The 60,948-nt window shown below is 44.4% G+C and overlaps 2 long non-coding RNA genes across 2 annotated transcripts; one reads left to right on the top strand and one right to left on the bottom strand.

Moving 5' to 3' along the window:
- Positions 1–21,026: 21,026 nt before the first annotated feature.
- LOC309524542 lies at positions 21,027–30,816 on the bottom strand. Its single transcript, XR_014215990.1, has 3 exons — positions 30,744–30,816; positions 21,888–21,949; positions 21,027–21,181 (listed from the first exon to the last, which is right to left on the bottom strand). It is a non-coding gene; the product is annotated as an uncharacterized lncRNA (long non-coding RNA).
- A 10,791-nt stretch (positions 30,817–41,607) lies between these two features.
- On the top strand, positions 41,608–44,237 carry LOC309526263. Its single transcript, XR_014216696.1, has 2 exons — positions 41,608–41,761; positions 44,017–44,237. It is a non-coding gene; the product is annotated as an uncharacterized lncRNA (long non-coding RNA).
- The last annotated feature ends 16,711 nt before the right edge of the window (positions 44,238–60,948 follow it).

Raw genomic sequence — 60,948 nt, 5'->3', positions numbered from 1 at the left:
CTAGTAGAATTATAGCCTGGGAATCTGGGATCAATTGGGCCTGATTAAGCTCAGTGACCCTGAGCTGCTCCCTCCTCCTCTCCTTCTGTCTCTGGCCCTTTAATGCTTCTTTCGAATGGCAGTCCCCTTTTGAGGCAGGGAATTCTCTTTCCACATCAACACAGCCGTGTCCTCAGGCAAAGGAGCCAGTGTACCTCCACTATGCTGCCTGCCTGCCTGCCATTTGCAGCCATTGCTTGGTTTCTAAGTAGACGGTTTCTAGAGGGGGTTGGAGATGGCATTGGTCCCTTGCAGGAAAAACAGCAAAGAGTCTTGTGTTGTAATATTAAAGACTAAGAAATTTAGTATGGCACGAGCTTAGGTGCACTATGGTCCACTTAGTAGATGTGTGAAGCATTGCCTGTGTTACATGCATGGGCTTCTTTGTGAGGAGGGGAATGATGCGGTCCAAACAAAAAGAAATTCAGAAAAGTACAAAGTTGCCACAATCCGAATCTTTCTCCAACACTCCAATCCATCTCCTTATTTATTTATTTGCATCTAGATCTCACCTTTCTCCCATCATGGAACTCAGAGTTAGAATCATAGAATCATAGAATCATAGAGTTGGAAGAGACCACAAGGGCCATCGAGTCCAACCCCCTGCCAAGCAGGAAACACCATCAGAGCACTCCTGACATATGGTTGTCAAGCCTCTGCTTAAAGACCTCCAAAGTAGGAGACTCCACCACACTCCTTGGCAGCAAATTCCACTGTCGAACAGCTCTCACTGTCAGGAAGTTCTTCCTAATGTTTAGGTGGAATCTTCTTTCTTGTAGTTTGGATCCATTGCTCCGTGTCCGCTTCTCCGGAGCAGCAGAAAACAACCTTTCTCCCTCCTCTATGTGACATCCTTTTATATATTTGAACATGGCTATCATATTCAAATATATAAAAGGATGTCACATAGAGGAGGGAGAAAGGTTGTTTTCCCAGGTGCCCACTCATTCAGGCGCTGCCACCATACCCAGAACTGGGTAGCTTCAGTAAGGTAGTGGCCTCATGGGCATGCATGCGCACACAAACACACACTGCTTCTCCTGATCAAATAGCTGATTGGTAAGGCATGGTTGATGGTTTTGTGTTTCATTTGTGTGTGTTTTTGTTTTTGTTGATAAGGCATTGTTCAGATGTAAACAATAATAGTAAAGTTCACACAAGTACTGAAATGTGAGAGATTGGAAGTTGCTAATATCAATAAGAAGATAAAGAACCAACTCCCAAAATAGTTATTTGCAATTCAATACCTTAATCACCTGATCTAAGGTTAAACACTATGTGTTAGAGCAGAGAACAAAAACAGTTATCAAACCAGATAGGAGCTTCTAGCTCTTCTTTAGCTACAATGGAATCTTCCAGTTAAACCTTTTCATCAACACACACAGGCATTCTCCTCTCCTCAGTGTGAATTAAACAATTAACAATGCTTTCCTGTCTCAGTGGGGCAAGAAGGTCTACCTGAGCCATTTCTGATTCTTGGATTGTTCTCCCGTTCAGCGTTCTTATGTGCACTTTGATCCTGATAGCTCTTTAGCTTTGATTACCAGTTCCTGGCTCACTCCAGACCATGGCCTAGCTCAGACAGTGGCATTGTGATGTCCTCATGCTGGCTATGTAATCTGTTATTGGCTAGAACATAGAATCATAGAATCATAGAATCATAGAGTTGGAAGAGACCACAAGGGCCATCGAGTCCAACCCCCTGCCAAGCAGGAAACACCATCAGAGCACTCCTGACATATGGTTGTCAAGCCTCTGCTTAAAGACCTCCAAAGTAGGAGACTCCACCACACTCCTTGGCAGCAAATTCCACTGTCGAACAGCTCTTACTGTCAGGAAGTTCTTCCTAATGTTTAGGTGGAATCTTCTTTCTTGTAGTTTGGATCCATTGCTCCGTGTCCGCTTCTCCGGAGCAGTAGAAAACAACCTTTCTCCCTCCTCCATGTGACATCCTTTTATATATTTGAACATGGCTATCATATCACCCCTTAACCTCCTCTTCTCCAGGCTAAACATGCCCAGCTCCCTTAGCCGTTCCTCATAAGGCATCGTTTCCAGGCCTTTGACCATTTTGGTTGCCCTCCTCTGGACACGTTCCAGTTTGTCAGTGTCCTTCTTGAATTGTGGTGCCCAGAACTGGACACAGTACTCCAGGTGTGGTCTGACCAGAGCAGAATACAGTGGCACTATTACTTCCCTTGATCTAGATGCTATACTCCTATTGATGCAGCCCAGAATTGCATTGGCTTTTTTAGCTGCCGCGTCACACTGTTGGCTCATGTCAAGTTTGTGGTCAACCAAGACTCCTAGATCCTTTTCACATGTACTGCTCTCAAGCCAGGTGTCACCCATCTTGTATTTGTGCCTCTCATTTTTTTTGCCCAAGTGCAATACTTTACATTTCTCCCTGTTAAAATTCATCTTGTTTATTTTTGCCCAGTTCTCTAATCTGTCAAGGTCGTTTTGAAGTGTGATCCTGTCCTCTGGGGTGTTAGCCACCCCTCCCAGTTTGGTGTCATCTGCAAATTTGATCAGGATGCCCTTGAGTCCATCATCCAAGTCGTTGATAAAGATGTTGAATAAGACCGGGCCCAAGACAGAACCCTGTGGCACCCCACTAGTCACTCTTCTCCAGGATGAAGAGGAACCATTGATGAGCACCCTTTGGGTTCGGTCAGTCAGCCAGTTACAAATCCACTGAGTGGTAGCATAGTCAAGACCGCATTTTACCAGCTTCTTTACAAGAATATCATGGGGCACCTTGTCAAATGCCTTGCTGAAATCAAGGTAGGCTACATCCACTGCGTTCCCTTCATCTACCAGGCTTGTAATTCTGTCAAAAAACGAGATCAGGTTAGTCTGACATGACTTATTTTTCAGAAATCCATGCTGACTATTGGTGATCACAGCATTCCTTTCTAGGTGCTCACAGACTGTTTGCTTAATGATCTGCTCCAGAATCTTCCCTGCTATTGATGTCAGACTGACTGGGCGGTAATTATTTGGGTCCTCTCTTTTCCCCTTTTTGAAAATAGGGACAACATTTGCCCTCCTCCAGTCTGCCGGGACTTCGCCTGTTCTCCAGGAATTCTCAAAGATGACTGCCAGTGGTTCTGAGATCACATCTGCCAGTTCTTTTAATACTCTTGGATGCAGTTCATCTGGCCCTGGAGACTTGAATACATCTAAACTAGCCAAATATTCTTGTACTATCTCCTTAGTTATTCTGGGCTGTGTTTCCTTTGCTGAATCATTTGCTCCAAATTCTTCAGGTCGGGCATTGTTTTCTTTATCGGAGAAGACTGAGGCAAAGAAGGCATTGAGTAGTTCAGCCCTTTCTGTGTCCCCTGTTTGCATTTCACCATCTTCTCCTCTGAGTGACCCAACTGTTTCTTTGTTCTTCCTTTTGCTACGAACATACCCATAAAAGCCTTTTTTGTTGCTTTTAACCTCTCTAGCAAGCCTGAGTTCATTCTGTGCTTTAGCTTTTCTGACTTGGTGTCTACACGTGCTGGCTATTTGTTTGAATTCCTCTTTGGTGGTTTCCCCCCTTTTCCATTTTTTGTACACATCCTTTTTTAATCTTAATTCAGTTAAAAGTTCTTTAGATAGCCACCCTGGCTTCTTTAGGCACCTTCCATGTTTCCGTCTCATTGGTATTGCCTGACGTTGTGCTTTTAGTATCTCCCTCTTAACAAACTCCCAGCCATCATGAACTCCCTTTCCTTTTAGTATTGTTGTCCATGGGATCTCACCCAGCACTTCCCTAAGTTTTATGAAGTCGGCTTTCTTAAAGTCAAGAAATTGAGTCCTAGTATGCTTGGCTGCTCCTTTCCGCTGTATAGTAAACTTCAGAAGAGCATGATCACTCGCGCCTAATGATCCTTCCACTTCTACCCCACTAACCAGGTCATCAACATTGGTTAGGACCAGATCTAAAATGGCTGTTCCTCTTGTTGCTTCTCCCACTTTCTGGACAATGAAGTTGTCTGCAAGGCCAGTGAGGAATCTGTTTGACCTTATGCTCTTGGCTGAGTTTGACGTCCAACAAATATCTGGGTAATTGAAGTCCCCCATTACTACTATCTCCCTTCCTTTTGCATGCTTGGCCATCTGTTCCAGGAAGGCATCATCTATGTCCTCCGTTTGGCTTGGGGATCTATAGTAAACTCCCACAATGAGGTCTCTGTTATTCTTCTCTCCCTTAATTTTGATCCAAATGCTCTCACTTTGGCTTTGAGGATCTAAATCTTGGATCTCTTCACAGGTATACACATCCCTGACATATAACGCCACTCCTCCTCCTTTCTTGTCTGGTCTGTTTCTCTGAAATAGATTGTATCCCCCCATTATTACATTCCAATCGTGGGACTTATCCCACCAGGTTTCAGTGATGCCTATTATGTCATATTTAGTTTGCTGTACCAAGAGCTCAAGCTCATCTTGTTTATTTCCCATGCTTTGCGCATTAGTGTACAGACATTGAAGTCCATTAATCATTCCCCCGTGTCTCTTATTTAAGGATTTTTTCCTCCCACCACTAGGTCCGCGTGCTGTTTGCTCCATTTGGTCTATGACATTTGGATGATCATCTTCATTAATTGATAGACTCCTACCTTCAGGAGCACTGTCTCCCTCCCCCACATTAGTCAGTTTAAAGCCCTCCTGATGAGGTTTCTGAGATTTTTGGCAAAAACATTTCTCCCAACCGTTGTGAGGTGCAGCCCATCACTTGCCAGAAGTCCATCTTCAAGAAACTGCAGTCCGTGATCTAAGAATCCAAACCGTTCCTGTTTACACCATTTGCGAAGCCAGCTGTTCACTTCCACTATTTTCCCCTCTCTCCCTGGGCCACGTCGTTCAACTGGGAGGACAGATGAGATGACAATTTGTGCATTTAGTTGCTTCAATTTCCTGCCGAGAGCCTCATAGTCTCTTTTGATCTTCTGGAGGCTATTGCTTGCAGTGTCATTGGTTCCCACATGAACCAAGAGGAAGGGGTATTTGTCAGTGGGTTTTATGATTCCTTGCAGTCGTTCAGTTACATCTTGGATCTTAGCCCCGGGGAGACAGCACACTTCCCGAGACATCTTGTCAGGCCCACAGATCACTGCTTCTGTTCCCCTCAGTAGGGAATCCCCTATCACCACTACACGCCTCCTCTTGGGTTTGGTCGGGGTTCTTCCGTGAGCTGTCCGTTCCAAGGTCGCCTGCACATTCCCTGAGGACTGACTTTGCTGCTCGTCTTCATATACCTGATCGACTGTAATGAGGGAGAGATCCTCAAATGGAGTCTGCTCTTCGTCTTCCATGCTAGGGGAGAGGACCTCAAAGCGATTGTGTATTTCTAAGCAATCAGAGTGAACCCTGGGCCTCCTACTTCTTTGAGTCACGTTTCTCCATATATCTGGCTCCTGTGTTGGTGAACTAGACTCCTTCTCAGGGGAGTCCCCTGTCTCCTCCTTGGTGGAGACGGTGTGCTCTGTTGCTTCTAAGAAGAGCTCCAGCTCTCTAATTCTTTGGAGCGTAGCTACACGTTCCTCCAGTTGCTGGACTTTGTCTTTTAAGAGGGCAATCAACATGCAATTGCTGCAGGTAAAGCTGCCTGCAACCTTTGGCAAGATGGCAAACATTGCGCAGGAATCGCAGGCGACTGCAGCTGTTCCCTCCCCTTCCATCTTGAGATCGTGTCGTTGGGGTTGGCTACAGAGGTCCTCCATCATAAAAAGCTTGAAGACAGGGCAAATAACTTTCCCCCCCCACAAAAAAACACCTAGATCTCCCCCAACAAACGTTTGAGACTAGCTCCCCTAAATCTAAAAGATGGATCTAACTGCGCGCGCCGCTAGGTGCGCGTCGCTGCCCTGCTAGGTCTGATAAGCTCCTCCCACAGCTAATCCCCTGCCTCAACAGAAACCCTGCCCCCTCTGACCTTTACACAGGGAAAACAGCTAATCAGCCAGAAAGAAACACACAGACACAAGAAAACCCTTTTTGCTCCTTCAACTGATGCCCTGCAAACTCTGATAAGCTCCTCCCACAGCTAATCCCCTGCCTCAACAGAAACCCTGCCCCCTCTGACCTTTACACAGGGAAAACAGCTAATCAGCCACCAAGAAACACACACACACAAGAAAACCCTTTTTGCTCCTTCTTCAACTGCTGCCCTGCAAACTCTGATAAGCTCCTCCCACAGCTAATCCCCTGCCTCAACAGAAACCCTGCCCCCTCTGACCTTTACACAGGGAAAACAGCTAATCAGCCAGAAAGAAACACACAGACACAAGAAAACCCTTTTTGCTCCTTCTTCAACTGCTGCCCTGCAAACTCAGGTGATTGGCTGAAATAAAAAGTTTTTTTCTCCTTTTGTTTTCTGTTTCTTCAGTGGTGCTGATGCAGCTTCTGAAAGGAGGAGCAAACAGGTGCTGAAGTAAAGGGTGGCAGAAATGTGTGGAGGTTTTTCTCAGAATGTGTCAAGCTCACTAAATGCCATTTTCCCAATTAACCTCAAACATTTCCCCCTCCCGATAACTCAATGAAATCCTAGAAATAACTAGTTTATTTAAAATGTATACATTGAGTAGAAAAGATGCTACAAGAGAGGTGGGGGCTTGTGGCCCTCCAGATGTTGTTGGACTCCAGCTCCCATCAGGCTCATCACACACCTTACATGCAGGTAAATTTATACAGAACTGTCGCCTCGGTGTCATAACTGGCTCTTAGGGTGGTGCTATAAACATTCTGCCAAAGAGGAACCTACATTTTGTGCCATGAAACCTATGACCTGTATAAATTTGCAAAATTTCATGGCCTCAGATTATTATAATTTTCAGACACAGAGAATGACAGAAAGCTAGCCTGAAATCCTGTGTAGACCATCCTGTTATCTGAATAGATTAATGTTACTTTAAAAATGTAATTGATCAGTCAATGATGCACGCTTATTTGGGAATAAGTCTTCTCTGTAGCGGCTGATGCCCGTCTGGGATTGGTAGAGCTGGCCAGCAGCAGGTGGCGCCAAAGCAAGTGGCTGGCAGAGCAAGAGTCAGTGAGAGAGGCAATTAATTCTGGTTTTGTCTCATCTTCCTCCTGGCTGAGAAGGAGGAAGCTGATGGTCAGGGACACCCTCTAGGCTGGTTATAAGTATGGTGGGGGCTGGCTGGAGGCAATGCAACCTTGGTGGGGCAGTGCCCCCTTGTCTTAATGGACTACTCTCCACTGAGTCCCACAGAGCTAAATGAAACTTACTTTTTGATCAACATTTCTAAGATTGCACAGTTAGCTGCCCATCATCACCACCCATCTCTTAAGTTCCTGAGATTCCCTTTCCTCCAGCTTTCTTCATAACTCCAGCTTTCAAAATATTTTATCGTCTCTGTCACTTTTCTTTGATTCTTAGAATTTTCACCATATCTGCTTCTTCTTTTTAAGCCTTGAAGCCTGACAGATGCCAGACAGAATGAAATATCTATTTTTAAAAAATAATACATTATTCCTGGTATCTCATTTATTGGTTCATGCTTTCCTCCAGATGTCTCTGTACTATCTTGGACTTTCCCACTGTGTTGCTTCCTAGAACAAAGCCCATAAGCAGCCCGTGGATGACGCTGTTGAGTTCTCCATTGCTTGTTTCAGGCTTCCAAGTTCAATTACCCCTCCACTTACAAAATGTCTTATTCATTCATATGGATGGATGGCAATGACAGGGCAATGCTCCACTTCCTTTAATAACTTATCCCAGGATTTATTAAGTGAGATGCACTTTTGCCAGCTACTGCCCTCACAAGGCTGTCTGGGGAGGGGCATATTTGCATGATGTAACTTTTGCTTATGAACATGTAGGTGTCTGTGGCTGGGGATATATCAAGTGAAAGAGTGCTGGATAATTTAATAAACTAAAAAAAATATAATTTGGCAGAGAGATGGATCTGTAACTTATCTCCTTAATGAAATACAGTGGTACCCCGCAAGACGAACGCCTCGCGAGACGAAAAACTCGCAAAACGAAAGGTGTTTTCGCTTTCGAGTTGCCTCGCAAGACGAATTTCCCTATGGGCTTGCTTCGCAAAACGAAGCTTGCCCCGCAAGCTCCGGGGACAGCGGGTCTTCCCCGCTGTCCCCGGACCTCTTTTGAAGCAAGGGGCGGCGGGGAGAAGCTGTCCAGGACCTCTTCTGAAGGCGGGCGGGGGGGGAAGTCTTTGTCCCCCCTGCCTGCCTTCCCAGGGACTTTTACATCGCCCCAGACAGCGGAGAAGTCCTCCGCTGTCCTGGGCGATTTTAAAATGCCACCCGCCAGCATTTTAAGATTGCGCCAACAGCGGAGAAGTCCTTCGCTGTCCCGGGGTTTTTTTAAATGCTGGGGGTGGGAAGAAAAGCCCTTGTCCCCCCCCCCAGCCTTCAGAAGAGGTCGGGGTACAGACTGTCCCTGGACCTGGTCTGAAGGCGGTTTCCATAGGAACGCATTAATTGATTTTCAATGCATTCCTATGGGAAACCGTGCATCGCAAGACGAAAAACTTGCAAGAAGAAAAAACTTGCGGAACGAATTAATTTCGTCTTGCAAGGCACCACTGTATGTCTGAGAACTCTGAGACTTCAACCTGTCAAAAAACGAAACCCAGATGAAACAGACCCCTCACCTGCTGTTACCACTTTTCCTCCTCCCTGTTTGTCAGTAATAAACCAGGAGAAATAACAGAGAGCAAATTGATGTCCTTGTTCAGAAGTGAAATCAACAAGGCATAACTGACAAGGCAACAATTTGTGAAGGTGAGAAGCCAGCAAAGCATCCTCACCTCCACATTAGTTTGATCTGGCAATTGCTGGAGGGGAACCCCCAGGTTTGATATATTTACACGTCCACACCTTCTTACTTCATGCAATGAATCTGAGGAGTATTTTCTTGTTTAAAATGCAGGAACAGAAAAAGAAGCCCTGTGTTAACATGCCCCTGCCATTCCACCCCAAGCATATTTACTCAGAGAGGGAAGCCCTTCTATGGTTGAGAACAGAACTGCAGCCTCACATTTTAAGAAAATGTCCATGTGCTTGAACTTGAGCTCCTCTGGCTCAGTAGCATATGAGAAACCACATAGAACTATCATACAGCTGAGCCCTGTAGTTCAGCTGCCTAGAAATGAAAATTATACATTAGGACCTGTGATAGGAATTAACAGGGTCCTCACTCACCACACACAGGAGGAAGGAGGAACCCAGAACAATGGCACGCAAGGCCTTATATAGACTTTTGAAATTGCCATCCTGTAGATCCAGACCACCCGCAGAAACATCATACCTACATCACAGAAAAGGCAGTCTAAAACAGAAATTGGAAAGTTATTTTTCCTGTTTTCCAGGTTATCTGACTGCCTTTCCTGATTGTCTTTCCTGATATTCTGTCACCCATTAAAATGCTGATTACTCAATTCCTGAGACAATGGGAAGGCTCCCTGACCGCCCCCTCCCCTTGCAGGGAAAACATTTGGTCAGTTTGGGAATCAGAATGGTTTCAGGTCGGTCTTCCTGTGCTGATGTATGTACGTGCTTGGTTGGTACACTTATGAACATTACCATATATCTAAGACCTCAAAATTCCTATCACAGACCCATCCCAAACATTGTTGGGGAACTGGTATCAGTTGGTAGTGGTATAAGCTAGCACGGTGCATGCCCAATTCAGGGCCCAATTCAGTGTTTCAGAGCAGCCCAATTCAGTGTTTCAGAGCAGCGCCTAACTGACTTGGGATGTTCCAGGGATGACCCATCGTGGGGATTCAAACTGCTGACCTTCCGATCAGCAAGCCCAAGAGGCTTGGTGGTTTAGACCACAGCGCCACCCTTTAATGATGTAAACTAGAAGCTGGAAGCAAGGCAGCAGGATGGGAAGCCAAAAAGACAAAGTGGTGCTTGATTTCTGTTGCAATCCATGGCTGTGGCAATGCCCTCTTGGGGTGTTACTGCTGTGAACCCCTCCATCGTAGGCTCAAGAATATATAAAGGATATATAAAGAAACCATATATCCTAAAGACGCCATAGTCTCTGCTGTGCCTCATTCCTAAGGTAGGACTAACTCTGGGTAAGCGCCTGGAACCCCTGGAATCTCACACCTCTCAGAAACTTGCAACACTATGGTCGCCTATGGAATTGATAGTAGGGGAAGACTTTAGTCAGCTTCACATTTCTGACTTTAAAAGTGCACGTTGTGTTGGAAAGCAGACACACAAAGTAATATTTGTAGGATTCGGGGTATGGGGGGAGTAAAAACAAAACAAAACGAGTGCTATGCATTAGTGAAACTAATAAGGATTTCTCTCTGATGTTATCCATTTCCCCTGAAATGAATGAGGGCATCTTTGGAATTGACATGTTCCATCTCGGATTAGGTTTGTGGTTCATACCACTTCAGGGTTCACATATTGGAATGTTCCTCTGTGTGTGTATCAAACAGACACCATTCTAGATGTCAAGGATGTCTTGGCCATTTTTACACATGCCATTTAGAAATATCCTTGAGCCTCCCTCCTGACATTTGAGTACATATATAATAAAAGTTAAGAAGCAGGGCTGAGCACAAGTGAAGATGTTGATCCAGCAAGCGACAACTCTTAGCAAGGTAAGTGGCCCGAGTCCCTGGACTGGGCAAGTAAACAAGCACCCCTTCGAGTCGGTTGGGCCAACATCTCTGTGCCCATGCAGATTGGAGTTGGTGCCAGCTCAGCATCTGATTGGACTCTCAGCTGCCTCACCAGAAGGAGGAGGCTCATTCATTAGGTGCTGTGGAGGTGTCTCCACAAGAGGAGGGGTCTGACTAGAGGTATCCAATAGCATGGGAGGTGACGTTTCTTTGCCTGCTTGATACCTCCTCTGGATCCAGTTGTGCTGTCTCTAGTTCATCCACCCTCTTCTCAGGTTCCAACATTTCTTAGAGGCCCAATTTCACCTTCCCTGACTGGCGGCCCCACCCCCTCCATGCCACTTCCATCAGACATTTGTATTTACGACCTCGTGTGCTCAATGAGGCCTTGGTGAACTCCTGGTTTAGATGGAGTTTTGAGTGGTGTTGGTAGCTGGGCGGATAATGCAGTCAATGCATTGGGGAGACGTCAAAGATTTGTGGTTGCGCTCTCCTCTTGAAATCGTGAAATCGTCCTCCCCTCCCCCCCAGTTGCAAATTCTTCCCTGCAACCTCTTCTCGTTGCAGCCTGCCTGGTGCCCCCTCCCCTGGATGTCCTCTGCCTGATTTCCCTCTGCAGAGCAGCACTGGCTTCCTTCAGTCTCTCTCCCTCTCAAATGCATCTCTATCATCCCGTCTCTTCCCCTGGCTGGGCCTCAGTTCAATGATTTGATTGTTCTCCATTAGGGAGCAGTTTGTGCTGTATTGATTTTTATGGCTGTTTTCGAAGCTAAGAATAGACCTGCACTCTGGGATTCGCAGTGTCAGGCTCGATTTGGAGAAGGCTATTCGGATGCTAAAGAGGGGGAAACGGCTGCCGAGTCTTGAAAGTCTCCCTCCCAGCTTCACGCTGCTTCTCTCGCGCTCCTCTTAAGAGCTCCGAAAAAGGGTTTGAAATCTGGAAGGGTTAAGTGCAGCAGGAGGAGGAGCGGCGGCGGCGGCGAGCTAAATGCTGCCTCATTAACGACGAATGCTGATTAATGGGAAAGCAAGGTCAGTCGAGGATGCATCTCTCTGGAACAGAGCATCGCTCCATCTAGCTTAGTATTGTTAACTCCAACCGGTAGTGGCTTTCCAGGGTTTGGGGCAGGTGCCTTTTGCAGCCCTGCCTGGAGGTGCAGCGATGGAAAGTTTACCTTGGGGTGAAAAAGACATGCAAAAATATCTTCCTATCTGGCAAGATGAAATCTAATCTTACCCCCTTTCTTGTTGGTGGCCTAGTGTAGCGTGGAATTGTCCAGAGAATCTTAAATAATTTTTTGGAGGTTTTGGGAATTATTGTTGGTATATTTATACCCTGCCTTTTAACCTGATGGGACTCAAGTTGACTTACAGAGAAGAACAAGAACCACTAAAAACATGGCTACCTACCTGACACTAAAAGCATGAAAAAGTCAACCATTAAAATACAATTGAACACTGACAGAATTAAAACTATAGACATATATAAACTTGGTTTTAAAACCTTGCCTTCCTTACATATCTTTAAGCACCAGCTAAAAATGTTTCTCTTTAACCAGGTCTTTGGCTGATTAACATTCTATGTCCTTTATAATGTGTTTGTGGGATGGGGGGGAATTATTGGTTTGTTTTTGTTTTTATTATGTATTTTGTGTTTTGTATTTTTATGTTGTGAACTGCCTGTGATCTTCGGATGAAGAGTGGTATACAAATAAATAAATTCAGCAGGCAACTTCTGTTTGAAGCCTGCTTAAAACTTTACTATTTTGTCAGCCTTAGGCAGGCAATTAAGACTACACAGTTCCATAATAGTTGATTTACGGTTTTAACTTTTAAAATATGTTTTTATTGTATGGTTTCATGTATAACTGTTGTAAACCCCTGTGGTGCTCTTCATGAATAGCAATATATAATTTTTTACAAATAGTAACCCCTAGGTTTGTAGCTCTAACTTTACAAAATAAGTATCTGCAGTCCCTCTGCTCTTTAGCACCCTCGTGGGTTCTGCCCACAGCAGTATCTGGTGCTTCCTGCATTAAATCCAGAGAGAATAGGCTTCGTGGACCACAGAGCACACACCATCTCTGGGCCATAACTGGTGCTCCAGACGGCAGATGCCTTTGAACGTCCTCTTTCTCCATAGCCAACTTTGACTGATTTAAGAACAAAACCACTAAGAGAAGGGTGGTCCTGATATAAAAGAAGCTTTATCGGCCCATACTTAGTTCACCTGGCCTGTTGCCAAGAGGCAAGCTTTTACTATAACTGATGAATCTGATCGTGCTTTGTCCTTGACTCTTTTTTTTAAAAAAAGAAAGAAACAGTTTTTTCCAAGGAGACCCCTGTTTATCCTGAGAGATTTCAAAGTTCTTCCATGCCATGCAGAGCTGAGTTAAGATTGCTTCCACACTAGAGCCGTTTTAGTGATGCTGAGGCTTTGCTTGTCCACAATCAGATGGAAGTTGGATTCAATTGCTGCTTTCACTCAGCTATTCGCACAGTGCCATACAGTGGTACCTCGGGTTAAGAACTTAAATCGTTCTGGAAGTCCATTCTTAACCTTGAAACTGTTCTTAACCTGAAGCACCACTTCAAGCTAATGGGGCTTCCCGCAGCTGCCGCCGCACCGCCACCATACGATTTCTGTTCTCATCCTGAAGCAAAGTTCTTAACCTGAGGTACTATTTCTGGGTTAGCGGAATCTGTAACCTGAAGCGTCTGTAACCCAAAGTACCACTGTATTATGCAAAAGGGCCCTTCCTCATGGGAACGATCCTTCAGATTCATTTACTCACAGGTAAATCCTATTCAAGAAAAACCCTTGCAATATTACTTAGCAGATCCTGTCAGGTTTCCAACAAGTAGAATCAAAATAAATTATGCAAAACATTTTAAAAAAACAAAAACCAGACATGTTTGCATATTTTACACAGAATCAAGTTTTCCTGTTTTTTTTAAAAAAAACAACAACCTTAAATATGGAGTTTTTTGGTCATATCTCCCAAAGCAGAAGCAAAATAAAGTTCCTCTGTAAAGGCTAACACCAATCCCATTGAAAGACAAATACAAGCATTGCCAGAAATAATCTTTGGGGACTGTGTGCCCTATGTTGCACTCCCCACACCCAAAAAGGGGGAGTTTATTTACTTAAAAGCATTTATACACCACTTATTATTTTCAAAATACTGTATCTCTAGTGTACAACATTAAAGCAGCAAAAAATACAATTAAAATAAAACCAAACCACTAAAACTGTAATATAAAATCATATGAAAACACAAATACCAACTACTTCTGGGTAAAAAATATCTACCTTTACAAGACATCTGGAGCAACAGATGTGTCTGGAGGCTAACAATCTAATATACATAATATAAAGGGGTGGGAGGGGTGGGAAGAGCAAAGCACACATTGGAGCAGCTGTTCCATCTCTGGCCAATAGATGAAGCTAGGTTGGTCCCTCTCATTTCATAATGTTCTTCCTCATTGGCTCCCATGGCTGGTGACATAATGGGCCAGGGACTGCCTCCCTCTAGCTCTACAGGGGGGTGTAATCAGTGGGCCTAAAAGGTGATCAAATGCTAAAGTTACACAAGGGCTGTCAGATTTCTGTGCAAAGCTGTAATTGGCTAACTCAGCCTTCCTAGCTTTGTTAATGCTAATTTAATCTTGCAACTTTATTGGTGGCATTAGCAAACTGAGAGTCTCAGCCAAAGTATTTATTTGTAGGAGATTGCGTTGTGAGGAACACAGGAGTCAGCTTTATGATTGCAGTTATCCATTACAAACATCTGTAAATGTTAGCCATTAGCTGGAAAGCAGATCTAAGGATCTGCGTAGAAGGCCCGCCCAAAGAGAGTGTCTTGTAAGATAAAACAGGTATGAAGAATCTTCCAAGATCGCCCAGTTTTGGCAAACAACAGTATTCTTAACAGAGCCAGCATTATCATTAGGGAAACAGCCAATTTTCCTCCTGAAAAGGGCTTATTGGACCATGGAAGGCCCATGTGCACCCATCAATAAGCAAATATGGCCAAATAAGGCTATTGCATAGATCAATACAGCAATAAGGTAGATCACCAAGGCAGGGCAGGAAGAGGCGGAAGCATCCACGAGTGATCATGCTCTTCTGAAGTTGACTATACAGCGGAAAGGAGCAGCCAAGCATACTAGGACTCAATTTCTTGACTTTAAGAAAGCCGACTTCATAAAACTTAGGGAAGTGCTGGGTGAGATCCCATGGACAGTAATACTAAAAGGAAAGGGTGTTCATGATGGCTGGGAGTTTGTTAAGAGGGAGATACTAAAAGCACAACGTCAGGCAATACCAGTGAGACGGAAACATGGAAGGTGCCTAAAGAAGCCAGGGTGGCTATCTAAAGAACTTTTAACTGAGTTAAGATTAAAAAAGGATGTGTACAAAAAATGGAAAATGGGGGAAACCACCAAAGAGGAATTCAAACAAATAGCCAGCACATGTAGACACAAAGTCAGAAAAGCTAAAGCACAGAATGAACTCAGGCTTGCTAGAGAGGTTAAAAGCAACAAAAAAGGCTTTTATGGGTATGTTCGTAGCAAAAGGAAGAACAAAGAAACAGTGGGGTCACTCAGAGGAGAAGATGGTGAAATGCAAACAGGGGACACAGAAAGGGCTGAACTCCTCAATGCCTTCTTTGCCTCAGTCTTCTCCGATAAAGAAAACAATGCCCGACCTGAAGAATTTGGAGCAAATGATTCAGCAGAGGAAACACAGCCCAGAATAACTAAGGAGATAGTACAAGAATACTTGGCTAGTTTAGATGTATTCAAGTCTCCAGGGCCAGATGAACTGCATCCAAGAGTATTAAAAGAACTGGCAGGTGTGATCTCAGAACCACTGGCAGTCATCTTTGAGAATTCCTGGAGAACAGGCGAAGTCCCGGCAGACTGGAGGAGGGCAAATGTTGTCCCTATTTTCAAAAAGGGGAAAAGAGAGGACCCAAATAATTACCGCCCAGTCAGTCTGACATCAATACCAGGGAAGATTCTGGAGCAGATCATTAAGCAAACAGTTTGTGAGCACCTAGAAAGGAATGCTGTGATCACCAATAGTCAGCATGGATTTCTGAAAAATAAGTCATGTCAGACTAACCTGATCTCGTTTTTTGATAGAATTACAAGCCTGGTAGATGAAGGGAACGCAGTGGATGTAGCCTACCTTGATTTCAGCAAGGCATTTGACAAGGTGGCCCATGATATTCTTGTAAAGAAGCTGGTAAAATGCGGTCTTGACTATGCTACCACTCAGTGGATTTGTAACTGGCTGGCTGACCGAACCCAAAGGGTGCTCATCAATGGTTCCTCTTCATCCTGGAGAAGAGTGACTAGTGGGGTGCCACAGGGTTCTGTCTTGGGCCCGGTCTTATTCAACATCTTTATCAACGACTTCGATAATGGACTCAAGGGCATCTTGATCAAATTTGCAGATGACACCAAATTGGGAGGGGTGGCTAACACCCCAGAGGACAGGATCACACTTCAAAACGACCTTGACTGATTAGAGAACTGGGCAAAAACAAACAAGATGAATTTTAACAGGGAGAAATGTAAAGTATTGCACTTGGGGGGAAAAAATGAGAGGCACAAATACAAGATGGGGGGACACCTGGCTTGAGAGCAGTACACGTGAAAAGGATCTAGGAGTCTTGGTTGACCACAAACTTGACATGAGCCAACAGTGTGACGTGGCAGCTAAAAAAGCTAATGCAATTCTGGGCTGTATCAATAGGAGTATAGCATCTAGATCAAGGGAAGTAATAGTGCCACTGTATTCTGCTCTGGTCAGACCTCACCTGGAGTACTGTGTCCAGTTCTCGGCACCACAGTTCAAGAAGGACACTGACAAACTGGAACGTGTCCAGAGGAGGGCAACCAAAATGGTCCAAGGCCTGGAAACGATGCCTTATGAGGAACGGCTAAGGGAGCTGGGCATGTTTAGCCTGGAGAAGAGGAGGTTAAGGGGTGATATGATAGCCATGTTCAAATATATAAAAGGATGTCACATGGAGGAGGGAGAAAGGTTGTTTTCTGCTGCTCCAGAGAAGCGGACACGGAGCAATGGATCCAAACTACAAGAAAGAAGATTCCAACTAAACATTAGGAAGAACTTCCTGACAGTAAGAGCTGTTCGACAGTGGAATTTGCTGCCAAGGAGTGTGGTGGAGTCTCCTACTTTGGAGGTCTTTAAGCAGAGGCTTGACAACCATATGTCAGGAGTGCTCTGATGGTGTTTCCTGCTTGGCAGGGGGTTGGACTCGATGGCCCTTGTGGTCTCTTCCAACTCTATGATTCTATGATTCTATGATTCATCCTCATGTCTGGATTGTGAGGCCAAATATGTTGAAACAGCAAACCCCATTTCTGAAATGAGAGACATCTGGATGTGCCATGGTTTTTGTTGCAGTCATCATCACCATCATCCTATCAAGGCTCTTTTACAGAGCTATATAAGCAAAACAAGAAAAGGCAGGTCCTTGCTCCAAGAAAATATAACTTAAATTTCAACAGTAAGGAAGGTAAGGTAAGGAAGGAAGATGACGCTTCTAACTACAGCAGGCCTGCCAGCCGGTTTAATCCAGCCCCTGTGGCAGTTTATTTCCCGGGGTAAAATCCTAAAAAACCTCAATCATTTCAATCCTAAAAAAAGATTAACAACTTTGGTTGGCCCTCACGGCCCTTCACTTCATCAAATCTGGCCCTCTTTGAAAAAAGTTTGGACCCCACTAAACTAGGGGATGCTCACTGTCATAGCGGCTTTCTGGGTGCTTGAGAGATAGATAGATAGATAGATAGATAGATAGATAGATAGATAGATAGATAGATAGATAGATGATAGATAGATGATAGATAGATAGATAAAGAGAGAGAGAGAGAGAGAGCGGAAAAATTGTGGCCCTCCAGATGTTGCTACAACCATAGGCAGGATTTATTTTAGGGTGGCAGGCTTTATGCTGGGAGGCAGAATGGAGTTATCTGCTATACAATTGGTCAGTTAGTTAAGTATTTTCTTTTATTTACTTGATGTGTAGGATAAGGGGACGACAGAGGATGAGATGGTTGGATGGTGTTCTTGAAGCTACCAGCATGAGTTTGACCAAACTGCGGGAGGCAGTGGAGGACAGGAGGGCCTGGCGTTCTCTGGTCCAGGGGGTCACGAAGAGTCGGACACGACTAAACGACTAAACAACAACAACACTTGATGTGCGGGGCAGGTGCCTCCCCTTGCCCGCCCCTCCCCCCCCCCAGCTATGCCCATGGCTACAGCCCCTGTAAATACTGATGATTGATTGATCTTGCTGACTGGGGCTGATGGGAGTTGAAGTGCAACAACATCTGGGGAGGCACTAGTAGGAGGGAGAGGGATTGGACAGTGCTAAGTAAGCGTGGAAGGATTTTAAAGTTTAACTCTTGCTATATATGGTGCCTTCCAACAGTTGTATGGCATGCAAAGATTCAGGAAGTGTGGTTTTCCCTTACATGTCATAGTCCTTGCTGGAGGTCAGATTTCTGCCTGCCACACAGCAGTTAAAACAACACAGCCTCTGGCAGACACAAAAAGTGGAAGCTAGATATATTTCACTCCAAAATTGAAATGATGTCTTATTTTTAATAGCCTCATATGGTTGACAATAAATCAGCACTTTTCTCCATCTCTCTCTCTCTCTCTCCTTTTTCCCAGTCCTTAAGGACAAGGGGGGAAATTGCCACATTTGGATTATGAAGTATTAAGTGGAAGCGAGTTGGATGCATCATCATGTCACATTTATATCCCCAACTCTTGAGAAGCCAGTAGGGGAACAAGGGGATAATCCCCACTAATCCCATTATCTGCTTATGAGCAAGAGCAGAGTCTGAGATGGTGCCAGAGTCTTTGGTACCTCTTGGCTCTGCACTTATTTAAATGTACCTTCCATCCTGTTCTGCTGGATGTTCTGTACTTGTGCTGCTTGCATTTGCATGAACTTGTGCTCTAAGATGCCATTTTGTAGTGTCCCCATCCTTCCACCTTAAACTGAAGGTTTAAGGCAAGGATGGAATAACTGTGGCAACAATGGCCATCATCCCTGCCCCTTGCTCATCATGCTGGCTGTGGCTGATGGGCCACAACTTCCCCCTCCCTGGTTAGGGAAAGAATACAGAAGACTTTTGCTACAGAGCACTCCTTTATTTAGAGCTTCAGTCCTCCCCACTTTAAACCATCTATGCTTGCAATATACAATGTAAATTATGTGCATTGTGATTGTTTGATCTGACTGTTTTGTTCCAGTTTCAGCTTTGATATTTTGGCAACAGACCATTTTGACAAAGGCTGTGTTGGTAAAGAACAATGGGCAGGAAATTCAAGCTAAGCAGGATTCAGCTTCAGGGCATGTTTTTATTTTATACATGACTTAATGCCAGTGGTGGGGAATCTCAGGCCAGATGGCCAAAAATGACCCGCCAAGGCCTCTTTATGGTTAGAGCCATAAACCATGCCAACACTGATCCTAAGAGAACTTGTGTGGTGCTGCCATTACATTCCTGGCATATGGGCTGGGGCTTTCTACGGTGCCCCAGCAACACAGGGAGGAGCAACTTTTATGCCACCATTTGCAATGTATGGCTGCCATGCTCCCATTGTAATAGGAGGCACCAGCTTTTGCTGTGTAAAGGGTCCAGCTCATTGCCACAGACCAAGTGCTGTTCAGCAAACTGGAGAATTCAGACTTGCTGAACAAGCGTTGACCCATGACTGAGAGATGAAGCACAGGTTGCATCAGGTCACTGGATTTTTACAACAATGGCAGGAAAAACCTCTTTTGGTGCCAAGAGGGAGCAAATGTGGAGATGGAATCTAATAGGTACTAGTGCAAGACTGGAAACAGCAGAGTTGGAAATTGGCTGGGTTTCAGCATTTGAGTTTGAAGGATCCTCCAACCTCCCATGTGAAATGTAACCAAAGTAACATGATGCGGTAGTTTGCTTATTTCAGTATATTAATACATCTTGGGTCCCATCCCCAGTCTTGACATGCAAGTAAGATCAGGGCCCTGGAAGGATTTAAGTTACTGAAAGGCTGTGCTGGACCTACGAAATTAGCCATAGGGGGCAAAAGTCTGCCCTGCCACTTCCCTCTCCCCAATTCCTTATTGTAAACTTTCATATATTTTTTTTGGGGGGGGGAGTCCTTTGTTGTGGTGGTGGCAGCACTTAATAGCCACCTGTCAAATGCAACATCAGTTTCCAAAGTGTTGCTCAGTGCATTTTTGTTGTGCAGAAGTAGTTCACCATCCAGATCCTGGCACTGGAATAAGAGACATGGGGAGTCAGACAGTGTGTCTCTGGACTACTCCTGGTTCTTGTGCCCCCGCCTGGGTGAAAACTGATTTGACTGAATCATAGAGTTGGAAGAGACCACAAGGGCCATCGAGTCCAACCCCCTGCCAAGCAGGAAACACCATCAGAGCACTACTGACATATGGTTGTCAAGCCTCTGCTTAAAGACCTCCAAAGTAGGAGACTCCACCACACTCCTTAGCAGCAAATTCCACTGTCGAACAGCTCTTACTGTCAGGAAGTTCTTCCTAATGTTTAGGTGGAATCTTCTTTCTTGTAGTTTGGATCCATTGCTCCGTGTCCGCTTCTCTGGAGCAGCAGAAAACAACCTTTCTCCCTCCTCTATGTGACATCCTTTTATATATTTGAACATGGCTATCATATCACCCCTTAACCTCCTCTTCTCCAGGCTAAACATGCCCAGCTCCCTTAGCCTCATAAGGCATCGTTTCCAGGCCTTGGACCATTTTGGTTGCCCTCCTCTGGACACGTTCCAGTTTGTCAGTGCCCTTCTTGAACTGTGGTGCCGAGAACTGGACACAGTACTCCAGGTGAGGTCTGACCAGAGCAGAATACAGTGGCACTATTACTTCCCTTGATCTAGATGCTATACTCCTATTGATGCAGCCCAGAATTGCATTGGCTTTTTTAGCTGCCGCGTCACACTGTTGGCTCATGTCAAGTTTGTGGTCAACCAAGACTCCTAGATCCTTTTCACATGTACTGCTCTCAAGCCAGGTGTCACCCATCTTGTATTTGTGCCTCTCATTTTTTTTGCCCAAGTGCAATACTTTACATTTCTCCCTGTTAAAGTTAATCTTGTTTGTTTTGGCCCAGTTTTCTAATCTGTCAAGGTCGTTTTGAAGTGTGATCCTGTCCTCTGGGGTGTTAGCCATCCCTCCCAGTTTGGTGTCATCTGCAAATTTGATCAGGATGCCCTTGAGTCCATCATCCAAGTCGTTGATAAAGATGTTGAATAAGACCAGGCCCAAGGAATGAACAAAAGGCTTCAGTCAATTTAAAGTAACTCCATGTATTCCCAGGATAAGTGTTGATGGAGACTCTGTAGCTGCTCAAGGACTACAGTTCCCACCATCCCTGACAATTGTGTTTGGTAGCTGGGGCTGATGAGAGTTGCCACCCAATAGCAGGTTCTTCATTCCCAGTGTTTTGTTTGTTTGTTTGTTTGTTTTTGTTTTTTTTATTCAAAACTATAACAAGACATTTTATCCAAAAACATATCATCCTTGTCTCCCCCCCCATTTTTCTTCCCTCCCCCCTCCCACACAAACCCCCCCACCCCCACCCCCCCAACTTCCCTCAGTTCCAGTCTTTGGTTTCTCTAAGAATGCTGTTTTCTGCATGTTACAAAGCTGTATGGATCCTCAAACTATTTAGCTGATTATTATCAATAAAAAGTTTGTGAATGTTTATGCAAAACCTGCCAAGGAGTCCAGTTCACTTTGTTGTGTCTTCAGATACTTTGTAAAGGGTTCCCATTCATCCCATTCATCCTTAAAGTCACAGTTATCCTTGTCCCGTAGCTTATATGTCAGTTTTGCCAGTTCAGCATAGTCCATCAATTTTTCTTGCCATGATTCTTTAGTTGGGGTTTCTTCAGTCTTCCATCCTTGTGCTACCAGAACTCCCGCGGCTGTTTTGCATACATGAAGATGTTTTTCAACTTTTTTGGCAGGTCTTTCCCTACAATCCCCAACAAAAATGCCTGGGGTTTTTAAATAAATGTTAAATGGAACATTTTCTTCAATTTGTTGTAAATCATTTCCCAAAATTTTTTAATTACCTTACAATCCCACCACATATGATGAAATGTCCCCTGCTTTTCCTTACACTTCCAACATACATTCCAGGTGTTAAGGGACTGCAACCATTGACAGCCTTTGGGCATCTTTTCTGGGTACCTAGTGTAGGAGAGAGTCAATAGTTCAGTGGCAGGTCATGTTCTTTGCATGGGGATCATATCAATTTCAATCCCAGGCATCTCCAACAATAAAGAAAAAAGGAAAGACGGAATAGGCACATAAGAAGGCAAGAAGAGCCTGGCTGCTGGATCAAGCCAGTGGCCCCTTGAGTCCAGCAGCCTATTGCCGCAGTGGACAACCAGATGCCCAAAATGGGAAGACCACAAGCAGGAATGAGGGAGCACAGTGAACTCTCTCTCCACTTGTGATTCCCAGGAACTGATATTTAGAGGCACACCCCCCCCGACAGTGGAAGTAGAACATAGTCTTCATTGGTTGTAGCATGTACTGGGGAAGAGTCCCTGTATGAATCACTACAAAGCTCTTCCCAGTCAGAATAGCCTATAGTGGGAGAGGTGCACAAATTGTCTGACCGGCTATGAGAAAATTCCTTAATAGCTGACATTCAAAGAACAATTTGTCATTTTCCCAGTTTCTGTGTAACGTGTGTGTGTGTATTATATAATTTTATATATACGACAAGAGCACCGTTGCCTTTAGGTGAACATTTCCCTATTTTAACATGTCGGTTTCAGCAGCTGGATTTCGGTTACTTTCACAGCTGTTATAAAAGGCAAAGAATCCTGCTAAAAGAATAAGGGCCAGAGAATCTAGCACACCACTTCTCCCATATAAGTCTTGAAGACCAGTCCTTCCCTCCCTTCTCCCCACATCTACTCATAGATGGCACTGTACAGTCATTGCTTTCACAGCAGGTAGCACAGTCTAGTAAATTTCTCACTTCACAGCTCTAGTGATTTTTGCCCTCCATGATAGTGGGGAGGTAATTAAGCTCAAGCAGGGATCATTATTAGCCGCCATTGGGAAAGTGTGTGCAACAGCAGCAAGGCCACAGATTCCCGCTTCTGCCATTCAGATAGATCTTCCCTGAGCTGCAAATGGACAACCAGCTTACCACAGAAATCAACTCCAACCTCATCAGAAAAATCCTGTTCCTTTCCTTTCCTTTCCTTTCCTTTCCTTTCCTTTCCTTTCCTTTCCTTTCCTTTCCTTTCAGGGGGATCTTTGTTGTCTTTCTTGGGAGAGTTTAAACATGGTTTATGGAATTATGTATTTACCTGCTTTCAATATACAGTATATACAATTCCAATGATTTATATTAAGGATGGGGAACCTGTGAACTTTCTGGATTTAGCTGGACTCCTTTCCATCACCCCTGGCTGGGGCTGATGGGAGTTGTAGTCCAACAATATCGGGGGGGGCACAGGTTCACCACCCATGCTTTATATTAGCTGTAGCCAGACTGTTGATTAATTGTGCAAATTAATGGGAGAGTGAAAACCTGGTGGTAAATCCTTACATGAATTCTCTTAATCACCCTCTGGAATTTACTAGTGAGTTAAATTTTCTATGAACATTTTAAAAAAAAATGTTTTGCCTTGTTATGTACTAAGCTTGGATCCTAGAATAATAGGCAGGTCCTAGAATGCAACAACTGACTGGCTTGCAGGAGAAGACCAATCAGGCTCCAGGAGGAAGTTAATCAGCCTATTAGGCTGGTAGGATCCTAGAATGCAACAGCTGATTGGCCTGCAGGAAAAGACCAATCAGGCTCCAGGAGGGAAGCAGAATCAGTCAATCAGACGGGATTCATTGTGTAAATAATGTATATAAAAGCCTGAGGTTTGGGGGGCAATTCAATCACTGTTTTACAAGCTGCAATAAAGAGCATGAAATCACTGCAGGACTCTGAGTATATGTCATGCCTTTTTATAGTTCTCCATTTTGATCCAATCCCAGTACGTTGTTTCCTGGATTGAACAAAGTAGCAATTCTCCTCTAACTCCTTCCAAACACAACATCTCCCATTCAGTGATCTTTTGAGTAGAATTCTTCTTCTTCTTCTTCTTCTTCTTCTTCTTCTTCTTCTTCTAGAAAAATGGTGAGATATAGGAGGTAAAATTCCTGCCAAAGGTGATTTTTGATGCAGGTCACCTCTATAGTTAAACTCCATTACTTATGTCCTGCTTTCAAAATGAAATTCAGAGGAGAAAAATGGGCCATGTATGAACAACGCTGTGTATTTACTTAACACCGAAATCACTGATTGGAGAGCACTGGGGAAATGTTTCACTGTGATTAAAATTTAGCTAGTGCTGTGCATCAAAACAAAAGATGCTCCCCCACCTCTGTATCCTCTCAAGTATTTCCTAGGTCAGCTTCAATTAATTCCTTAGAAAACAAAAACAGGGGTGGTGAGAGGCAGTGTGTTCATGATGGCATTGGTGTGGCTGTGTGTGATCCCGCTTTCAATACTGTTTGTGCCGCCAAACAGTGCAGGGTGGACATACCACATTGTTTTCAATCAGTGCATGTCCCATATCTTCCTGCTGAAATCTTGTAACTTTTGATACGACAAACACTCCCCCCCTCTGTGTGTCCTGTTCTGTCGAGCTATAGCACAAGAGTACCCCTCCGGATGACAACAATGTGTTTACTCTGGAGAAGCATTGCTAACATCAAATAAAGTGGAATGGCGTGTGGACAAAGACATGCTGAAGAGAACACCTGCCTTAATGCCCACCAGTGTGGAGGGGTCAAAGTTTTTCGACTTCTAGAACACTAGGGGAACCCAGTCTACCTCTGAGAAAAGGGACTAAAGAGGCACTGCCATATGCTTCTTTTTATTTTATTTTTTTACTAGTAATTTTTTATAAATGGTTTCCTGAAAATAACTTTCCCTGGCATTACTCTACCTGAGTTTTCTGTTTCTTCAGCTTTGATGGATATGCTTCAGTTCCCAGCAGTCAAACAGCCCTGACCAGTGCTCCAATGGGCTGTCAGTACAAATGGCAGCACACTACCTATCACTGGCTGCTAATTCAGAGTGGAACGACACATTGTGCTTGCCATGGGTCCACAGCAGAAAATGACACACCACCCTGTGCTACAGAAGGTAACGTTCCCCATAATGGAAAAGGTCACCTACCCCATGCTATAACATGGTCACCATGTGATATTCCTCACTTATGTCATTCACTAGAAAGGATGGGGAAATCTCAAGCAAAAGGGGTGCTAAAAGGTTGTGGAAAGGATATACCCAAAATTAAGAAATAAAAGATTCAAGATCTAAACTCCCCAATAACCACGACAGAGCTTCATCAAGCAATAATTAAGATGAAGCTGGGAAAATCCCCAGGTCCAGATGGTCTTACCGCAATACATTACAAAAAATTAGAGGAACCACTATTATCACCTATGAAGACACTCTTAAATAGAATACTAGAAGACGGGAAAATTCCCAACACCTGGAAACAGGCTCACATAGCAGTAATCCCAAAACAAGGTCGAAATAAAGAGTTTATAACCAGTTATAGACCAATATCATTACTAAATAATGATTACAAGATCTATGCACAAATATTGGCAACAAGATTAAAGACAGTTTTGCAGGATTGTATAAATAAAGAGCAGGCAGGGTTCTTGCCGGGCAGGAAAATGAGTGATAATATAAGAACAGTGATTGATATGATCGAGTATTTAGACATGAAACCGAGTAAGAAGGTAGCCTTTGTTTTTGTGGACGCGGAAAAGGCGTTTGACAAAGTATCATGGAAATTTCTAAAAATATTATTACACCAGATGGACATGGGAGACCAAATTACAAGAGGGCTAAAAGCAATTTATGAACAACAAGAAGCAAATATAATAATAAATAATGACACGACTGATTATTTTAAAATACAGAAGGGCACCAGACAAGGGTGCCCACTCTCACCTTTATTATTCATTTTGGTTTTGGAAATATTAAATCAAGAAATCAGATTGGATCAAGAAATAAATGGAATATTCCTAGGAGAGAAAATATACAAAATAAGGGCATTTGCAGATGATTTAGTCTTAATGGTTGAAAATCCAAAGGAAAGCATAACAAAGGCTCTAGAAAAAATGGGAAACTTTGGAAGGGTATCAGGTTTTGCTTTGAGTAAAGAAAAAACGAAACTAATGGTAAAAAAACATGGGAGATCAAGAGAAAAAGGACCTGGTAGAAAAATTTGGAATACAAATTGTAAAAAAAAATTGAAATATTTAGGAATACAAATAACAATGAAAAATATAAATTTGTTTGAAGATAACTATAAAAAAAAATGGGAAGAAACAAAAAGAGAAATGGAAACTTGGACAAGATTGAATTTAACACTCTGGGGTAGAATTTCGGTTATTAAAATGAATATCTTACCAAAACTTCTGTTCCTTTTCCAAATGATTCCCATAATAGGTAAATATGATTGTTTTAAAAAATGGATAACGGACCTAACAAAGTTTATATGGCAAGGCAAAAAGCCACGGATCAAACATAAATTATTAACCGACATAAAAGAGCGGGGAGGTTTTGGGCACCCAGACCTGAGACTATATTACGATGCGGCATGCTTTACTTGGATCAAGGATTGGATCAAATTGGATAACAGTGACATTTTGGATTTGGAGGGATGGAACAACAGATATGGTTGGCATGCCTGTCTAATTTATAACAAAGTGGCAGTACATAAAGAATTTCTAAACCACGTAATTAGAAATGCATTATACAAGGTCTGGGTGAGACACAGAAGGTTGTTAGAACCGAAAACCCCATGGTGGGTCTCACCGTTAGAAGTAATTTCGGTTAAAAAGAAAAATACTATAGGAAGAATGGCAACATGCCAGTGGCTCCCAAAGGAAGAACAGGGCCAATTAAAACTAAGACCATACGAAGAGGTGACCCAATACTGTACCACATGGCTACAATATCACCAAATTGCACAAATATTCAACCAGGATAAAGTAATTGGATTTGAAAAAGAAGAATCAAAATTACAAAAAGTATTATTACAAAATTCAAAAAAGAATATATCTAAAATGTATAATTTATTATTAGAATGGGAATTAAAGGATGAAGAAGTAAAAGAAGTTATGATTAAATGGACATGTGATATAGGATATGTAATTCGGCTGGAACAATGGGAGAAATTATGGAAAGATATTAAATTCACGGCATGTTATACAATAAGAGGAAATTTTATGAAAATGGTGTACCAGTGGTACTTAACTCCTGTAAAATTGGCTAAAATTTACAAATTAAAATCGAATATCTGCTGGAGATAAAAAAGAAATAGGAACAATGTTTCACATGTGGTGGGAATGCCGACCTATTAAACAATTCTGGAATGAAATCTATGAAGAACTCAAAAATATGTTTAAAATATCTTTCAGTAAAAAACCGGAGGCATTCCTTTTAGGTTTAATTACAAATGATATTTCCGAAAATCAAAGGAAAGTATTCCTTTATGCAACAACAGCTGCCAGGATGCTTATAGCAAAAAACTGGAAAGGGAGAAAAATTCCATCAGTGAAAGATTGGCAAATTAAATTTTGTGAATACATAAATCTGGCAAGACTCACAGCATACATAAGGGGACAATCGGACCAGAAATTATTAAAAGAATGGGGTTGTGCTAAAGAGTATATGAAAAAAACATTTTTCTGGAGTAAGTATATTGGTATGTAATGAATGATGCTTTACAGGGTTAAAGAAAAAGAAAAATGGTGTTTTTAAAAAAAGTACAAAGGTGGAAGTAATCTAATTAGACACAACAATATAGTAAGAGTAAATTTTTTGAGGTCTTAGAACAAAGGAAGGAAGTCAATACGTGTTTATGTACGTAATGATATGGTTTTTTCTGTAGATGTGTGCTTTTTCGTTTATGTTTAGTTTTGTTTTGTTTTCTTTGTTTTTTTCTTTTTGTTTTTTTATGTTCCTTTTTTGTATAGTATAATTTTGGATTCAATGTTTGTAATTTTTGTTATGATTCTGCATTGAAAATAAAAAAATTTAAAAAAGCAAAAGGGGTGCTACAAAATATGGCAGAAAAGACAAGCTTGACTCTGGGATGCCAGTTTGAGTGGCAGCTGTGTGTCAAGTGTCATGGGTAGTTCCACCCTAACATGGTGTACAATCCACCAAGGCTGTGTGCACACTATACCTTTGAATACTCTTTTGAAGCATATTCTTTCCCTTGAAGGGTTCTGGGTGCTGCAGTTTACACTTCACAGAGTTGCAATTGCCAGCAGCCCCCAAGAAACTACAGTGCCCAGATATGTACTTCCAATGTGCTTTAAAGTCTTAGTGAATACGCAGCCAAAGAAGTAGGTTCCCAGTGTATTGTGCCCCAACATCCTATTGTGATGCTGTGAAAGGCACCTAAGAAACACCAGCTGCCTTGCTTATGATGCAGCTCCCCCTGGCTTGCAGGCCAATTAAGTTTACCTAAAGGCATAGCCTGCTGTGCAGAGTGGATGTCCTCCATCAACGGTTTTGTGTAATGTGACTTATAAACCTGAATCCAGCATCATTGAAACCTTTCATTTTGTTAATGTTAAAAGAGTCTAGATAGAAGTGGATGAATTAGACAGAACTTGCATCTGTGTTTGGAGGTGGGGGTGGAAGGGAGAAATGGGATGCACAAAACATTCTGATATTCAGAGGCAGGTCAATAGGACGCTTCCCTAGCTATTGTCCTATCTGCAGATTCACAATATCACCCTGATGAAGAGTAGCACAAATGCTTGTATCCAGAATTTTAGTGAAATAAAAGGTAGTAAAGATGGGTTAAGGCTTATGAGTTAAATACACATGACTGAGGGAGCCAGTTCCTAAACTACATCACTCTTTAGAAACAACGATAAAATCAATAGCACTTGTAAAACAAATATAGATATTAGATAACTCCATCATGTGTCTGGACAGGCTTGCTGAAATGGAAGGTTTTGTCAGACAAATTCAGCCAATGGCCATTAGCTATGATTGCTAAATGGAAGCTTTAAGCTCTAAAGTGGCCCTTTAGATGTTGCCACTCCAGCTCCCACCAGCCCCACCCAGCATGGCCCAATAGTCAGAGATGGTGGGAATTGTAGCCCAACTCCAGCCCAGAGGCACGATACCTCTGAATACCAGCTGGGAGCAAATGGCAAGCAAATGGCAAGGCTGTTTCTGCTTATAAACTTCTCAGGAGTAAGAGGCTGGCTTCTGTGAGGAGCAGGATGCTGATCTAAATGAACCTTTGCATTCTTTATGCTAGATATGTCTGGAGTGCAATCCCACTGCTGTTGCGGCTGCAACAACAGCACATACCACCACCATTTCCTCAGAGCTGTGCACTGGCATTTTTTCATCATCTTTTTTTTACACAGACATCCTTCCCTGCACACATTATCTTCTGGCGTTTTGAAACAGGATGACTCTTCATTTTCCATTCCTTATTAATTTTCCAGACCTGTGCATGGGTGACAGAAATTGATTGCATTTGGAGGTGGGGGGAGGATGAGAGAGCCTTTTATGGAGCTGCTGGGGCATACGAGGGTGGGGGGAGGCATGGAAACAGCCTGCAGAGCCAGAGGTAGGAAGAGGGCACAGCAAATTAACCAGAGAAACCCCACAATTGAAGCCAAAGGGTGACACTCTTCTTCTCTCCCTCTTGATCTTAATTTCCTCCCCTTTACATATTGTAACACCAATAATAACAAAAAGAAAGTAGCATCTAAAGAAAGCACAGAAGTGGTGCCTTTAAGTTTAAATAATAGCTATTAATGACAAATCTATACTTAAATGTATGCTTGTTAATTGGCCTATTAATGTAAGATAATCATTCCTTTTAGAAATATATCATCCATTATATATATATGAATGATCTATAATCAATATATAGCGAGCAAGCAGTAAAGTATGTGCTTCTGGGGCCATTCCAATGGCAGTGCAAAGTGCTTTACAGCTTGTCTTACATTTAACTTTATGAAAAAGATGCAGGGATGTGTTCTTTAGAGATGGGGAACCTGTGGCCCTTCAGCTATTGCAGGACTCCAGCTCCCTTCAGCCCCAGTGGGAGTTCAGAGTCTAACAACACCTGGAGGGCCAGAGGCTCACCATCACTATTCTAAACACAACTTGGAAGGTTGGTGGCAAAGTCAGGACTTGAGTTCTGGGCTCCTGTTCCAGAGTAGGAAAATTGGACCTTTAAAATGGGATGTAAAAAGGGAATGGTGTGGGGATAGTGTAACAGGACCAAAAGGGCACATTTCCTAGGAATGTTTACTCTGAAATAACTCTCACTGCATTCAGTGGAACTTATGCCCAAGTAAGGAAACAGGATTGCAGCCCAAGTATTGTACTGATAGCCAGTGGTTTGGAAATCAGGGGATTTGGAGAAGGAGATGTTTGTGTGTGGCTACTGCCAGGGCAGTGAGAAGGGGGGAGTGGTGCAAGCATGAAATGCATGTGACCCAGGCATCACTGTGGCGTCATGGGCCCTCATTAATCATCTCCCCCTTAATGAGCCTTTCTGAGCTCCACCTCCCTTAAGTACCAGGAAGGGAGTTTAAATTGAGCTGAAGCATGGGTTGTAAATCATGTTCCATTTACTATTGAAATATGTGGAGTGGTTGCTGAATCATATTGATGCTCTGTCAATGGGAAGTGTATCATATTAATGGTAGCCTGTTGGGCTCAGTCTCACAACAAAGTATGGTGGTGCAAGTGCAAGGCAGCAGGATGCTAATTAATTTCCAAATATTGTGAACATATCCAGAAAATATAAATGAGACATAGAATCATAGAACTGTAGAGTGGAGGGGTGCCTGAGGGTCATCTAGTCCAACCCCCTGCAATGCAGGGATCTCATCTAAAGCACCCATGATAGATGGCCATCTGATTAAAAACATCCAAGGAAGGAGAATCCACCTTGTTCCAAAGGAGTCCATATTCCACCATCAAAAGACTCCCGATCAGAAAGTTCTTCTTGATATTTAGTCAGTTCACAGCAGTAATCTGAAGGCAGGCATTATCTTATGGTTACAGTGAAAAGAAGTGTGAGCTACATCTCAGACTTTCTGCTTGCGGGCTCCATCCTCTGTGAAGGTTGAGCCATATGCTGGCTAAGAGCCAGGAGAGGGAGAGCCCAAGAGTAAGAGTAAGAATCCAAGAGAAAGATGGTTGTGTGGCCAGTGCTTTTATCTGGTCAGCTAGGGTCACACCCATTTACCTGGTCACACACAGAGGGAGGAAGCTCCAGAGCACGTATGACAGGAAGTCCTCCCTGTCTGGAGCCACATTGCCCTGTGTGTCCATTCTAGGCAACAGAAAAATGTTGTACTTGACTGCTCTAGTAATAATACATCCCACAGGTCCTACCCTCCAGAGCAGGAGAAAACAAGCCTGCTTCATCTTTCATGGGACAGCCCTTTAGATACTTGAAGACAGCTATCATATCTCCTCTCAGACTCCTCTTTTCCAGACTAAACATGCCCAACTCCCTCAACCGTTTCCCTCAACGGGAGGTTCCAGACCCTTGATCATCTTGGTCACCCTCCTCTACACATGTTCTAACTTGTCAATATCCTTCTTAAATTGTGGCACCCAGAATGGACACAGGCATTCACACCCATCCTCCAAATATTCTTCAGCATCCTACTTTCCATCTTACCTTTCCTATTCCCTCTGGGAATACTCTATTAAGGGGATTGAAAAATAAGTCCATACTAAGATCATATTGGCCAGTGACATGATGGTTGAGGGCACCTTGTAACAGTCCTGGTCCTATATTGCCAGGTGAACCTACTGTGAGTTGACCCATTCCATACCTGATGTCTGGTGCTGCATGGCCCAAGAGCAGCAGAGGCTGCATTTAGAGTTAGGGTGGGATTCCACTGCAGGGGGGTGTGCCTCAAGGCTCAGAGGTTCATGTTTTGATATATTCAAGATTAAAATAGCAAAAAATCATATGAATACTCAGATTATCAAGGAATAGTTGTATGTGGTTTGAAATCCTGTGTGTTTGTGACTGCTTCTGCTGCCCTCCAGTATTGCCACTCCTCAATAGGAGTTTTCAGTTACTGCATGATGCGGGTAATGTGGGAGGGAGGAGATGGTTTAGATTTAGAATTTCTGGAGGTGGCCTTAAGGGCTTATGGGCAAGATGCAGGATGGGAAAGAAGGATGATCAGGAGGTAAGGCTAAGGTAGCATGCAACCTTTCCTTGCAGAGCATCTATGCCTAACAATTGTGTGACAGGTAGAAAATCAACAGGTAAAGCTTTATAGCCATAGTGATGCACTGATATGGGCATTATCTGTTGAAGGCACACCTGTGCTACCCCTGGTTTTAGAAGGCTGAAGACTTGAGAGGAAAGGTTTAAAGTGTGGGGATGGACAGTGAGGGTTACCAGCTGTTTGCACCAACCACTGGCCTCTGATTTTATTTGAGGTACAGACCCCAACAGGCCACCATTCTTATCTCCATGCCCTGAAAAGCTTCCCCTCCTGATTCCTGTATGTAACAGTCTGCTGTTAAAGGCAGGAAATGAGCCAGAGTGCTTGTTTTCTGATCAGCTGGCAGCCCTGCTAGTGGTGGTTGGGGGCTGGGAGGGGAGGTTGGCTGGCTGGCTATGCCAGGCTTATGTTTCCAGTCACCTGTGGGTGAAAATTGCTCTTTCGCAGTCATCTCTCAGTTTTCCTCCCCCGCAGGTGGCCTCCCCAAGGAGGGAGTTTAATTTTCTGGCAAGGAACTTGCGTAGGCTGGAGCAAGCAGAGGAGGAGGAGGAGGGAGACCATCAACCGGTTATTTATTTGAAAGGGGAGATTCTTCGCCTCTGCTGTGGTGGCTCTGTCTGTTTTTGCTCTGGCACTTCCTACGCAGGCTGCTGTCCAGGGAGCAGACATCTGCATTGTGACGCCTCCGCTGTTTTTGACGCCCTCGCTCCCTTCCTTCATTGCACACTGCAAATGAATGAGTACTCACCCCCCCTACCCCACCCTTTTTGATGCCTGCGACAGCAAGCAGAAAACGATGCCTGCAGAAGGACCCTCCGGGAGGTAGGCGGGGCAGGTAGGTAGGTCAAGACGCACAGGGAGATGTCATGCTCGTAGGCTGAAGCATTTCAGTACCTTGGACAGAGCTCGGCGCTCTTCATTGTGCCGCGGAGCTCTGTCTAAGGTGCTGAAAAGCTTGTTCCAGCTTGGGTCGCCTTCTGCCTTTCCTTGGCTCACTCGGCAAAGAAGCACGTCACAACCGCAGAATGCACGGAGCTATCCAATCAGTTGGAGGTGGCAGTCCAGGTGTGTGTCCTGATCTGCTCCTTTGACCTTTGGAATTCCTACCCAAAGATATTGGGAATCACGCCTTGCATGATCAAATGCAACCTCCATCCAAGGAAGCTGCTGGAGACACATTAATGAAAGAAATAAAAGGATTGGTCATCACCTTTATGGCTTGCTTATGAGGTATCCAGCTGGCCTCCAGATGAAGCTTGTTTTTGCAATACGGGAGCAGGCCTGATTCCCAATAGCTTGAGGTCACATGAGAGAAGTTTAATTTCTACCTAAGTGGTGTCCTTGAGTGCACCCCTTTAGTTTCTTCCATACAGGGAAAGTCTTACTATTCACGGCAAGGGCAGGAGAAGCAGTGCACTGCAAGTGTGACTATTTTTTTTCTGTGTGGGAAAGCCATTCCTGAAATGGGATAGATTAGACCCATTGGTCTTCAGGTGGTGAGTCAGGAGACCCACTATTGGGTCACAGCCTGAACCAAGGTGGGTTGCAACAGCAACACTGCCACCATAGAGCTATATGAGAGGGAAAGAAAGAAAGACAGGAAGAAAGAAAGAAAGAAAGAAAGAAAGAAAGAAAGAAAGAAAGAGGTTCCCAGATGCATGTGTGGGTCTCAGTTCTGAAAAGTGAAAAATCACTAGCCTAGATCTTGCTGATTGGTATTGTATGGGAGGCGCCATGTGTCTCTGGGTGTGGAGACCTATTACATGTCCCACAGTCTTTTCAGAATGCAAGTGCTCTATTCAGTGTTATGGGCTCTAGCTACAAAGGAAGTTGCCCTAGACTTAGACCACTGGTCTCTATAGCTCTGTATTGGCCACACAGACCAAAGCAGCTCTCCAGGATTTCAGAGAGGACATGATCATGTTTGTTGTGAGTGGGGCCACATTTTTATTCCCACTCCTGATATGGAGTCTGCTTCCAAAAACAAAGAGAAACCTCAGGGGCTCACATACAGGGTCTCTGAAAGAATGGGACACCCACACATCCATGTGGCCTGATCATGAGGAGGCCCTACATGTTAACAGGAGCTAACATGAGGAGGCACAAATACAAGATGGGTGACACCTGGCTTGAGAGCAGTACATGTGAAAAGGATCTAGGAGTCTTGGTTGACCACAAACTTGACATGAGCCAACAGTGTGACGCAGCAGCTAAAAAAGCCAATGCAATTCTGGGCTGCATCAATAGGAGTATAGCATCTAGATCAAGGGAAGTAATAGTGCCACTGTATTCTGCTCTGGTCAGACCTCACCTGGAGTACTGTGTCCAGTTCTGGGCACCACAGTTCAAGAAGGACACTGACAAACTGGAACGTGTCCAGAGGAGGGCAACCAAAATGGTCAAAGGCCTGGAAACGATGCCTTATGAGGAACGGCTAAGGGAGCTGGGCATGTTTAGCCTGGAGAAGAGGAGGTTAAGGGGTGATATGATAGCCATGTTCAAATATATAAAAGGATGTCATTTGGAGGAGGGAGAAATGTTGTTTTCTGCTGCTCCAGAGAAGCGGACATGGATCCAAACTACAAGAAAGAAGATTCCACCTAAACATTAGGAAGAACTTCCTGACAGTGAGAGCTGTTCGACAGTGGAATTTGCTGCCAAGGAGTGTGGTGGAGTCTCCTACTTTGGAGGTCTTTAAGCAGAGGCTTGACAACCATATGTCAGGAGTGCTCTGATGGTGTTTCCTGCTTGGCAGGGGGTTGGACTCGATGGCCCTTGTGGTCTCTTCCAACTCTATGATTCTATGATTCTATGATTCTATGAGCTTGTGGGTTGGAGCTACTTTTCAAACAACCAAGGGTAATGTGGTCATTTGAGAAAGGAGGCATGATGCTGGGGCAGAGCTAAAAGTACAGCTCCACTCCAATTAGACATGAGCAAATTCTACATGTGAGTAATGCATGAACTGGACTTACATCGCACCATGTCTGCACCAATCCTAAATATCTGCAGTGCAGACATTTAACAATTCCTCAAATTTGGCACCAATTTATGGTGCTCTCTTCATTGTTAGTGTTTCCAGCAGAGATGGTGAGTGTTTGCCAGGAATGGGAAACGATCAGTGCCAAAACATGAGTCCATTGATTTATTTGTGTATGTGTGTGTTGGGGCAGGGGGGATATCCAAAATTCATTTCAACCTTTCTGTTATGTACTAAGCTTGGATCCTAGAATGCAGGTAGGATCCTAGAATGCAACAACCTGATTGGCCTGTAGGAGCAGCCCAATCAGACCCCAGGAGGAAGTTAAGCAGCCTATTAGGCCAGTAGGATCCTAGAATGCAACAACTGATTGGCCTGCAGTATCCCAATCAGGCTCCAGGAGGGAAACAGAATCAACCAATCAGACGGGACTCATTGTGTAAATAATGTATATAAAGCCTGAGGTTTGGGGGGAAATCCATTCACTGTTTTTCGAGCTGCAATAAAGAGCATGAAATCACTATGCAAATATTTCACTTTCCTTCTACAGAGTTGGATGCTGAGACAGGCAATTCCAGGTTCCTTGTTTTCCAGGGTCTTTCCACAAAGCACTGACATTTGACATTTGCTGAAGTGACTCCTTGTCCTCCAGCTTTTCTGCACAACCTTAATGGATTGCTTTCTTTTGTTCTCCCCCCTCAACCCTGCAAATGGCTTGAATGACAGTCCCTCTGTATCTCAGCCAATACATTCATTTGATATCTGCTTCCTAGAAGCTTGCAGGTGGATATGGTTTTGTGAGAGAGCCATTCTAAAAGCCAGGCAGAAATTGACCCTTCTGTAGCAACCCTTTCCCCAACTCCATCTCCTTTTCTGTTGGGCTCAGGCCCGGCTCCTCCCAAAGGGGTAAATAAAATGTTAGGAATCAGAGCAATCAAAAAGCTGTGGCTGTTCCCAGGGAAACCAGATGCCTCCAGATACTTGTTTAGCAATTAGAGCCCAGCTCAAGCTCCCCGCTCAGTAACTGTGGCATCAAAGGCAGTTGTGGAGATGAATATTAAGCTGGTCCCAGTGGCTGCTGCTTCTCTCCTTCAATAATACTGCCTTGTTTGATCCATTTGAGGTATTTGTGCATGGAGGCGGTGTTTTGCTGATGAGTATGATAAAACGGTTGTCTGGAGGACTTGAAATATATGCTGATGCAAGTTTGGGAAGTGACCCCATAGATGGTAAAAGCACTTCTGGTGTGTACTGTATGTACAACAACTGTTTGTTTGACTGGCCATGGAAGAAGCAAACCACTGTAAGTGTAAGCGAGGCCTTTGGACACTGCTGCTGCTGCCATTGTGAGTGTTGGGGAAGGCCAATTCCACCGGGCCTAGGGGGCGGGGCCCACACTCACCGCCACAGCTCTAAGAGGCTCCAGCGAGGCCTCAGGACACTGCTGCTGCTGCTGCTGCTGCTGCAGCAAATGTCAAAAATGGTTTTACATATTTTAAAATGTTTTAAAAGCATTTTTACTTTGTTGCACTGTGAACAGTGGTTTTTATTTATATATTTTTATTTTATGTTATTTTTGTTTGGTGTGGGAAAATGTTGACTTGGGGTAGGGATTAGTTTCATTTTAGTATAATTATTTTTGGCTTTGTTTTTACTTTTACTATTTTGTTAGGCTACTGTATAGTTTGTATTTTGCTTCTTAAAGGGAAAGGGTCGGGGCTGCCTGGGAGTGGGCCTCAGCCAACAGAATGGCTGGGGCAGGTTCCACAGGGGGGGGGATGCACTCGGACAACCAATCTCAGTGATCACGGGCAGGAGGAGGAGCTACGCTAAGACCAGACCATGTCATTACCGAGGAGGCAGGCTTAGTCGTTGTCTGAGGACTATCCCTGCCTTCCGGTCTGCTCCTGACCAGAAGAATACTGGAATCAGCAAAGGAAACCCACATGACCTGAAAGTGTTGCTGTGCAATGTCAGGTCAATGATGAATAAAACCACTGCTATCCACGACCTGATTGTGGATGGAGGACTTGACCTGGCATGTGTGACAGAGACTTGGTTGGATGAAGCAGATGGGCCTGTCCTTGCCACTGCTTGTCCACCAGGTTTCTCTTAGGCACAGCAACCCAGGTCATGTGGGCGGGGAGGGGGGGTTACAGTGATTTTTAGGAAGTCATTAGTTTGCACCAGGCGTCCTATTGGGAAGACCCAGTTTTCTGAGTGCATGTTCTGGAAGTTGGGCAATAGGGGCAGTACAGGATTCCTTTTGGTGTACCGACCTCCCCGCTGCACCAAGGATTCCCTGCCCGAGGTGCTTCAGGTCATGGCAGATGTTATCCTGGAGACACCTAGCTTGATTGTCCTAGGGGATTTTAACATCCATGCCGACACGACCTTACAAGGGGCCACTCAGGACTTCGTGGAAAGCATGGCCTCCATGGGGCTGTCCCTGAATAAGTTTGGCCCAACTCATAGCCGCGGACATGCCTTAGACTTGTTGTTCACCTCTATGGATGTTGGTGATCTGACATTAGGTAAAAGTGAAACAAAAGAAGTGCCATGGTGCAACTGGACTTCTCCGCGACCCTTCCCCTCTGCAGGGAGGGGGGACCGATTTGGATGGTCCGCCCCCGCTGCTTAATGGATCCAAATGGTTTCCAGAGAGTGGTAGGGGATGTTTTATCCCATGTTGATGGCCTTTCAGCTGATTCCCTGGTGGCCCACTGGAATGCAGAGTTAACCAGGGTTATTGACTGACTGGCTCTGAAGCGCCCTCTCCGATTGCATGGAGCCCGGACAGCCCCATGGTTTTCTTTGGAGCTGAGGGCGAGGAAACAATCACTGAGATGGCTAGAATGCCGGCAGAAAACTCACTTACGGGTTAGAGCTCAACGTCGAGCCTACCAAGTGGTGATGGCAATGGCGAAAAGGACCTTCTTTGCCGCCTCTATTGCATCTTTGGAAAACAGCAGCAGGGTGGTTCACAATCTATTGGAACCACCTGCACCACCGGGGCCTGGTGGGGACCCCAAGATCTCCTGCAATGCTTTTGCAAAGTTTTTTGCAGATAAAGTCGCTCAGAATCAGAAAGAGGTAGACTCCACCGTGGGAGCAGGGCCGGAGCAGGAGTGTGCTAGAGTCCTGTCTAGTCATATTATATGGGATCAATTTCAGTCTGCTACATCCGAGGATGTGGACAGGCTGCTTGGACGAGTGAAACCAACCACCTGTCTTCTTGATCCTTGTCCATCCTTGTCCATAAAAGCGAGACGGGAAGGGCTGGGCGATGGGCTCTGTGGGGTGGTGAATGCTTTCCTATGTGAGGGAGCCTTCCCAGACCCACTGAAAGAGGCGGTCATTAAACCACTTCTTAAAAAACATCTTTAGACCCGGCCAATATGGCCAACTATCACCCAGTCTCAAATCTTCCATTCTTGGGCAAGGTGATTGAGCGGGTGGTTGCTGAGCAACTCCAAGCATGCCTGGAGGATTCGGACCATTTGGATCCCTTCCAATCGGGAATCAGGCCTCACCATGGGACTGAAACTGCCTTGGTCGCACTGGTCGATGATCTCCGGCGGGCTAGGGACAAAGGTGACAGCTGTTTCCTAGTTCTGCTGGATCTCTCAGCAGCTTTTGACACCATCGACCATAACATCCTTCTGAACCATCTAGAGGGGCTGGGAGCACTGTTATACAGTGGTTCTGCTCCTTCCTCCTGGGCCGTGTCCAGAAAGTGGTGTTGGGGGATGAGTGTTCAGACCCCTGGGCTCTCACTTGTGGGGTGCCTCAGGGTCCCGTCCTCTCCCCCATGCTTTTTAATATCTATATGAAGCCGCTGGGAGAGATCACCAGCGGGTTTGGGCTGGGTGTTCATCAGTATGCAGATGATACCCAGCTCTACCTCTCTTTCAAATCAGAACCAGTGAAGGCGGTGAAGGTCCTGTGTGAGTGCCTGGAGGTGGTTGGAGGATGGATGGCGGCTAACAGATTGAGGTTGAATCCTGACAAGACAGAAGTACTGTTTCTGGGGGACAGGGGGCGGGCGAGTGTGGGGGACTCCCTGGTCCCGAATGGGGTAACTGTGCCCCTGAAGGACCAGGTGCGCAGCCTGGGAGTCATTTTGGACTCACAGCTGTCCATGGAGGCACAGGTTAATTCTGTGCCCAGGGCAGCTGTCTACCAGCTCCACCTGGTACGCAGGCTGAGACCCTACCTGCCCGCAGACTGTCTCGCCAGAGTGGTGCATGCTCTAGTTATCTCCCTCTTGGACTACTGCAATGCGCTCTACGTGGGGCTACCTTTGAAGGTGACCCGGAAACTGCAATTAATCCAGAATGCGGCAGCTAGACTGGTGACTAGGAATGGCTGCCTGGACCACATAACACCGGTCCTGAGAGATCTGCATTAGCTCCCAATACGTTTCCAAGCACAATTAAAAGTGTTGGTGCTGACCTTTAAAGCCCTAAATGGCCTCGGACCTGTATACCTGAAGGAGCGTCTCCACCCATCATTCAGCCCGGACACTGAGGTCCAGCACCGAGGGCCTTCTGGCGGTTCCCTCACTGCGAGAAGCCAAGTTACAGGGAACCAGACAGAGGGCCTTTTCGGTAGTGGCGCCCACCCTGTGGAACGCCCTCCCTTCAGATGTGAGGGAAATAAGCAGCTATCTTACCTTTAAAAGACATCTGAAGGCAGCCCTGTTTTAGGGAAATTTTTAATTTTTGACGTTTTATCATGTTTTTAATATTCTGTTGAGAGCCGCCCAGAGTGGCTGGGGAAACCCAGCCAGATGGGTGGGCTATAAACAAATTATTATTATTATTATTATTATTATTATTATTATTATTATTATTATCATAATCATTAAAGTAGGCTTGTGAATTTTACTTGATTTTATGATTTTATCTCTTGCAAACCACTTTGAGGTTTTTACAATCAATCAGTGTATAAATTTTATGAAATAAATAAATGATTTCCCCTTTAAAAGATATTTTTTGTTGTTTGTAATGATTTGTGTTTGAATTTCTACCACATACTAGAAATCCGTTTGGGGTACAAAATACACCACAGAAACCATTAATGGGATTATTTTTTCACCCATTGGAAGAAGGTGTGAAGAATATGGTAAGTAAATGAATATGGTTGAATGGGAAAGGAAAAGGTGTGGCTCAAATAAGAGAAGGTAGAGCAAAGAGTTTGGGGCTCAGGTGGATGCAACTGACACTGGAGCTGCCTCTGTTTAAACCACAAAAAGAAAGGGGCAAAATCATCCAGGAAATATCCAGCTCATAAGGGTAGGCTCATACAGGCATATCCGCTGAATATACCCCCTGTCCTCAAAAGCACAGAAGACTGGTGCTTGTTGGTCCACCTGGATCCATTTTAACTTAAACCTATATAATTTAGTACCATTGAGAACAACCAGCACATTGAAATGCATCCAACAAACATCTATTGAATTATTTTTGCACCAGCATTCTGGTGGTGCTTTGTAAACTCAATTTTTGTTCTAGTGGGAATTATGTATGGGCAATTTCATCCGTATCAACTTCCAGTTGACAGGCATGTACTTTATCATTCTTGAGAAAACAGATTTGTGCTTTGTAAATCTAAACTTGACTTTCTGGTAGTCATGCAGCAATAATTTGAAACACTTCTGTGTTTCATATAAGAGTTTCAATCGATGTTTTATGGAAAACTTTTGGCATTGTGGTGCTGAATACACCTAACTCAGGAAAGAGTTGCTGCTTTGTGGTAGAGTACATTCTTTGCATGTAGATGACCCTGGGTGCAATGGCCAGTTTCTCCAAGTAGACCTGGACTGTCTAAAATCCTGGAGAGCCACTGCCAGGCAATGCAGCTAAATGAATCAGCTCCCAGCATGTGCAAGAGGGAATGCCAACTCAACACACCACACAAGGCATCACAGTCCATAATTTACCAGTGTACAAAAATCATGCTATATGTGCAGGGACCCACTTGACCGTATGGCTATGCATCAGGAGCCAATACTTGGCTTGCAAAGCATGTGTGCTACCACGGAGCTACAGTCATTCTCCACACATCCACTGGATTCTAGAGAATATGCATACATTTGCCCTTTCATTCACTAGAGACTAAACATTCTGTTCCACGTCACCCCAATCTCTGAGCAGTGTAGGATTTGCGGGGTTCCAGGAGCTTACCAGGGGTTTGTGTTTCCTTTGGAATGAGGTACAGCAGAGTCTGTGGTGTCCTTATGACACATAGTTAATTACACATATATACAACCTGAGCCTATACTGGAGGGGTTCACAGCATTCACACCGCAAGAGGGTCTTGCTTCTCCCACAGCCACAGCATTGGATTTCAGCAGAAATCAGGCATGGCTCTGACTTTCTGCCTTCCCAGCCTGCAGCCTTGCTTCAAGCTTCCACCTCACATAACTCCACTCTCCACCCTGAATTTTGTCTTTCTAACTACCAGTGAGTTGAGGGAGAGAAGCCCACCCATTTGTTTTCTGGCACAGATCTACTTCCTTTGTTACCTTAACATTCCTTTTGTTACCTTACCATTACCTCACCAGGAAGCCAGCCTGGCTATTTCAGGAATTTGAACCCTTGCTTAGATTTTTACACCTGCTGGATCCAGGGATTAGAAGGGTCTAGACATATAACCTGCCCTCCCCATCTCATAACAATACCGATATTCCTTAGATTCTGGAGAATATCATCTCTTTCCTTTCAAAGGCAAGTAATTCCCAACCTTTTCAGACCCAGGGCCCACCTTTTCCCCTGGACCACAACAGGATCCCTTTTTAATTATTTATGTAGCTGACCTTCTGTATTTGTTTTTCTCCTCTCTTTGCTGCCACATTGTTGTTGCTGTTCTTTGGTCCTTCTCTTAAAAATACCACCATAAACAACAGCTACCAAAAAAATTGTGTTAGCGATACAGCACAACCCAACTTAGAAAAGGATGAGTGATGCAGTTGTGGATCAAGACTGACCAAATGAAAGCAATTACCTACAGTTCTGTTCATACATGGAAGAAGAGAGTCTGTACCAACAATGATGTTCAAGTGTTGGGGTTGGGAAATGACAGGACGTGACTGTGGTGGCCTCCAGACTGTCAGAATTTTGTGGGAGGCCAGATAATCCCCCTATCAGGGAGACTCAGAGGCCACCAGTTGCTAATCCTACCATGGATGCTTCCTGTGTCTTGCTTTGCAGCTTTAGATGCCTCGTGTCTTTCTTTTTAGGACTTAGCCACCCGAGGTAAATGTCACACCGGATATATATAATATGTGCAAAAACTCTTCCTCCCTCTCTTTCTTTCTTTCTCTCTCCATCCCACACTTCCTTGATGGCAAATATTGGCTCGAAAGTTTTTGGCTTCTAATGTGATCAATGAGACAAGCACTCTGGAAGGAGGCATTGCAGGGATGTTGCTATAGAAACCACCAAAGGAGGAAGATAAAACAGGGACACTTTTTCTTTTCAGCAGGTAGTGATTCAGCAGAGCCGTGCTCCAGGCAGCTCTGGGAGTGACATACAGACGTTTCTTTTCTGCAGTAGGTCATGGTTTCAGGAAGCAAGAAGGGAAGTGTTTTACTCTGTGCTGATTCCTTTCCTGTTTGTAATGGTGTGGTAGAATATCCAAGGCAGGACTTCCCTGCTTGATGGTCATGTGCATTTAAATGCTTTATGTGCTGTGTGGTGTTTCATACAGCATGTGCACACACTAAAGAGGAAATTCTCCACTAACAAACACTGAGTTCTGCAACCTGTGTAAATCATGAATGCTATCACTATTTCTCTTGTTTTGGATAGTTATGGGAGCTAGGTGGGATATTAAAGCCCCACTTCTATCAGTGGAGATCTATTTCAGCCAACCCTCTGTCTTCTGAAATTTCAGCAGCTCTAGTGAAGCTTGCTCTTTCATTTTTTAAAAAGAGGTTTTTAGAGATAAAGTTTAGATCTAAAAAAACCCAAACCAAACTGCAGCCAGTATGAAATTATGTGGATTTCTGTGCTAAAGGCTTGCTAGGAAAGAGGGAGGAAAGTGGAGAGAGCTCCCCGCCCATAGAGCAGCCCCCCTCGCCCTTCTGCATGAACTGTCCTGGGTATGTCACCTGGTTAAAAAGAGTGATGCCCATAGCAGGCGCTCATTCCTTGCCTGGAATCAGGAGATTTTGCTGTGCTCCAAAGCAAGAGTGATCAAATGTTTCAACTGCCCCCAATGCAGAAATGGGATATAGTCATTTACTGTCACCAGATGCTAGCTCGAAGCAGACAAAACTCAGAGCAGTGGATCAGCCATGCTGCAACACTCTGAGCAACCTCTTCTGTGCCTTCTGTGCCTTCAGTTACTTTGGGGTTCACTTGGAGAAGCATAATGTTACAAATCTAGGGTAGCAAAATTTGGGGCACAAGGGCACCCATAAATACTAGATTTGGTGAATGTTTGAAATAAATAAATGACAGAATTTAGATAATATTTGGAATGCTGGAGGGAAGGTGCCAGGGCAGTGGAAAATACAGGCTAAGCTTGGAGAGGCCACAGAGAGGCAACAGGGTGCTCCCTTGCACCCCCCACTGTTGCTACTGCCGCAGCTCAGGACAAGGGCTGACTCCACTGGTGGAGGAAATAGGAATATTCCAGGATCAAATCAGAAGCATGGATGGCTTTTGTAATTCCAGGACTGTCCCTGGAAAATCAGGACACTTGGAGGGCATGGACGTAAAGAGCCCTCATTTAGTTCAATGGGGTTTCCATTGCTTGGGGGATGTTGGAGGATATGGGATAGAGGTAATTAAGAATGACTAAAGGTGCCAGAAGCAAGCCATTAACCCAGGGCAGAGGTGGGAGTTCCCATGGTTATCATGGGTGGAGAAAGGTTTAGGATTTCAGTTTCCATGACTAGGAAAACAGGGGAGAGGCAGGCTGTGCTCATAGGAAAAATGTTTCATTTCACAAGGCTTGGTTTGTTTTTTCTGGCAAGGGTCTTTGGGATGGAGAAGGGGGGAGCCAGAACTCCAGGCAGAGGCCATGTGGGGCAGAACCATATTGGAGGCTGGGACAGAGCCATGGAGATGATGGCAGGCAGGACACCATGGACCCCACTGCTGCACTGCTGTTGGGAGCCTCTCTTGAGATGGAACCCTCTCCAAAGTTAGACCCAGGTGTCAATATGTGTACAATAAACTACATTTCTTAAAGACACTAGTCTCTGCTGTGCCTTGACTTTTCAACAGAAACACAGCTCTGCATGAGCGCCTGGAACCCTTGGAATCTTGTGTAGCCACTCAGCAGAAATTGGGGTGGTGTGTAACAATAACACTGGGCAACAATTTTTTACTTTTTGAATTTTGTCTAGATTTCTACAACTGATTTAGGGTATTTTTGCACTGCTGAATCAGGAAATGGCATCCGTTTCTCTCCATCAGGTCAGGTTTTTGTGTTATGTTATTTTGGTATTTTGGCCTCTATGGAAGATTTCGAGGTTTTATGACTTCAGACTGATCCCTTTTCGACATAATCACCCAGAACTATCGGACCTGAATACTTCTTGTCATTAAAATAATCATTTCCAATCAAAACAATTATTCGACATGGCATTTTACCCCCACCAACTTCTTCTAAAATGATCCACACAAGCGTACATGTGAACAAAAACGTAAAAAAATGACATGTGGCCATAGCTCAAAAACTTGACCTGATTAAGCAAAACCAATGTGAGTTTTGGATTCAGCACATCAGATTCGTCCTAAATCAACTGAAAAAATGCAGACAACAAATTTGTTGTTGACCAGTGTAATTATCTAATCCCTTTCTCATAGATTGTTTGCTCATGGCTCATAGATTGGGAAATTAATGCCATAAGAGAGGAATGCAAGAGAAAAGTTATTTAGGAAGGAAATGGTGAGCAAGGCAGATCCAAAGACAGTATCTGAAAAGACTGCAGACTGCAGAATTAGGCAGGAAGCTGGGCATTAGAGCTCTGAGGTCAGCTTGGAGTGTGCTAAGCTCCTCTCTGAGTGTGTGTCAGCTGCTTTCCCTCTCCCATGAGCAAAGCCAGGAGGATTCAGTTGTGCACTCCAGACAATCCTCTGTGGCCCTCTGAGGTTGGGATCAGCTGCCATCTGTGCCATCAGCATCTTGGCAAAAGTTCAAGTCATTTCTTTTAATTGCACATGAGTATCAGAACTGCTCCATCCCCATCAAAAAGCAAGCTCTTCATTTTTCAGATAACTTATTATTCAGAGTATGCAAAAAAAACTCAGCTTGATAAAATAGGCGGGCTAGGAGGAAAACCCAAGCAGCTGCCATCTGGCTACAATTCTTCTCTGGTTGTTCTTCATTTATTATTGGCATGACATCTTGACTATGCGCTAAAAAAGCTAATGCCATTGCCATCATCAAAGCATCTAAAAGTTCACTGCAGCTGCCACCCTAAAGGCACTTCTGGGGAGAGTAACTTAATGGGGCATGTCTGAGAAGACATGTATAGGACTGGGTGACAGAGAGAAGGCAGAACTACTCAACACCTACTTTGCCTCTGTCTTCACCCAAAAGGAAAGTGATGCCCGACTGGGTGATAACAGAATAAATGACGAAAGGAGGGAGCTGCAGCCCAAGATACCAAAAAAGGTAGTAAGGGAACCCCTAACTAGTTTAAATAAATTCAGATTTCCAGGACCCGTTGAACTGCATCCAAGGATACTAAAGGAGCTTGCGGATGTAATCTCAGGGCCTTTGTCTATGATCTTTGAGAATTATTGGAGAACGGGTGAGGTTCCTGCAGACTGGAGGTGAACAAATGGTGTCCTCATCTTCAAAAGGTGGGGGGGGAGAAGACCAAGGTAACTACTGACCGGTGAACTTGACATCAATACCAGGAAAGGTCCTAGAAAAGATAATTCAGCAATTGAACTTAGAACTTAGAAAAGGATGCTGTGATTACCAAGACCCAACATAGGTTTCTCAAAAATAGGTCATGTCAGACAAATCTCATTTCTTTTTTTTGATGGAGTTACAAGCTTGATGGATCAGGGGAATGCTGTGGGCATAGTGTATCTTGATTTCAGTAAGGCTTTTGAGAAACTAGCCCATTATATTCTTGCGAGAAAGTAAAATGTGGGTTGAAAGAGATAACTGTTAGGTGGATTTGTGGCTGGTTGACTGACTGAATGCAAAGAATACTCATTGATGGTTCCTCATCATCCAGGAAAAAGTGATAAGTGGGGTGCCAGAGGGTTCTGTCCTTGGCCCGTTGTCTTTATAAATGACTTGGATGAAGGAATTGAGAGGATGCTCATCAAATTTTGCAGATGACACCAAACTGGGAGGGGTAGCTAATGCCTCAGAAAACAGAATCAGAGTTCAAGATGACCTTAACAGATTGGAGAACTGGGCGCAAGCTAACAAAATGAATTTCATTAGGGACAAATGTAATATTCTGCACTTCGGCAGGAAGAACCAGATGCACAAATCTAAGATGGGAGACATCTGGCTTACTAGCAGTACATGTGAAAAGGATCTAGGGGTCTTGGTGGAGCACAAGCTTAGCATGAGTCAACAGTGTGATGCAGCAGCAAAAAAAGCTAATGCTATTTTAGGCTGCATCAACAGAAGTCTAGCGTCTGGATCAAGGGAACTAATAGTCTCACTCTGTTCTGCCTTGGTCAAACCACAAGAGCACTGGAGGCCCCTAGTAAGTCATTTGGAGCTTTCTGAAAGGAAAACTTTGGAAAATCAAGATTAGTTTTGTGATCCTCACTCTTCCCCCCACCCCCACATGGTAGGATGTTCCAGAAGGAACATTTTAGAGAGCCAGTTTTCCCACAAAGAACAGAAGGCTGGAGATTGATGGTGTTTTGCATTATCTGTTTCTTCAGCATCCAGACATACAGTGTGAGTCTGAATAGCAGCCTGCCTTGGGAGCCTCCCTCCCATCCCAGTGTCATCTTACCAGCCACTGCAAAGCTGCATTCAAACTCTTTTGTTTAGCTGTCAGGAGTGGGCCCAGCTGCGAGAGGCCACCAACTATCAAAGGCCCTTGAGCCATCTTTCAAATCAAACTGTACCAAAGTCTTCTCCGAAGAAGGGCATTCTGCACGCCAAAAAGAGGGTGTGAGCTACAGTATATACATCAGTTTGAAAAGTGTGTATGCTAGAAAACCAGCAGTAATTCCCCACTGTTTCCTTCAGCTGCGAAGAGACCTCTCAGGCTAGATGACCTCAGGTGTTCCTTCTGACCTAGAATCTGGGAGCGGCACTTAGGTGAAGTGCTCTCATTCTCTAATGGCACTGCAGCGCTGTGCTCTGTCAAATTTGCTCAGAATGCCTAATCTGACCAAGTGCGTAGGCAAGCCAGCCCAAGGTAATGCTCGCTGCTGCCCAAAGACGCCAACAGGCCATGTGTCAAAAAGCTTTCTGTGACAAGGGTCAGCAAGCGTTTAAAATTTGATGCTGGGAGCATGGCATGATCAAAGTGCCCCTCCTCACTCTCTCTCCAAGTCATAAAGCAAGCCCTCACTTTCGGATTGGCACAAATCAGGCCACAGTTTTGCACAATGCCATTTGGAACAAATTTGTGCTAGGTTACCAGAGGCATCTTGTAAATGTGCTGGTTTTACAGCCAGAAAATAAGAACTGTGGGACCCCCTCCTTGTCCCACAGCACCAGACTTCTCTGGAGTGCGGCAGAAATGGCAGCGTCCTGAGCCCAGTCTTGGAGGCAGCTTCCCAACAATTGAAGCTAATGATACTGGGGAGGACCATCAGGCAAGCAAGGCACACAACCAGACCCCACCCACTGGCCAAAGAAGGAACAGCTAAAAGAGGCTTTCATCCCCTTCCCTACCAGGTAGAACCTTCGCTTTCCCTGGGACTGCTGAAGTGGACCAAGGGAGGGACACTAACTGGCCCATTCAACTACATGGGGATTGCCTCCCTCTTGTGTGCCAGAAAGAATACAAGTGCGAACTTTGGAACTAAGAACTAATGCCTGTTTGTTGCTTTCCTCTTCCCTCCTAATGACCTTTCCTTTTGTGTTGTTTTTCTTAGCTTGTAGGTCAGTGGGTTGGGTAGTGACTGTCTTTTTTATATAGATATTGTAAGCCACTTTTGAAAGTCTTTTTTGACTGAAGAGTGGGATAACAATGCTTGAACTAAATGAGTAATAATTTTGCTGGAGAACATTCAGGCCAAATGTACTTCCAGTTAACTGGAAGGTAAAGAGACATGTGTGGCATAAACTGGTTTTGCAAAAGCCGTTTTCTGATTCCTCACGGCCTTCTCTTTAAATGATCTTGTCTCACTTCCCATTATATCCTGCAATATCCCTACTCCTGATCTTCCCACCATCTCTTCGGCTTCAGCCACCTGAAGGCCCCCTGCACTCTAAAAAAGGGCCATTTCCCCCTTTCTTTTCATTATGTCTGGGACTCCCTATCAGAGCACCTAAGCTGGTGCCACTCTTACTGCTTTCTTCGATCAAAGCTAACAGCAGATTCAGCAACAATAATATTAAGCATAGGTCTTAAGGATCCAACAAATGGAAGTAAGGGAGAGAAAAAGTTTATTGAAACAGCCTGCTCTGTTGTGCAGAAGTGTGATATGTGTTGTCTCTGGTCCCCTGAATGAATTCCTCTCTCACACACACTCATTTATCTATGTCTAAATTTAGAAACACAATAAATGCAGAACCATTTAAATAAATACTTTTAAAGCATCCAGACAGTAGGGGCGAAACTAGGCTTTATTTTACCCAGGTCAAAGACCCAGTTTGACACCCCCTCCAATGCTCCCCTGATCTCCATAGGGAGCTCATTCCACAAAATGGGCACCATAGTGCAAAATGCCCTGCTCCAACCCTAGCCAAATGACAGGACAGTCAGGCAGACTCCTTCCACAAATCACAGCTACCTGGGCAGACTATATGGGGAAACGGCTCTATTGCACCAAGTGCTTATTCACGAGTCTCAGCTCTCTCAAAAGGAGAAGCTTCTAGACCTCATTGTGGTAGAGGATAGCTATCAAAGTGGGGCATCAATCTTCCAAAGCTTTGCAATTGGGAGGGCTCAAGGAGAGATTTCCAGCAGCTTTGATGGAAGTAGATCCTTTAGATAGTGAAAATCACTAGAACATAATGGAAATACGTTTTTGTGCTCTTCATTCTCCTCTCCATGTTGCTCTCCATTAACCCTCAGTGCCTTTGCCCTCTGCCCTTGCCTGCTGTTTGCCAGTCTTCCCAATGCCGCTTTCACCCTTCCTCCTGACTTAGAGTGAGGATGAAGTATCTAACCGAGTGAGGGATATATTGAGATCTCAAAGAAAGCTATCAGTTCTGCTGATGCTGCAAAGGAGTTTATGTCTAATAAATCACATTTGATTCAATTCTTAGTGCAAATAATCCAATATCATTTACATAAGTGGTATAATATGCATAATACATTCTTCTCCTCCCAGCAAATTTTCAGAATCGAGGTTGTTGGATTTTTTTGGGTTCTGCAGCAGCCGTAAACTGGCATAGTAATGGATAAATAAAACATGTCAAATGTTTGCACAAAACCATCAAATTCATGCAAATTAAGCACATAATTACAAATCTTTCAAATGTGTACTGTTTCTACACATCTGCACAGTGTGGTGTAGTGGTTAAGAGCGGTAGTCACGTAATCTGGGAAACCGGGTTCGCATCTCCGCTCCTCCACATGCAGCTGCTGGGTGACCTTGGGCCAGTCACACTTCTGTGAAGTCTCTCAGCCCCACTCACCTCACAGAGTGTTTGTTGTGGGGGAGGAAGGGAAAGGAGAATGTTAGCCGCTTTGAGACTCCTGAAGGGGAGTGAAAGGCGGGATATCAAATCCAAACTCTTCTTCTTCTTCTTCTTTTCTCTTTGCTCCTATATCCTGATTAACACCCCCTGACAGTGACTTTGGAGTCTGGAGCCAGGAACATGGTTATAGCATATGGCTTTGCGGGCCAGAGCTAATATGCCTCGCAACATTTCAAGGAAGGAAATGGGCATTCTTGTGTAGTGGCTCTCCTGTTACAATACCAACAGCACGGCATATGCCACCTGCTGAATGTTGCATTCATTTGCTCCACCTACACTAACTTGGAAGCTAGCATGTGTTAGTAAACTGAGCACACAACAGTTTTCTGTTGTTGTCATTTTAAGCTGGTTTAATTAAATGTTTCCTCCCACAATGGATCCGCTTGTATGATTCAGTTCCAACACATTCGGAAAGCACTACGGCTAAATAATGATCACGTGGCCTAATGGATAAGGTGTCTGAATTCAGACTAGAAGACTAAGGATGTGAGTCCCTTCATGGTTGACTATTTGTGAAGAAAGTTCCTGATATTTTTGAGAGCCAGTGTGGTGTAGTGATTGTTATGGGGATAAAAGGAGATGTGAGGAAAACCATTCATGCCACCTTGAGTTCCTTGGAGAAAGAGGTAGGATATAAATGGAATGAATAAGTAAACAAACTGTCATTAAAAGGTGCAAAACGTTGCTGCAAAAAGGGGGACCTCTCCCCATATGAACTTGCCTGGACCCTGTGATCATCACCTGAGGTCCTTCTTCATGTTCCCCCTCCTTGAGAGGTCCAGAAAGTTGTAAGAGAAGAATGGGCCTTTTTTGCAGTGGCTCCCTGCTTCTGGAATACTTTCCCCAGGGAGACTCACCTGGCACCTTTGTTAGATATCTTTAAGTGCCAGGTGAAAATATCTCTCTATAACCAGGCCTTTGGCTAATTAACATTCCTTTTAAATGTGTTTATAGGGGGGTGGGCTATTGGTTTGTTTTTGCTTTATTGTGAATTTTGTGTTCTTAGTTTCTATTGTTATGTTGTGAACTGCCCTGTGGTCTTCGGATGAAGGACGAAATACAAACTTAATAAATAAAAATAATAAATAATATATAGAAAGGATAGTTCCTGGATGCCAAGATCCAAGTTTTCTTTGGATTACTTGATTCCATTGATCGCTTCTTTTCCAATTGTACAGAAGGCAGAAACCTGTTCAGAGATGTATGGTCGCAACTCCTAAGCGGAAGAGATTCAAAGTGCCAATTAAGGCATCCTGCCAATTCCACTGCAGATGAGCCTTGCCCTTGTGAAGGGAAAGGGAGTCCGCAGACCAGTTTCCATGGGAGATTTTACTACCTGGATCAATGGGGCTGTATTTCAGCCAGAATCAATCCAGGAATTTGGAAAGGTAGCCAGACTAGAACATGACCCCTTTCTTGTACAAAGACACACATTCACTCAGCTCACTTCTCCCAAGAGGAAACTGAGAGATGACTGATGTGTTATGGCCCTCTTGTGGAGTGCAATGCAAACCACATCTGTGCCATGGTTTCTTTATGCAATGTGTGTGTTGTGACAAGGGCTGTCAACCAATTAAACCATTTCTAGTTGATAAATCATCTGCCTTTCCATGGATTAATTGCTTAATCAATTTTAATAATGGTGCATATGACCAAAACCTTATAGTCACAGTTTGAAGACAATTTGCAGTTTAATACAAAGACAGTATGACCATGTTTAAAAGGTAAAGGAATCCTGACAGTTAAGTCCAGTCGCAAACAACTCTGGGGTTGCAGCGCTCATCTCACTTTACTGGCTGAGGGAGCCAGACAGCTTTTCCGGGTCATGTGGCCAGCATGACTAAGCCACTTCTGGTGAAACCAGAGCAGCGCACGGAAACGCCGATTACCTTCCCACCAGAGCGGTATCTATTTATCTACTCACACTTTTTGGCGAGCTTTCAGACTGCTAGGTTGGCAGGAGCTGGGACTGAGTAACGGGAGCTCACCCCGTCGTGGGGATTCGAACCACCAACCTTCCGATCGGCAAGCCCTAGGCTCAGCGGTTTAGACCACAGCCCACCCACGTCCCAGTTAGACTGGTACTAAGCAGGGAAAAAAATGCACATTATGTATTCCCCTCTCCACTGAGGGGACAGATGACCATATGACCATGTTTACTCAGGAGGAAATCCCATTCCATTCAATTAGCCTTTTTCACTGGGAGGCTCTGTAAGGCTGTACTTAAAATCTCATTACAAGGAAAGGCCATCTTTTTCACAAATGTTTCCTTTGCTCCTTATTACAGTATCATATGAGTGATTGGGAATGATTATGGAAAAAATATATTTGATTCACTCTATGTTATAATTTAAGAGAAAACGTACTGAAAATGCAATACAGGTGGTATTTAACCCCAGTCAAATTGGCAAAGATATATAAGAACACGAACATTTGTTGGAGGTGTAAAGAAGGAATAGGCACATTTATCCACATGTGGTGGAAGAGCAAGAAAATAAGAGAATTCTGGGAGGTTATTTATAATGAAATTTTAAAAATGTTTAAATTTTCATTCAGCAAAAAACCTGAGGCTTTTTTACTTGGTATTATGTCACAAGAAATTACAAAAACTGCCTGACCTATATTTATGTACATGACCACCGCAGCGAGGATGTTAATAGCAAAAAATTAGAAAAGTAACAATATTCCCATGAAAACTGACTGGTTAGAAAAAATGATTGAATACAGCTTGCAAAATTATCTGTGAGATCAAGAGGAAACACCACACAAAGAGTTAACGGATTGGCCAATATTTAATGATTATCTCAAAACCTCTATAGAAAACACAAATCTCCTTACAGAAGTATAAATAAATCTAATAAATAGAGAAGTTAGATGAGAGGAAGAGAGGAAGAGAAAAGTTAGGCATTTCACTCCCTCCCCATGTTTCTCTCCCTCTTTAAAAAAGCCAATACCTTTGCAGCCCAAGCAGGCGATGTCACTTAAATGTTGCTTGTTTCAGCAATCAAACGAACTCCTCCAATACACTCCTGCCTGCTCCAAAACTGGAAGTTCTGCCACGCACAGAGGCACTGCCAGATTTGAGGGTGACCTGGAACAGGTCCCTCTGCCTGCCACCCCCCCCCACTCTGCTGACTTATTTTACATCTTACTGTTTGCAGCTATTGGCCCTGTGATCCGCCCCGCCCCCCCCAAGCTGGAGACTGATTGACAGAGCTCACAGCTGCTTTCACCCTGGGGTTAGCCATTTCTAAGGATAGCCTGGTAAGAACTTGTGTGTGTGTGCGCGCGCGTGCACATGCAAATCCTGAGAGTACCACATGACACAGCCCTAAGACACAGCTGTTCACTTCTCTCTGTGTTGTACAGCAGGAATGGGGAGCTAGTCAGCCTCCAGATGTTGTTGGATGATGCCTTCCATAGTCTCTTGACTGCTGACCATGCTGCTGTGGGCTGATAAAAATAATAATAATTTATTATTATTTATATACTGCCCATCTGACTGTATTACTCCAGCCACTCTGAGCAGCTTCCAACAAAATAAAAGCTTCCCTATACAGGGTAGGAAGTTAGTGTCCCACAAACCTCTGGAAGGCACCAGGTTCCCCATTCCTGCTGTTCTGCTCTGACCAGCATCCGCCATCTGATGAAGAAAAGTTTTATGGATCCACTGATCTCCAGTCTTATTTTTCCATGATGGCTGGATACATATGGACTTTACTTCAGAGTTGGAGGAAGCAGCTGCACTCCTTTGTAGCATTTGTTTCATCTCTCCCCGATCAATATAGCCATAATTGAAATTCTCCCTAATCGGAGTTCCGTCTTCTTTTATCTGTTATTTGTAGGGTCCTCTAGATGCTCTGAAGCACAGAGATTTGCCCTTGTGTTAAAAGAATATGCTCTCTGTCTTTACTTCTGTGCTGCAAAAGAAATCAGGAGGCTAACAGGGGAAGGATGGGAAGAATTTTTGAGGTGTAAGAGTGCCAGATGAGTGTCTTGCTGTTAGATCCCAATGGACCTCTGGCTGAGATCACAGCACAGATAGACATGGGTACCCTGTGAAAATTACACCAGCAGAAGTCCAATTTTTACATTTTTTATTAGCCCTTTGCCTATGTTTTAGACATCCATTCATATTTATAGCAGGGATGGGGAGGCCATGGCCCTCCAGATGCTGGACTCCAACTCCCATCAGCCCCAGCTGGCATAGCCATTGATCAGGGATGATAGGAGTTGTAGTCCAACAATATATAGAGGGCTACTGGGTTCTCACCTGCCCTGCTTCACATGAACAGAGTTCCATGTTTCTGTTTTAAAATGTTTGTTTTTATACCCCCCCATCCTCCAAGAAGCTCAAGAGGGCTCTCCCTGTGTCTCCACATTATCCTCACAACAATGCTCTGATGAGAGGTAGTGACTGGCCCAAGGTCACCGAGGGGGATTCATGGCTGAGGATTTGTGTCCTCGTCACTGGTGTCCACTTCACTGCACTGCGTGTAATGAATCAAAATCATTAGTGCCACCCCTGAAAAGGCTCTGCCTGAGGTGGCTCAATGGTGGAACATCCAGCAGAAACCCACTTGAAGATGTAAAGGTGCTTGGAGACAAATATGGTAAGTGGTGTTCCTCCCATATGCAAACCCAGACTAACTATTGAGGGTTTTCTACACAGATGGGGAACTTGTGGCCCTTCAGATGCTGTTGGGTTTCAATCCCTGCCATCCCCCCCCCCCGCACAGTCACCTCTAGCATCAGGGAGAGTCATGTATGCAATTGTGCCACTGAGTTTACAACTACCTGGCCACAGAGAGCAAGCCACGCTCCATGTCATGAAATTAGCCACCTACCCTCTGGTGTTGGGAATGACGTGGTTATCCAAACACGATCCAGTGATAGCATGGGGGCAGCAGTCCATAAGGTTGGACTTCGCAAATGGTGTAAACAGGAACGGTTTGGATTCTTAGATCACGGATTGCAGTTTCTTGAAGATGGACTTCTGGCAAGTGATGGGCTGCACCTCACAACGGTTGGGAGAAATGTTTTTGCCAAAAATCTCAGAAACCTCATCAGGAGGGCTTTAAACTGACTAATGTGGGGGAGGGAGACAGTGCTCCTGAAGGTAGGAGTCTATCAATTGATGAAGATGATCATCCAAATGTCATAGACCAAATGGCGGACCTAGTGGTGGGAGGAAAAAATCCTTAAATAAGAGACATGGGGGAATGATTAATGGACTTCAATATCTGTACACTAATGCGCAAAGCATGGGAAATAAACAAGATGAGCTTGAGCTCTTGGTACAGCAAACTAAATATGACATAATAGGCATCACTGAAACCTGGTGGGATAAGTCCCACGATTGGAATGTAATAATGGGGGGATACAATCTATTTCAGAGAAACAGACCAGACAAGAAAGGAGGAGGAGTGGCGTTATATGTCAGGGATGTGTATACCTGTGAAGAGATCCAAGATTTAGATCCTCAAAGCCAAAGTGAGAGCATTTGGGTCAAAATTAAGGGAGAGAAGAATAACAGAGACCTCATTGTGGGAGTTTACTATAGATCCCCAAGCCAAACGGAGGACATAGATGATGCCTTCCTGGAACAGATGGCCAAGCATGCAAAAGGAAGGGAGATAGTAGTAATGGGGGACTTCAATTACCCGGATATTTGTTGGACGTCAAACTCAGCCAAGAGCATAAGGTCAAACAGATTCCTCACTGGCCTTGCAGACAACTTCATTGTCCAGAAAGTGGGAGAAGCAACAAGAGGAACAGCCATTTTAGATCTGGTCCTAACCAATGTTGATGACCTGGTTAGTGGGGTAGAAGTGGAAGGATCATTAGGCGCGAGTGATCATGCTCTTCTGAAGTTTACTATACAGCGGAAAGGAGCAGCCAAGCATACTAGGACTCAATTTCTTGACTTTAAGAAAGCCGACTTCATAAAACTTAGGGAAGTGCTGGGTGAGATCCCATGGACAACAATACTAAAAGGAAAGGGAGTTCATGATGGCTGGGAGTTTGTTAAGAGGGAGATACTAAAAGCACAACGTCAGGCAATACCAATGAGACGGAAACATGGAAAGTGCCTAAAGAAGCCAGGGTGGCTATCTAAAGAACTTTTAACTGAATTAAGATTAAAAAAGGATGTGTACAAAAAATGGAAAAGGGGGGAAACCACCAAAGAGGAATTCAAACAAATAGCCAGCACATGTAGACACAAAGTCAGAAAAGCTAAAGCACAGAATGAACTCAGGCTTGCTAGAGAGGTTAAAAGCAACAAAAAAAGGCTTTTATGGGTATGTTCGTAGCAAAAGGAAGAACAAAGAAACAATGGGGTCACTCAGAGGAGAAGATGGTGAAATGCAAACAGGGGACACAGAAAGGGCTGAACTACTCAATGCCTTCTTTGCCTCAGTCTTCTCCGATAAAGAAAACAATGCCCAACCTGAAGAATTTGGAGCAAATGATTCAGCAAAGGAAACACAGCCCAGAATAACTAAGGAGATAGTACAAGAATATTTGGCTAGTTTAGATGTATTCAAGTCTCCAGGGCCAGATGAACTGCATCCAAGAGTATTAAAAGAACTGGCAGATGTGATCTCAGAACCACTGGCAGTCATCTTTGAGAATTCCTGGAGAACAGGCGAAGTCCCGGCAGACTGGAGGAGGGCAAATGTTGTCCCTATTTTCAAAAAGGGGAAAAGAGAGGACCCAAATAATTACCGCCCAGTCAGTCTGACATCAATACCAGGGAAGATTCTGGAGCAGATCATTAAGCAAACAGTCTGTGAGCACCTAGAAAGGAATGCTGTGATCACCAATAGTCAGCATGGATTTCTGAAAAATAAGTCATGTCAGACTAACCTGATCTCGTTTTTTGACAGAATTACAAGCCTGGTAGATGAAGGGAACGCAGTGGATGTAGCCTACCTTGATTTCAGCAAGGCATTTGACAAGGTGCCCCATGATATTCTTGTAAAGAAGCTGGTAAAATGCGGTCTTGACTATGCTACCACTCAGTGGATTTGTAACTGGCTGACTGACCGAACCCAAAGGGTGCTCATCAATGGTTCCTCTTCATCCTGGAGAAGAGTGACTAGTGGGGTGCCACAGGGTTCTGTCTTGGGCCCGGTCTTATTCAACATCTTTATTAACGACTTGGATGATGGACTCAAGGGCATCCTGATCAAATTTGCAGATGACACCAAACTGGGAGGGGTGGCTAACACCCCAGAGGACAGGATCACACTTCAAAACGACCTTGACAGATTAGAGAACTGGGCAAAAATAAACAAGATGAATTTTAACAGGGAGAAATGTAAAGTATTGCACTTGGGCAAAAAAAATGAGAGGCACAAATACAAGATGGGTGACACCTGGCTTGAGAGCAGTACATGTGAAAAGGATCTAGGAGTCTTGGTTGACCACAAACTTGACATGAGCCAACAGTGTGACGCGGCAGCTAAAAAAGCCAATGCAATTCTGGGCTGCATCAATAGGAGTATAGCATCTAGATCAAGGGAAGTAATAGTGCCACTGTATTCTGCTCTGGTCAGACCACACCTGGAGTACTGTGTCCAGTTCTGGGCACCACAATTCAAGAAGGACACTGACAAACTGGAAAGTGTCCAGAGGAGGGCAACCAAAATGGTCAAAGGCCTGGAAACGATGCCTTATGAGGAACGGCTAAGGGAGCTGGGCATGTTTAGCCTGGAGAAGAGGAGGTTACGGGGTGATATGATAGCCATGTTCAAATATATAAAAGGATGTCACATAGAGGAGGGAGAAAAGTTGTTTTCTGCTGCTCCGGAGAAGCGGACACGGAGCAATGGATCCAAACTACAAGAAAGAAGATTCCACCTAAACATTAGGAAGAACTTCCTGACAGTAAGAGCTGCTCGACAGTGGAATTTGCTGCCGAGGAGTGTGGTGGAGTCTCCTACTTTGGAGGTCTTTAAGCAGAGGCTTGACAACCATATGTCAGGAGTGCTCTGATGGTGTTTCCTGCTTGGCAGGGGGTTGGACTCGATGGCCCTTGTGGTCTCTTCCAACTCTATGATTATATGATTCTAGGTTTCTTTAAGCTTATTGTCATCTCCATTGTCTAGGCCTTGAGGGCCTAGGCCTTGGGAAGTGATAGCTATGGATTTTATCACTGATCTACCAGAGTTGCAATGTCAGTCGGTGATCCGGGTAGTGGTGGACCTGTTCAAAAAGATGGCACATTTCATGCCCTTTAAGGGGCTGCCGACAACACAAGAGACAGCGCAGCACTTGTGAATCATGTGTTCTTTATCAACAACTTGGATGATGGACTCAAGGGCATCCTGATCAAATTTGCAGATGACACCAAACTGGGAGGGGTGGCTAACACCCCAGAGGACAGGATCACACTTCAAAATGACCTTGACAGATTAGAGAACTGGGCCAAAACAAACAAGATGAATTTTAACAGGGAGAAATGTAAAGTATTGCACTTGGGCAAAAATAAAAATAAATGAGAGGCACAAATACAAGATGGGTGACACCTGGCTTGAGAGCAGTACATGTGAAAAGGATCTAGGAGTCTTGGTTGACCACAAACTTGACATGATCCAACAGTGTGATGCAGCAGCTAAAAAAGCCAATGCAATTCTGGGCTGCATCAATAGGAGTATAGCATCTAGATCAAGGGAAGTAATAGTGCCACTGTATTCTGCTCTGGTCAGACCTCACCTGGAGTACTGTGTCCAGTTCTCGGCACCACAGTTCAAGAAGGACACTGACAAACTGGAACGTGTCCAGAGGAGGGCAACCAAAATGGTCAAAGGCCTGGAAACGATGCCTTATGAGGAACGGCTAAGGGAGCTGGGCATGTTTAGCCTGGAGAAGAGGAGGTTAAGGGGTGATATGATAGCCATGTTCAAATATATAAAAGGATGTCACATAGAGGAGGGAGAAAGGTTGTTGTCTGCTGCTCCAGAGAAGCGGACACGGAGCAATGGATCCAAACTACAAGAAAGAAGATTCCACCTAAACATTAGGAAGAACTTCCTGACAGTAAGAGCTGTTCGACAGTGGAATTTGCTGCCGAGGAGTGTGGTGGAGTCTCCTACTTTGGAGGTCTTTAAGCAGAGGCTTGACAACCATATGTCAGGAGTGCTCTGATGGTGTTTCCTGCTTGGCAGGGGGTTGGACTCGATGGCCCTTGTGGTCTCTTCCAACTCTATGATTCTATGATTCTAAGCTTCATGACTGCCTCTTAGAGTTATTTCAGATTGTGGAATGCAGTTCACCTCACAATTCTGGAAGAAGCTCATGCAGCTACTCGAGGTAGAGGTATGCCTCACCTTGTCAAATCACCCAGAGACTAACAGAGAGGCAGAAAGGATTAATGCCATGATGCAGCAGTACCTCAGGTGCTACGTGAACTATCAGCAGGATGACCGGATGTCCAAGTAGCCCTTGGCAGAGTTTTTGTGTACAATAATGCCCTTCATGTGTCTACGCAACAAACACCCTTTTTTGCCTGCCACAGGCATCATCCACACACCTTTCCTTCAGAAGTGGACAGCCTGTCAGTGCCAGCAGCGGAGGGGTTCGCTAAAGAGATGGAAGCTTGCATAGTCTGTTGAAGGAACAATTGGACTTGGCCAAGGAGTCGTACAAAAAGAGGGCACTAAGTGCAGGCAGCCTTTTAGAAAGATAAGGGTGGGGGACAAGGTGTGACTGTCCACAAGAGATTTGCCCCAGAAAGGCAGATACAGGAAGTTGGACCCTTAGTGGGTGGTGCCCTTTGAAGTAATATAGCAGATCAACCAAGTTTCTATGATGATACATCCTGTGGAATCATAGAGCTCTGTTATCCCCGGTAGTTCCTGCACATCCCTTACAGATCCCTAGGGAGGCACCTCCTTCTCCTGTAATGGCGGAGGAACAAGAGGAGTTCAGACTGGAGCAGATTTTGGACTCACGCTGGAGGTGTTGGAAGCTACAGTATCTGATAGTGTGGAAGGGATCTGGCCCAGAGGATAGATCCTGGGAATACACACAGAATGTTCATGTTAGAATACCTGCTCCATGATTGCAGTCATGGGATTTTTGTCTATCATATGATGGTGTATGTTTTGACTCCACAGAGTGGGAAGTGACAGAGACAGGATGTTTGTGTCCCTGTGTTCCGTGAAGTGGGACTATTGTCCTTTGTTCTTTCTCTTTGCTGTCTGATGCTAGAGAGAGGGAGGGAGCTATGTTGCAGTGCTCCGTGTGTGTTTAGATGTAAATAAAGTAGATTAGCCAAAATGCTGAGTTGCTGAGCTCTGTCACACAAGCTGCGAAGACTCTGTGGATCCCTAAGTGTGCCAATGTCTGTTGGCATTGGTCACTGTGATGTTCGGGCTGAAAAAAGCTTTTGAAGTTCTCAAACGATCAACCAGGAGGGAGGGAACATGCCAGTCAGGCATGCATCTCTGCCAGGGTCCTACTCAAGTGTAGGATGAGCTCATGACAGTTCATGCCCCAGAGCTCTGGAGGGAGTTTCACCATAGCCACCCCAACAGACCTAGACCCAGAGGGTGGAGGGAGGAAGACGAAGAAGAAGAAGAATAGGAGGAGAGTTATGGATGGGGTGGTGGTGTTGGGAGCGTAGCCAAGCCAAGTGACAAAAGAGATGGAAGAGAAACAGGGTCTGACTCTGAATATGACAATCTACAATTGGAGTAGGACGAAGTGGGCCCAGCCCCCCTTATTCGAGAGTTCACTGAGTTAGAGCAGACACAGAAAGCTCGCAAGACGAGGGAGGGGAAGAGATAGATGGCACAGGAGGAGTTACTAAGCAACAATCAGATAGGCAGAGGACTGAGAGCTCTTCCTTGGAAAGTGTAGATTCTGAAATCTGAAAAGGCCAGATTGCAATGGAAGTGCAAAAGGGGAAAGGCAGGACAGTGGTGTTTTTCCTGTTGTGACACAAGTGATTTCTCAGAGTGACCAACTGATATCTATGGAGCAGAGGGCTGTATTGTGAATAAATGAAATCATAAAAAACTGCCAGAGACTTGTTACTTCTTATCTGGGCTTGGAAGCCTGCCTGAAAATTATTACACCCCAG

Source organism: Podarcis vaucheri (assembly GCF_965113315.1).
Source record: "Podarcis vaucheri genome assembly, chromosome: 2".
In the NCBI taxonomy this organism is placed as follows: Eukaryota; Metazoa; Chordata; class Lepidosauria; order Squamata; family Lacertidae; genus Podarcis; species Podarcis vaucheri.
The sequence above is the reverse complement of the archived record's forward strand: the minus strand, read 5'-3'. Positions and strand labels throughout refer to the sequence as shown.